The sequence below is a fragment of the Apium graveolens genome, chromosome 3, assembly GCF_009905375.1.
Source record: "Apium graveolens cultivar Ventura chromosome 3, ASM990537v1, whole genome shotgun sequence".
Classification (NCBI taxonomy): Eukaryota; Viridiplantae; Streptophyta; class Magnoliopsida; order Apiales; family Apiaceae; genus Apium; species Apium graveolens.
Genome location: NC_133649.1, coordinates 54956234 through 55028322, shown reverse-complemented (window position 1 = coordinate 55028322; position 72089 = coordinate 54956234). Strand labels below are relative to the sequence as shown.

General features: G+C 35.0%; 4 protein-coding genes across 4 annotated transcripts; 2 read left to right on the top strand and 2 right to left on the bottom strand.

Annotated features, from left to right (window-relative positions):
* The first annotated feature begins 42445 nt into the window (after positions 1-42445).
* On the top strand, positions 42446-46976 carry LOC141710722 (cytochrome b-c1 complex subunit 6-1, mitochondrial-like). Its single transcript, XM_074513259.1, has 4 exons — positions 42446-42537; positions 44513-44597; positions 46432-46521; positions 46717-46976. Coding segments are annotated over exons 1-4 (210 nt in total). The 5' UTR covers positions 42446-42535; the 3' UTR covers positions 46750-46976.
* Positions 46977-47595: 619 nt separating this feature from the next.
* On the top strand, positions 47596-48459 carry LOC141714229 (uncharacterized). Its single transcript, XM_074517761.1, has one exon. The coding sequence runs from the start codon at positions 47596-47598 to the stop codon at positions 48457-48459; it is 864 nt and encodes a 287-aa protein (XP_074373862.1).
* A 3935-nt stretch (positions 48460-52394) lies between these two features.
* LOC141710721 (putative E3 ubiquitin-protein ligase ARI8) lies at positions 52395-54063 on the bottom strand. Its single transcript, XM_074513258.1, has one exon. It carries the CDS (start codon positions 54054-54056, stop codon positions 52443-52445), a length of 1614 nt encoding a protein of 537 aa, XP_074369359.1. The 5' UTR covers positions 54057-54063; the 3' UTR covers positions 52395-52442.
* Positions 54064-55320: 1257 nt separating this feature from the next.
* LOC141712295 (putative E3 ubiquitin-protein ligase ARI7) lies at positions 55321-57861 on the bottom strand. Its single transcript, XM_074515174.1, has 2 exons — positions 57714-57861; positions 55321-57508 (listed from the first exon to the last, which is right to left on the bottom strand). Exon 2 carries the CDS (start codon positions 57487-57489, stop codon positions 55957-55959), a length of 1533 nt encoding a protein of 510 aa, XP_074371275.1. The 5' UTR covers positions 57490-57508; positions 57714-57861; the 3' UTR covers positions 55321-55956.
* Positions 57862-72089: the final 14228 nt, after the last annotated feature.

The window sequence follows — 72089 nt, the reverse complement described above, 5'->3', positions numbered from 1 at the left end:
TTGATAAGTAGTTAAAGAACCTAAGTAAAGCTTTTAGTTCATGTGGGGAATAAGTATAAATGGTTAATGTGGAGTTGTTGGGGCTGTTATGATGTGGTTTGGATGGATGTTGGTTGTATGATTGATTTGGGGTTGAATTGTGGTTGGTTTTGAATGGTTTAAATTTGGGAAATCGCGTAAACATAGCCGTCGTAACGTCCGATTTTCTTTAGACTGTTTTTGTGCATAACATTAGGACCCGTGAACCCCCTGCTAGATTATGACCATTTCCATGTCTAGATAGCTCGTGTTACGAGCTTCGTTTTGATATGTAGTTCGTTCGATTCCGATGCACGGTTTAGGAGAAACGACCATTTCAAGTAACGACGTTTCGCGAACAAAACATTATCCCTCGCCTTACTTTGAAACATTGGTTAAGGACCCTAAAAGACTAATTGGAGTATGAATCATTTATGTAAAGTGTATTAGGCAAATGGTAAGGCACTCGCGAAAGAATCGCTTTAAAACTCGTAATGGGTAATTTATTAAAAATGGTGGAGCCGAGGGTACTCGAGCGACTTAAGTAAATCGTTAAGCGCAAAATAAGCGTTAGAGTCTAAGTTAGTTAAAGTATAGATTTACAAGTGACTTTGGTTTAATTCCAACTTACTTGTTGTTTATAGGTTACCAGACTCGTCCCGAGCCTTTTATCACCCCAAGTCGCTCAGGCAAGTTTTCTACCCGTTATACTGTTGTTGTGATGTATATATGTATATACATTATCTTGCGGTAGATGCATATTGGTTAATTAGCAAATGTTGCGATATATTGTAGCATGTTATATGGTACATATGCATGCCTGTTTCGTATTCTTGCCATATATATCTGTTGGTTCAGTTGATAATACCTATGCTAGAGGATAGCAGTATTTTGCATATACCCTTATTATAAGGACCCAAAAGGTGAAAACATTTTCTAAAACCGAGAGTCGAGGATCCCGAGTAGATTTTGTATATATGTATATATATATATAATTATATATATATATGGTTATAGTTTTCAAAACTATTAATCGAATAAGGGTTATTCGATAACTTTATATTATTCATTGAATATTATTTCGAATATTCATTCGAGGACTTATGACTCCTTTATATTATTATTGAATATTATTTCGAATATTCATCCGAGGACTTATGACTCCTTTATATTATTATTGAATATTATTTCGAATATTCATCCGAGGACTTATGACTCCTTTATTTTATTATTGAATATTATTTCGAATATTCATCCGAGGACTTATGACTCCTTTATTTTATTATTAAATATTATTTCGAATATTCATCCGAGGACTTATGACTCCTTTATTTTATTATTGAATATTATTTTGAATATTCATTCGAGGGCTTATGACTCAGTTTATATTATTTAATGAATATTATTTGAATATTCATTTGAGGATCTATGACTCCGATTATTTGCTAAGATATATTCTTTATTTTATTAAAGAATAAGGTGTCGATAATCAAACTTATCTTTGATTATTCAAATAAAGATAGTACTTTCGTATAAGTATATCTTTGGTTATTTAATACTCATTTCAAGTATAAGTCTTACAACTTCTACTTCAATTATTTGTATAAAGATTATTCTTTATGGGAATATTATTTAAATAATAATATTCAGATATTTTCTAAAAATATTGGGACTGATTTACTTCATTAAATCAGCATTACTCCAAACACTCTTTAAAGTGTTTTCGAGTCTTCAAAATGATTTTTAAAAGTTAGAGCGGATCCCAAAACTCATTTTTATATTTAAGATCTTCCTTTTAAAAAGGGGATTTAAATACTCGTTCAAAACCTGAGGGATCCGGCTCTATGGTGTATTTTATATTCGCAACAAGGTTACAGTTTTGGTAAATGAATTGATTACTTACCCAAGGTTCGGGAAGTAAGTCCATCTATCGAGTCGGCATAAGCAACATGGGCTCAGTGGGCGTCCATGATAGTGTAAGTGGCTCAGTGGGAGTCCATCAAATGCATAAGTGGCTGAGTGGCAGTCCAGCATAAGGTCCTATTGCGACCAGGGTGATGACCAGTGGGGAATTCGTCCATCTACTAGTAGAAAAGGTTATTTATTGGTATCTTTGCCTGATCAGCAAGATATCAGATTTATGCCAAAATTCTTTCCTTTCCAAATTTATTGGATATTACAATTTTGTTCATACTTTACATGACAGAGGTTTTTAGGAAACGTATGTATATATATAGGTGTATATATATATCGGGACTTAATGAAGTATATCATAACTTCATTTCCTTCAAAATATTTCAAAGATTGAATCTATTCAAGTCTTATCTTGTAGTCTCATCAGTGTGATGAACTTTTGAAACTAATTATAACTTGAACGGTGGTAGTTCAAGTAGTATTTGGAAAAGATATAAGTATATTGGAGTATCTTGTAACTTCATCTTTTAAACTTATATCTAGTAAAGGATTATCTTATGCATGACAAAGATTTTCAGAAAAATGTTGAGACAAAGTTAGATATATGAGATCACCTTGCAACAATATTTTTATACAGTTATACACTGGAACTCTGTGTGTATTGTGCATGGAAGAGGACTTCCAATATTTTGAAAAGTATATATGTATATATATACTGAATATTTTGCGACTTCATCGCATTAAGATATCAACTTGGTTCATTTCTTTTGACCAAGACTTTCATGAGTACTATGAGAAGGCTCATATATTATTAATCATTATACATATTATTTTGGTGGACTTGCTGCTCACCCTTGCTTTCTTCTTTCATCACACAACAACAGATAGAAAAGATGAACAGGACCAAGCTCCCGATTCGCAAGCGATTAGGAAACATTCCGCAGTTTCCTATAGGCGTTGATGTCGCTGTAGCTGAGGTAGGAACTACCAATAGGCTAGGCTTTCAACTTTTGATGTACCAGATTATGTATATTTATGAATTGTAATAATGGCAAAGAAATGTAAATTTATTCAGAAACCTTTTTAAGGTGTATTCGCATATAATTGTGGAATAAAACGACTTGTGATTGTTTTTGGATATTCATCTCTGAGACTATAACTAGAGGTGTGTGTGTTTATTGTGGGGTCACAGTACAGAGTAGTTGATTATTTATTAAGATTGGGTGTTACTAAGGGAAATGGAACTCGTGACAACCCGGATCCCCGACCCCGGATTTGGGGGTGTTACATTTGCACCAAAAATAAGTCCTTTCCATGGTTGAGATAGAACAGTGTTTTATCAATAGTCCCTCTGTTAAATCCACTTTCCAGAAGAAATTGAGCTTTTCTCATACCATGCTCTTGGAGCTTGCTTAAGGCCATAAAGTGCTTTATCAAGCCTGTAGACATGATTGTAAAATTTGGGATCTACAAAGCCAGGAGGTTGTTCAACATATACTTCCTCTTCTAATTCTCCATTAAGAAAAGCACTTTCCACATCCATTTGAAAGAATTTAAACTTCTTGTGAGAAGCATAAGCCAAAAATATCCTTATGGCTTCCAATCTAGCAACTGGTGCAAATATTTCATCATAATCAATTCCCTCCTGTTGAGAGTATCCTTTTGCAACCAGCCTTGCTTTATTTCTTGTAATTATGCCATCACTGTCAGTTTTTTTTCTGAACACCCACTTTGTACCAACAATAGACATGTTCTTTGGTCTTGGCACTAGGGTCCAGACTTTATTTCTTTCAAATTCATTTCACTCTTCCTGCATTGCTTGCACCCAATCACCATCTTGAAGAGCTTCTTCCACTTTCTTTGGTTCAGTCTGAGATAGAAAAGAATGATAGAGACATTCATTTGATGTAGCTATTCTATTTCTGACACCTGCATCAGGATTTCCAATAATTAAGTCAGGTGTATGTGCTTTAGTCCACTTCCTTGCAGATGGAAGGTTATCTCTAGAACTGGATGCTCCCCCATGATCCATGCTATCTTCATCAACATTTTCTGATGCTCCCCCTGAAATTATGCTCTCTGAGTTGGATCCTTCAGAATTTGAATTTCCAGAAATATCAGAACTTGAGTTTCCAGAATTATCAGAACTTGGCACATCAAAACTTGAAGAGCCTGTTGTAGGTTTTGATGCTTCTTGAGATGTGGTTGGATCTTCAATATGCCCCCCCTGCACAGGTGCATTTTCCTTAGGCGTAGTCACCACAGTTTCAATAACATCAGAGTTTAATCCATCAGAGTTTGCAGTATCAGGATTTAGACTGTCAGGATTTACAGAATCAGAATTTAAAACTTCATTTTTGAATCTCAACTGATCATGATCATTGAAATCTTCTAGTCCAGTAATTTTCTTATCATCAAAAGAGACATTGATAGATTCCATGACAACCTTTGTTCTTAAATTGTAGACTCTGAAGGCTTTTGTGGAAAGTGGATATCCAACAAAAATTCCTTCATCAGCTTTTAGATCAAATTTGGATAGTTGTTCAGGATGAGTCTTAAGAACAAAACACTTGCATCCAAATACATGAAAATACTTCATATTTGGCTTCTTTTTCTTTACCATCTCATATGGTGTTTTTCCATGCTTGTTAATGAGTGTAGCATTCTGAGTAAAAAAAGCAGTCTGCACAGCTTCAGCCCAAAAGTAGGTTAATAACTTTGCTTCATCAAGCATAGTTCGTGCAGCTTCAATAAGAGTTTTATTCTTTCTTTCAACAACTCCATTTTGCTATGGAGTTCCAGGAGCAGAAAATTCCTACTTTATTCCATGGTCTTTGCAGAACTCTTCCATGATCAAATTCTTGAACTCAGTGCCATTATCACTTCTTATGATCTTCACAGAAGTTTTGACCAATTTATTCAGTTGCTTGACATGATCAATCAAGATAGATGCAGTTTCACTTTTTGTGTGCAAGAAATACACCCATGTGTATCTGATGAACTCATCCACTATGACCATAGCATATTTCTTCTTTGCAATAGACATGACATTCACTGGACCAAATAAATCAACATGTGGTAGGTGATAAGGCTCAAGAATTGATGATTCAGTCTTGCTCTTGAATGAAGATTTTCTTTGTTTTGCCTTCTGACAAGAATTACAAAGGCCATCAGGAGCAAATACTGATTTTGGCAGTTCTCTCACAAGATCTTTCTTGACTAGTTCATTTATATTTTTGAAATTTAAATGAGAGAGTTTCTTGTGCCAATCCCAGCTTTCTTCAATTGTTGCTCTACTCAACAGACAGATTACAGAACCATCAGTACTTGTTAAAAGCTTGGCTTCATAAATGTTACCATGCCTGTATCCTTTCAGAACAACTTTGCCTGTAGATTTGCTTACAACTTCACAGTGTTCTTCAAAGAAATCCACATGATAACCTCTGTCACAGATTTGACTAACACTCAGCAGATTGTGTTTAAGTCCTGAGACCAGAGCTACATTTTCAATGATGACATTCCCAAGATTGATATTGCCATATCCTAGAGTTTTTCCCATGTTGCCATCTCCATAAGAAACACCTGGGCCAACTTTCTCCACAAAGTCTGATACCAGGGATTTATTTCCAGTCATATGTCCTGAGCATCCACTATCCAGAACTAGGATGTTCTTCATGTTGCCCTGCAATCACAAAGACCACTAATGATTAGTTTTAAGGACCCAGACTTGTTTGGATCCTTTGGCCTTATTAAGTTTGTTAATATTTGCAGCGGATTTAGCATCAGAGTTTATGTTAACAGTTTTCTTATCAGAATTTGCAATATCAGACTTTGTATCAGAACTTACACTAGAAGGAATAATGCTAACTTTCTTTACAAAAGGTTTTATTTGATAATAATCATAGTACAAACTATGATATTCCTTACAAGTATAAATGGAATGCCATAAACTACCACAATAAAATTAAGGATTTTATGGCTTATATCTAACAGACTGACTCTTAACTCCTGATTTTGAAGGTAAGGAGTTTATGTTCTTATTCTTCCTGCAAAAAGAAGCCAGATGGTTAGAATTTCCACATTTATGACATGTTTTTCTAGGAGCAATAGGAACAGGCTTATAATTGTTACTTTTGTTCACACCTTCCTTTCCATTACTATTTTTCCTAGATGGCTTTACCTTGTTTACATTATTAACCTGTTTCAGCTTATGCTTAAGCTGCTTCTTAGTCATTAAACCTATATTAACTTCAGTTGGCTTATCCTGTTTAGGTTTTTCAGAAGTTAATTTCTCCTTAACTTCTGATTTCTCAATATCAGATTTTGCAGTTACAAACTTAACAGGATTTACCTTTGGTTTTTGTTTAACAAATATAGGCTCAATTTCTACAGTTCCCTTACTGTTCTTATCATCTCCATAACCTAAGCCCTCTTTCCAGTTTCCACTACTAAGAATATCCTGAGTTGCTCTACCAGAGTTAGTCCAAGTCCTGATAATTTCTCTTTCCTTTTCTAACTCAGTTTTTAGAGATTCATTCAATTTTAACACTTCATCTCTAACATAGAAAGCATCATCTCTATCTTTCTGAGTTTGATGGAACATAACTAATTCCTTTTCTAAGTAGTCATTCCTTTTCTTAAAAACCAAATTTTCAGAAGTTAACCTTTCACATGTTAAATTTTGATCTCTATAACTAATGAATATGGTTTTAAGATAAGATCTCAACTCAGTAATATTATCAGTATCAAAAGCAAGAGTTGATAGAGGTACCTTCAATTCAGCAGTTTCAGGACTACTATCAGAAGTTGCCATTAAGGCATAGTTTACCTCTTTTTCAGAATCTGAAGTGTCTGAATGGTTTTTCTTGCAATCAGGAGAGATATGGCCTTTGTCAGACTTTCCTCTTTTGACTTCAGTCTTTCTGAGCCCTTTCTTTTTAGGACTTCCACTTTTCCTGGAAAGCTTCTTCTCGGAGTCTTGTGTTTTTAATTAATCAAACATGATTGTTTTTGGATCTTTACTGTTTGTGTGTTAACAGATCTGCTCTGATACCACTTGTTAGGTCACACACACTGTAGAAGGGGGTTGAATACAGTATTTACTATAATCAAATCGAATTAAAAAACACAAGTAACATAACACAGATTTTATTCAACACAATAAACTCTGTTACAATATGGAACTGTCCTCTCTCAGTGATGAACAAATTATCACGAGAGCTGTTAGGGTTACAAAGAATAATAACTTCGATAATGATAACACATGTAGTGTAAACCCTATGTCTGTGTTTATATACTACACAGTTACAAGATAAGTTTTAATTGATATTGAATATATTTCTGCTTCCTAAAATATATCAATCAGATATCTTCTCTTCCAAGTATTCTATTCTTCATAGAATTATTCTCCATGCATATTTCTTACTATCTTAGTCTCGATCTTCTTTCCTTTCAATCAGCCGCCTGCCTTATCTGAAAGTCACCTTAAGTCCTGATATTATCTCCTGATAAATATCTCCTGATAACTTAAGTTCTGATAACTTAAGTTCTGATATCTTAAGTCCTGACTTCAGTATAAGTATTGATTTCCAGTTAAGTACTGATTTGTCCTATTAGTTAAGATCTGAAAACTAAACACAAATCATATTACACATGACATCATAAATATATCTAACAATATTTATTAGGAGATAATATCAGGACTTAAGGAGACTTTCAGATAAGGAAGGCGGCTGATTTTAAGGAAAGAAGATCGAGATTAAAACAAGAAGAGATATACATGAAGAAGAATTTTATGAAGAATAGAATACTTGGAAGAAAAGATAACTAATTGATATACTTTAGGATGCAGAATCATATTCGATATCAATTAGAAGATTATCTTGTAACTGTGTGTCTATATAAACACATCATAGGGTTTACACTATATGTGTTATCTTAATCGAGAATATTATTCATTGTAACCCCAGCAGCTCTCGTGATATTTGTTCTTCACTAAGAGAGGACAGTTCCATTGTAATACTGTTTTATTAATAAGATTATTCTGTGTTTCATACTTGTATTCTTAATTCGATTTGATTGTGCTAGACACTGTATTCAACCCCCTTCTACAGTGTGTGCGACCTAACAAGTGGTATTAGAGCAATCTGTTAACATACATACAGTAAAGATCCAAAAATAATCATGTCTGAAGAAGCACAAACTCCAACCAAGCCCACAAAAACTGAAGAAACTCTAAAGACTCAAATTTATAATCGATATGAGACTATTAGGGTTCCCATACTGAAACCTTCTGAGTATCCCATATGGAAGGTGAGGATATCTATTTTTCTGGAAGCTACAAATCCAGAATACCTTGACAGAATTAATGAAGGACCACATAAGCCAACCAAGCTCTCTGTTGTAGTTGCAGATCAACCAGCACAGACTATACCAAAGGAGAAAAGTGAATATACAGCTGAAGATATCTCATTTATTGTAAAGGATGCAAAGGTAAGACATTTGCTGCATAGTGCCATTGATAATATCATGTCAAACAGGGTAATTAACTACAAGACTGCAAAGGAGATATGGGATGCCTTGGAGACAAGATGCCAGAGAACTGATTCAATTAAGAAGAACAGGAGGACTATACTCACTCAAGAGTATGAGCACTTTGACTCAAAACCTGATGAGTCATTGACTGGTTTATATGACAGATTTGTCAAACTCTTGAATGATCTGTCACTGGTGGATAAGGAATATGATCTTGAAGATACTAATCTTAAATTCCTTTTAGATCTTCCTGAAAGTTGGGATTTGAAGGCAACTACTATAAGAGACAACTATGCTCTTGATGAAACTACTCTTGATGAAATTTATGGCATGCTCAAAACTCATGAACTTGAGATGGATCAAAGAAGCAAGAGGCATAGGAGAAAGTCAAGGACAGTTGCTCTTAAGGCTGATGAGGAATCCCCTAAAGTGGTTGTCTCAAAGAATGGAAAAGGAAAGACTCTCATCACAAACTCTGATACTGAGTCATCAAGTCCTGATAGTGATGAGGATTCAGAAACTGAAAGTCTATCTGAGATGGACCCTGATGAAAAGATGATGAAGCTGTGTGCTCTAATGGTGAAAGGTATCACAAAAATAGCTTACAGGAAATTCAGAAGGGGAAAGAAGTTTTCCAGGAAAAGTGGAAGTTCTGATAAGAAGTGATTCAGAAAATCTGAAGGCAAAGCTGGAAAGTCTGACAGAGGAGATTACTCAAATGTTAAATGCTACAATTGTGGTGAGAAATGCCACATATCTCCTGACTGCAAGAAAGGAAAAGGTGACAAAGGCAAGGCACTTGTCACAAAGAATAAAAGCTGGACAGACACTTCAGATTCTGAAAGTGAGGTGAACTATACTTTGATGGCAAATGCTGATAGCAGTTCTGAAGCTGCCGAGTTAAAGGTACCTCAAACAACTTATGCTTTTCATACTGATGATATTACTGAGTTGAGAAGATATCTTAAAACCATGTTCATTAGTTATAGAGATCAAACTTTAACATGTGAAAGATTAACTTCTGAAAATCTTGCTTATAAAAAGAGGAATAATTATTTAGAAAAAGAGTTAGTTGTGTTCCATCAAACTCAGAAAGATAGAGATGATGCTTTCTATGTTAGAGATGAAATGCTTAAAATGAATGAATCTCTAAAAACTGAGTTAGAAAAGGAAAGAGATATCAACTCAGAATTTGTTAAGTAGTGGAAATTGGAAAGAGGGCTTAGGTTATGGAGATGATAAGAATAATAAAGGAACTGTAGAAATTGAGCCTATAGTTGTTAAACAAAAGCCAAAGGTAAATCCTGTTAAGTTTGTAGCTGTAAAGTCTGATATTGATAAATCAGAAGTTAAAGAGAAATTAACTTCTGACAAACCAAAACAGGATAAGCCAACTAAAGTTAACATAGGCTTAATAACAAAGAAGCAGCTTAAGCATAAGCTGAAAGATGTTAAGAATGTAAACAAGGTAAAGCCACCTAGGAAAAATAGGAATGTAAAAGAAGGTGTGAATAAAAGCAATGATTATAAGCCTGTTCCTAATGCTCCTAGAAAGAAATGTTATAACTGTGGAAATTCTAACCATCTGGCTTCTTTTTGCAGGAAGAATAAAAATATAAACTCCTTACCTTCAAAATCAGGAGTTAAGAGTCATTATGTTAGATATAGGCCACAAAATCCTTATTTTCATTGTGGTAGTTTATGGTATTCCATTTATACTTGTAAGGAATATCATAGTTTGTACTATGATTATTATCAGATAAAACCTTCTTTAAAGAAAGTTAGCATTATTCCTTCTAGTGTAAGTTCTGATGCAAAGTCTGATACTGTAAATTCTGATAAGAAAAATGTTAACATAAACTCTGATGTTAAATCCACTGCAAATATTAACAAACTTAATAATGCCAAAGGATCCAAGCAAATCTGGGTCCTTAAAACTAATTGTTAGGTCCCAATGTGTTTGTAGAAGGGGGGGTTGAATACAAACTATACCAAATAATCGAATTTAGTGTGGAATAAAAAATTGAAACAAAATTTAAGTTAAATAAAAATATTATTAAACTTGAAAGGTGTTACAACAACTATATCGATTACAAGGAATTAATCTCAAATTAATTATCACAAATCTAGAATAAATTCGACATGAACTTTTTCTATTTTTGTAATAATTAGAATCAAATGCTAAACGTAATTTGAGATTAAGTTCTAGGGATTTTGATCCGCTAGATTGTTACACAAGAACAAGATAAAGATTTCTAGTTGATTGGATTTAACTTTACAATCTAGAAATTGATCTTGAATTAAGCAGATGAAAAATGGAATATTTCAGAGGCGGCTGCTTTTGCTTTCTGTGTTCTTGTTTTCGTGTTCTGTATATAATTATGAAGAATGAATACTTCTGCTTCTTTTAATCAATTCAGCTGAATGAAAATAGAGCTGGCATGACAATCCTTTGGCTTAGTAAGACAATCGGTAGGACTATCTTTAGAGCTAGCAAGACAATCAGAATGAACTAGCAAGACTTTCGGTATGACAATCAATTGTCATACCGATTGTCATAGTAGTTCAAACAGATTGTTTTTGCTGAATTAATAAGTGATTTTAATCTAATAATAATTCTGGTAAGACAATCAACTGAATTAGCATGACTTTCGGTATGACTATTGATTGTCATACCGATTGTCATACTAATACAATCAGTTATCTTTTTGGAATTAAAACAGATTTTAACCAATTAAAAATTCTGAAAAACCTTAATATTAATTCTGAATTAATTAATCAATTAATTTAATTAATCAAATAAATTAATCTTTTGCAGATATAATTTATTTTCTTAATTAAATTATATGACTTAATTAATTAATAGAGAATTAATACTAACCCTGAGCAGCAACCAATCTTCTGAATATCTTCTGAAAATCACTGAGAATTATGAATCAATTCCACCACTTCAACGTTGACATTCGATGTACTGTCTGGTTCATGAGTGACTAACTTCCGTGACGTTTCTTCATGTCTTGACTTTGATACTTTTGATTTTCTTCAGACTAAATCCTTGTAATTTATTGATACCCTGACGAGACCTCTGTCACTTGATTAAATACACAATCTTGATTTGCATCACTGAGCCTTGATCAATTTCTTGAGCTTCTTCCAGTGAATTAACTCCTCAAGTATGTAAATGAACCTTATTTCTAAATCCTCTGACAGATGTTACTTTGCGAGATCTCTCTGACGGTCGATCCACTATTTACTTATTACATTCTTATTTGAGTTGAGTTGAATCCTCGAATATACAAATAGGCTATAACATATGACTTACAATCTCCCCCTATTTGTTTGTTAGACAATAACACACAAATACCTAGAGGATAACTCAACTAACAAATAAGAAAAAGATATAAAAAGAAATGCAAAGTAAATAGTAGAAAAGTTCTGGACTAGATTTAACATTTTCCAGATTCCAAGTAGATGTTCCTCTAGACTGAACATATCTTCAAGTAGTTCCATTTTCATTTGTACAACCACATTTCCTGTTGAGAAGCCTATATCTCTCTTGCTTCTCCCCCTATGAGAATCAACTGATTAAAGAAGATCACCTTCGTTTACCACCTCTCCCGTACAATAGGATCCGCAGATAAAAGCCAATGGTACTCCCCTTTTGAAAACAGCTTCTTCCCTTACTAGAAAATCACCTTGTGTTTACCACCACTCCCGTACAATAGGATCCGTAGTTACAAACAACAATGGTGTGGTGTAGTGTACATACGTAGGATCTTTTTCTACCTCCCTGCTATTTCTCCCCCTTAGTTGAGGAATCCTCCAAACTATAACTTAAGCTTTTATCTCCCCCTTAAAGAAGGAATGTATGCCGTCGTCTGAAGGAATTCTCATATTTCACTTGGTTGGAAAAGAAATAACAAGAAGTTTCTCTTTCTTCCTCACTGTGAGTGTGTGATTCTGTTTAGTGTACCTCACATGTGTTTCACTCTTCTCTCCACTCGTGTTTACACTCATTCTCACAAGTGTATCACTCTTCTCTCATAGCTCCATAATCCAGCTGTACCTGCAAGGAAAATCACCTTAGCCATCCTTAAGGAGGTCACAGGTGGTGCAATGGGAGTTCGCAAATCCCCATCCTTGTTAAACTCGTCAGATGAATCTGAGTCATAATCTACAAGTTGCTAGTTTCCCTTTTAGGGTTCCAGATTTGAATTCTGGGAAGGTAAACAATGATCCAAAGAATTTAGCATAAAGATCAAAGTTCCCTTCTAATGTCTGTGAAGACATTTCCTTGTGACTCATCAGGTAATATCTGAATCATTGTCAACAAGTTGCCGATCTGCGCCTATGTCAGATCCACTATCCGCAGATGCATCCAGGGGATTTAAGCCTGGGGAGGTAGACACTGACCACTGACATATGGCTTATGGATCAGTATCCTCTCCTAACACCTATAAAGGCAATTGGTCCATTAACGAACCTTGAACAATCGAATCTAACCTTAAAATGGTCGAAACTCTTATTTCCGTCAACTCATCCTTTGTGTGTGTAACCTTTCCTTGTGCATTAAGAATTATTTATATTTGAGGTGGTGACACTACATAGGATACCTTGGCCGACAGGCAAATTTCAATAGACGCACCCTGTTGAGAGAATGAATCTAGTAACTGTTTTTGTGCCTTTTCAACCATTACATCTTTTTGAGAAGATGTATGGGGGTTAGCAGTTGTCTCGGTTTAAATACTACTCATCTTTGTAGGAGACAGAGCTACTGGGTTGACTACAGAACCTTTCTTATGTGGTGCACTAAGGCATTATCTCCCTCACGCTCATTCATACTACATTTAGTGGTAAGAGAGTGTTGGTTGGTTCTGTTTCTGTGTTTGTCTTTATAGTCTGGGATAGATGTTGTGGGTTTTCAACCTCATGACTGTCAATGAAAGAAAGCCATTGGAGACTGAACCTGTATCACAGAACATAGAGCAATATAGAGAGATAAAATGTACTTAAGATATATAATGAATGAAAATTATACATTTAATCTTTTGAGAGAGATGATGTACAATAGTTATTTCAAAGGATTTTACATGAAATAAGAAATCACTAATGTAGAAAGAAGTTTGATTTACTCCTAAAACTCACTGCACATATAAAACAATATGATTGTGCCTAGTGATTAGAGAGTTATAAATATGACGATTGCTTGAGCAGTACACTAGTTCATACCAACCTGAAGTGAGATTATGAAGAAAAGATTGCATAGTCCAATAGATCTGCAGCTGCAAAGTCCATGAACTGTGGTGCACTGACTTCCTCTTTTGACTCACCAACCAGGAGTACACTTGTACACATCTTACTAGAGTCCAATTCCAAGTGTAATGTGCAGCAGGTGCCTGATATGTCGTAATATTCTCAAGTCTCGTCACTGGTGCTATATGTTGGATACCGCTTCCTGATAATAACCTAGCACAATATACAAAATTACAATGATAACATTCCCAGCTTGCAAACAGCCATATCCCTCAGATAAACCTTTGCTGTTATCTCCAAAGGTAACCAGGGGGCCAGCTTTCTCAATCCACATTTGATAGCAGGGCTCTATCTCCGGTCATATGTCTTGATGATCCACTGTCAAGAATCCACACTTCCGGTTTCACCTGTTTTAATGCCCTGCAACACAAATGGATTAACCCTTCTTCGGAACCCAAACTTGGTTGGGCCCGACATACTTATAGAACTGTCCTTTGTCAGGCAAAACAACATTTTTAATCTTAATTGTCTCAACTTTCTCAATGACTGAACATTTGACCTTGTAAACAGCCTTAACAAATTTTTGTTTAAGCTTAGGCACAAATGTCTCCTTTCTAGCCTTAGAAGGACTGACAGTCTTAGACCTATCATGCTTCTTGTTATTCACATGCTGACGAGGAGTAGTCTTATCAGTAGAAACATGCTTACCAATAAAATAAGCATACATCAAATTAAAAGCACAAGACATACAATTAGCAACACCACATGCTTTATGAGAGTGATTAACAGCAGGCAATTTATGCATGGTAGACATGGCATTTTTGTTATCCAACTCATGTGTGTCTGAGTTAGTCTCAGTTACTTTCACAATTTTGACTGGAACTTTCGACACACTTGACTTGGAAACAACCTTCTCATTAGCATGATCTTCAGCACGTATTTCTTCTTGAATAATAGAAGAGGTCGCATCAAATGGTTCAGCAATTGATGCTTTATAGAGGGGTTCATCAACACCCTTAAGCACATGTGGTACTTCCCTCCCTTTAGCACAGACATGAGGAGGGGAGTTTATGCCTAATTCTCCAATAGCAGCATTGTAATCATAACCTATTCCAGATGTTTGATTAACAGCTTGCTTACTGTAGAACTCTTTAGCCTTCGAATAAGAATTGAAGTAGGCTCTAACCTTAGTCTCAAGACCGATGATCTTGTCTTTGAGAATAGTTTCGAGTTGTCTATAACAGTCAACTCTATTCTCTAGAAAATATACTTGTTCTTTTAACTTGTCTTGATTAATATGCACAAGTCTTAATTCATTGACCTCTTTCTCAAGGTCTTTGATCTGCTGACTTAACAGTTCATTATCACGACGAGCACAATCTAAGAAACCTCCTAGATGATAAACTAATACAGCATCAGTAAATTTTACCTCTTTTCTTGACGATGAAGCTTTTCCATCAATAGCCATAAGAGCAAGATTCTCATCTTCTTCATCTTCACTATCAGTATCATCCCAGCTTCTTCCCTTTGCCAGGTAAGCCCTTTCAGAGTTATTCTTCTTATTTGAATCATAAGAGTTCTTCCTTACTTGCTTTGGCTTCCTGCATTCTGTGGCAAAGTGTCCCAACTCATTGTAGTTATAGCATCTAATGGTGCTCCGATCAACCAACCCTGTTTTATATCCACCACTACTGGTGTTAGAGGATGAAGATCCACCTGTCTGGAATCTGTTGTAGTTGGACTTGTACTTGAACTTGGGATTTCTCTTGAATCTGACATTGGAGAATCTCTTGACAATTTGGGCCATTGACTCATCTTTCAATTGCTCCAGCTCTTCCAAGGAATAAAAATCATCACTGGATTGATTTGTAGTAGGAGGATTATATTCTGCTACTAACATATTTTCCTCAGCCTTGGAAAAATGTACCATTCTCTCCGACTGTTGAGATTGTTGTTGTTGTTGACCTTCAGCTACAAGAGTAGTAGATGTGCTGACCATTCTATCTTTCCCGTAGACTTCCTTTTGCTGAATCTGCTCCAACTCATAGGTTTTCAACACACCATAGAGTCTATTCAAAGAAATCTCACTCAGATCTCTAGCTTCTCTAATGGCAGTGATTCTATGTTCAAGATGAGTTGGCAGTGTTAAAAGAAACTTTTTGTTGACTTCCTTGATTGAATAATATTTCCCATTTATGTTCAGGTTGTTGATCAACGCATTGTACCTCTCAAACACTTCAGTAATTCCTTCTCCTGGATTTGATTTAAAATATTCATACTCAGAGGTTAGGATCTCCAACTTGTTCTCCCTAACTTCCTCCGTGCCTTCATTAATCACCTCAATAGTTTCCCACATGTGTTTGGAATTTTTACAGTTCATCACATGTCTGTTCATCAAGGGATCAAGGGAATCAATTAATATTAATTGAAGGCTGGCATCCAAGGAGGCTTCTTCCTTTTCAGCAGGAGTAAAATCTTCAGGCTCTTTTGGATAGGTTCTAGCTCTGGTAATCACAACATCATCTACTATCACCTCTGGTTCAAAAACCATTGGAGTTGTTGGACCCTTCTTTAACGAGTTTAGATATTTGGGATTTGCAACTTGTAAAAACAAGAGCATCTTCTTCTTCCACATGATATAATTTTCTTTATCAAATAGTGGAATTTTAACGGTTCCAACTTTTTGTGAAGTCATTATGAATTTTTGAATAAATAAAAATTCAAGGAGTTGAAAAATCACAAAAGTCTAAGATCTTGATTTGTTCGTTAATCAGAAGGCTCTGATACCAATTGTTAGGTCCCAATGTGTTTGTAGAAGGGGGGGTTGAATACAAACTATACCAAATAATCGAATTTAGTGTGGAATAAAAAATTGAAACAAAATTCAAGTTAAATAAAAATATTATTAAACTTGAAAGGTGTTACAACAACTATATCGATTACAAGGAATTAATCTCAAATTAATTATCACAAATCTAGAATAAATTTGACATGAACTTTTTCTATTTTTGTAATAATTAGAATCAAATGCTAAACGCAATTTGAGATTAAGTTCTAGGGTTTTTGATCCGCTAGATTGTTACACAAGAACAAGATAAAGATTTCTAGTTGATTGGATTTAACTTTACAATCTAGAAATTGATCTTGAATTAAACAGATGAAAAATGAAATATTTCAGAGGCGGCTGCTTTTGCTTTCTATGCTCTTGTTTTTGTGTTCTGTATATAATTATGAAGAATAAATGCTTCTGCTTCTTTTAATCAATTCACCTGAATGAAAATAGAGCTGGCATGACAATCCTTTGGCTCAGTAAGACAATCGATAGGACTATCTTTAGAGCTAGCAAGACAATCAGAATGAACTAGCAAGACTTTCGGTATGACAATCAATTGTCATACCGATTGTCATAGTAGTTCAAACAGATTGTTTTTGCTGAATTAATAAGTGATTTTAATCTAATAATAATTCTGGTAAGACAATCAACTGAATTAGCATGACTTTCGGTATGACTATTGATTGTCATACCGATTGTCATACTAATACAATCAGTTGTCTTTTTGGAATTAAAACAGATTTTAACCAATTAAAAATTCTGAAAAACCTTAATATTAATTCTGAATTAATTAATCAATTAATTTAATTAATCAAATAAATTAATCTTTTGCAGATATAATTTATTTTCTTAATTAAATTATATGACTTAATTAATTAATAGAGAATTAATATTAACCCTGAGCAGCAACCAATCTTCTGAATATCTTCTGAAAATCACTGAGAATTATGAACCAATTCCACCACTTGAACGTTGACATTCGATGTACTGTCTGGTTCATGAGTGACTAACTTCCGTGACGTTTCTTCATGTCTTGACTTTGATACTTTTGATTTTCTTCAGACTAAATCCTTGTAATTTATTGATACCCTGACGAGACCTCTGTCACTTGATTAAATCCACAATCTTGATTTGCATCACTGAGGCTTGATCAATTTCTTGAGCTTCTTCCAGTGAATTAACTCCTCAAGTCTGTAGATGAACCTTATTTCTGAATCCTCTGACAGATGTTACTTTGCGAGATCTCTCTGACGGTCGATCCACTATTTACTTATTACATTCTTATTTGAGTTGAGTTGAATCCTCGAATATACAAATAGGCTATAACATATGACTTACACTAATCATTAGTGGTCTTTGTGATTGCAGAGCAATAGGAAAAATATCCCAGTTCTGGACAGTGGATATTCAGGACATATGACTAGAAATAAAGCCCTGCTATCAGACTTAGTGGAGAAAGCTGGCCCAGGTGTTTCTTATGGAGATGACAACATGGGAAAAACACTGAGATATGGAAATATCAATATTGGGAATGTCATCATTGAAAAAGTAGCTCTAGTCTCAGGACTTAAACACAATCTGCTGAGTGTTAGTCAAATTTGTGACAGAGGTTATCATGTGGATTTCTTTGAAGAACACTGTGAAGTTATAAGCAAATATACATGCAAAGTTATTCTGAAAGGATACAGGCATGATAACATTTATGAAGCCAAGATTTCAACAAGTTCTGATGGTTCTACAATCTGTCTGTTAAGTAGAACATCAATTGAAGAAAGCTGGGATTGGCACAAGAAACTCTCTCATTTAAATTTCAGCAATTTAAATGAACTAGTCAAGAAAGATCTTGTGAGAGGACTGCCAAAATCAGTATTTGCTCCTGATGGCCTTTGTGATTCATGTCAAAAGGCAAAACAAAGAATATCTTCATTCAAGAGCAAGACTGAATCTTCAATTCTTGAGCCTTATCACCTACTACATGTTGATCTATTTGGTCCAGTGAATGTCATATCTATTGCAAAGAAGAAATATGCTATGGTCATAGTAGATGAGTTTACCAGATACACATTGGTGTATTTCTTGCACACCAAAAGTGAAACTGCATCTATCTTAATTGATCATGTCAAACAACTGGATAAATTGGTTAAAGACTCTATGAAAATCATAAGAAGTGATAATGACACTGAGTTCAAGAATCTGATAATGGAAGAGTTCTGCAAAGATCATGGAATCAAGCATGAATTTTTTGCTCCTGGAACTTCACAACTAAATGGAGTTGTTGAAGGAAAGAATAGAAATCTTATTGAAGCTGCACGAACTATGCATGATGAAGTAAAGTTACCAACCTATTTTTGGGTTGAAACTGTACAGACTACTTGTTTTACTAAGAATGCAACACTTATCAACAAGCATGGAAAGATACCATATGAGATGGTGAAGAAAAAGAAGCCAAATCTGAAGTATTTTCATGTATTTGGATGCAAGTGTTTTGTTCTTAAGACTCATCCTGAACAGCTATCCAAATTTGATCTAAAAGCTGATGAAGGAATTTTTGTTGGATATCCACTTTCCACAAAAGCCTTCAGAGTCTACAATTTAAGAACAAGGGTTGTCATGGAATCTATCAATGTCTCTTTTGATGATAAGAAGATTACAGGACTTGAAGATTTCATTGATCATGATCAGCTGAGATTTGAGAATGAAGTTTTAAATCCTGATTTTGTAAATCCTGACAGTCTAAATACTGACAGTCTAAATCCTGACAGTCTAAATCCTGATACTGCAAACTCTAATGGGTTAAACTCTGATGTTATTGAAACTGTGGTGACTATGCCAAAGGAAAATGCACATGTATAGAGGGAGCATATTGAAGATCCAACCACATCTCAAGAAGCATCAGAACCTAGAACAGGCTCTTCAAGTTCTGATTCGTCAAATTCTGATGGGCCAAGTTCTGATAATTCTGGAAACCCAAATTCTGAGGGATCCAACTCAAAGAGCATAATTTCAAGGGGAGCATCAGAAAATGTTGATGGAGACAGCATGGATCATGGGGGAGCATCCAGTTCTAGAGATAATCTTCCATCTGCAAGGAAGTGGACTAAAGCACATACACCTGACTTGATTATTGGAGATCCTGAAACAGGTATAAGAACTAGGACAACAATATCAAATGAATGTCTCTATCACTCTTTTCTTTCTCAGGCTGAACCAAAGAAAGTGGAAGAAGCTCTTCAAGATGCTGATTGGGTGCAAGCAATGTAGGAAGAGTTAAATGAATTTGAAAAAAATAAAGTCTGGACCCTAGTGCCAAGACCAAAGAACAGATCTGTTGTTCGTACAAAATGGGTGTTCAGAAACAAAACTGATAGTGATGGCATAATTACAAGGAATAAAGCAATGCTGGTTGTAAAAGGATACTCTTATAGATTCAAAATTTCCTAATCATGTCTACAGACTTTGTGGCGCCCTCCAAACCCGGGTCAGAAGTTTGGGGTCCACACAAACACCTTAATTATAACCTGCTTATAACAATAATAAAGATAATAATAATATATGCAATGACCCTACTTACCAATCACCACGGACCGTAATAGGTTAAAGTATGCACACAAGCCAAACACACTAATATATTACAAACCGTTCAAATCCCAACTATTTCAAATTCAAACTGAGTATTAAACATTATTACAAAGTTTTACAAACATTAATTATTCCAAAAGAAGCCTACTAGCTCAGCTTTCTCAACCTGAACCCCTAGCTCTCGCGCTGGACTGGGGATCCTCTTTACCAACTGGTTCCTTTTTAACTGGAAAGAATATAAACAACATCGCACAAATGAGCTAACTAGCTCAGCAAGTCACAATGACAAAACTGAGAATAATGATCATCAGGTGAATATGTTTATGATATCAAGTGAACAATGGATTATGGTTTAGAATTGGATATTATACTTTTAATTTAAAAACTAAGGTTAGGCTGCTGATCAATCACGCACTAACCTCGAGCAAGGCACACAGCATTGCTCTAACTACTGGATCCAATGCACACATTGGCCTAACTTGACCATTATATGGTCTGACCACGAATCTGGTCAACAATTTTATAAAAACAATCCAATTCTAACATAATAACAGAATATGCAATAATAAACAATAACCGAAATCATTAACAACAATAAATGTTTAACAATGAAAGGGTTTAAATCCTTGTAAGGATCAACAAGGTACTTTTAAAGCTTGAATGCTGGGTAATGAAAGAATTGGATAACAAAGGAAACAACGTTTCAGGGTTTCAAGGATTTGGTCTTTCAAAGCATAAGATATCATGGATTGAGTATATAATAATTCAGTTCAGTGTCTGGTATTTAGTTTGTATGTATTTGTGGAGTAGTATCGTAGATTTGTGGTTCTTGTTTGGGTATACAATAATCAATGGATTAGAAAGAATATGGTTCATAGCTCAAGAACAATAACTGAAATCAGGATTTAGGTTTTCGTGCTTCAAAGCACTTGTAATGTCAACAAGACTATCAAGAATTACAATATCTCGAGAGAGTTCAGAACACTTGCCTGATATTAGCTTATTATCCTGCACTTGCTTTCAATCACAATCGTCTTACTCCTCAACTACCTGTTTCCCTTTCCTACGCCTTGCCTCTTCTGCTCACATATCATAAGCATCTATTAATCATCAACTCACAGGATTCATTTCAACACATACTTCTATCTACCCTTCGTTTTACCCAAATCCGATTAACGGATTGAAATCTATGCAATAACCAAGTAAACACCGAATATATAGACCGATAGTCAAATAACAGGTCACGTATAACACATAATACATCACGTAATCAATGACATATCATCTATAAAGAAGTCTCGGGTCATAAATATGCTTTCGGGTATTTAAAATGATTTTTAAAATATTTTTCGGAATTAAAACGGGTCGTTGGATCAATTTCGGAATAATAAACAGGGTTCGGTTGGCCAATTCTGGCTCCGAAACAATTTTAGAATAATTATCGAGCCTTGGAAATAATTTAGAATAATATTTTAAAGCTCGAAACTATTTTTTGTAATTTTTAAATCATTTTTAAATAATTAAATCTAATTAAATAATTAATTAAAAATCAATTAATAATTAATTAAATCAATTAATCAATTAATTTTCGAATTAATTGACTAATTAATCAATTAAAAATTAACTGAAATTAATTAACTAATTAATTCAGATTTATTTATGAATAAAAAATAATTTTCGGAATTAAAATAATAATTTTTAGAATTTTCAGAAATTAAAAATGAATTTTTATAATAAAAATAAATAAGAAATATGATTTTTAAACATTTTATAAACAGGAATCCTAAATTTGCAAAGTCTGGAAACCTCAGGGACCTAACTGCATCGTTTTCAAAAGTTGGGGTACCAAACTGTAATTTTCCAGCTCTTCGCCGGAAAACAGTCGGATTCGCCGGAGAACACGTTCCCGGCGTCCTCACCCCACCAACACCTCCAGATCACATCTACACAACATCAGGAACACAACCATGCAATCAATTCATCCTAACAATCCCTGAGTTGGCCGGAATTTGGCCGTGAAGTTTTCCAGTTTCCGGCGAACATCGGAAAACTTCAAAACACAACTCCCTTCTCTACATACCTCGTTGGTTCATGAAACTTATACGACTAGATTGCAAATTTCACAAAGAACACAACCCACTATAACACATCATCAATCTATCACAGAATAAGAAATCCCCAAATTTCAATTAAGAACATTCATACGGGTTATAAACCCTAATTTTGAAATTCGAAAATCAAACTCAAATTTGAACATGTTATTGAACTCCAAATCAGACGTATGACATATGAAAATCATCAGGAAAACAAGCTCTACAACATGCAATCATCAAATCATACAAACAATCATCCGAACAAAAATTCATATTTTTAATAAAATAAATTCGAAAATAAATAAATTTTTAAAAAAATAACCTTGATTTCTGCAGTGAAACAAAGCTCAGAATCTCATAGAACACTTCAAATCCTTCGTTTTGGTTACTCAAGCTTTGAAAACAGAGATCGGTAACGCCTTCGTTTTGCTGTTTGATTCTTAGAACAGTTTTAAGAAATTAGGGCTTTTCTCTGAAAATTATATAATTAACTATCTGCAAATGATTTTGGTACGAAATAAAATACGGTAAAAGGCTATTTATAATTATGGAAAATTTGTATCCCGTTGGATCATTCCGGATATAAAACGGTACGTTTATTTGTAAAAACTGATCCAAACGGTATCGGTTTTCGGGATAATTATCCAAATCAGTACAATTTGTACTGCGGTCTTGGTCTCAGCGCCTGGTTACACGTATTACGAAGTGATAATTGGGATAGTTTAATAAAAAGCTCCCGTTTATCGAAAATATGGGTTTTATTGATTTACCGAAACGAATATTGTATCGAAAATGTTGCGCTGGGACCCGCGCAGGACAAACCGTAAGCCGGATCGAAAAAGTCGAAACATGGAAAATGCTCGAAATATTACAATTAGGTTAGGAAGGAGTTCTCAGAAGAGTTTCGGGTTCCAAAAACGTAACAACGGTTGACGTCGGTTGGAACCCGTTTTTATAAAATAGATTTTAATTACCCGGAAAAAGATTTTAGAAATTTCATATGATTCTTATAAATCCATAAATCAACATAAAAATAATTAGGAAGATATAACAATTATCTATATTTTATTTTGGACATATAAAAATTAAAATACTCAATTAATATTATTTTTGAATATTCAAGTACAGATAACACTTAACAATTAACTCACAGAATAGATACTGGGCACAAATAATAATATCAAAAATAATTACACAATATATCCCGGATATTACATCCTTCCCCCCTTAAAAGGATTCTGTCCTCAGAATCTCCTAAGAAAACAAATGAGGGTACTTTTCTCTCATATCACTTTCTAATTCCCAGGTTGACTCTTCAACCTTTGGGTTTCTCCACAATACTCTTACTAACTTTACCGCTTTATTTCTCAATACTTTCTCCCTTGCCTCTAGAATCTCTATCGGACTCTCTACATATGATAAATCTGCCTGAAGCTCTATTGGCTCATATTCTATTAGATGCCTGGAATCTGGATTATATTTCTTGAGCATCGATACATGAAAAACATTGTGAATGTGCTCCATGTGCGGAGGTAATGCCAATTCATAAGCTACTTTGCCAACGCGCTTTAGGATCTCAAAAGGTCCGACATATCTTGGGCTTAGCTTCCCTTTCTTTCCAAACCTCGTTAGTCCTTTCCATGATGATACTTTCAGTAATACCAAGCTTCCTTCTTCAAATTCCATGTCTTTCCTTGATTGGTCTGCATATTTCCTCTGACGATTTTGAGCGGCTATTAATCTTTTCTGGATAAGTTCAACAACTTCCTTTGTCTGCTGTACCAGTTCAGGTCCAAGTATCTTGCGTTCTCCTACTTCATCCCAATATATTGGAGATCTACATTTGCGTCCATAAAGGGCTTCATAGGGTGGCATTCCAATGCTGGCATGATAACTGTTGTTGTAAGCAAACTCTACCAGAGGTAAATGTTCGTCCCAACTTCCTTTGAAATCAATCGCACAAACACGTAACATATCCTCGATTGTCTGGATCGTTCTTTCACTTTGGCCATCCGTTTGGGGGTGATAAGTTGTACTCATATTCAGTCTTGTTCCCAAACATTCTTGAAAACTCTTCCAGAATCTTAAATTAAACCTTGGATCTCGATCAGATACGATAGACACTGGAACTCCATGACGAACTACAATTTCTTTTAGGTACATATGGACCAACTTGTCGAGCGAAAATCTTTCATTTATAGGCAGAAAATGAGCTGACTTGGTAAGTCTATCCACTATAACCCAAATGGCATCATGATTAGCCCTTGTCCTTGGTAATCCAACTATGAAATCCATGGTAATATGTTCCTACTTCCATTCTGGAATCTCCAATGGCTGTAGCAATCCGCTTGGTCTTTGATGCTCTGCTTTAACTCTCTGACATGTATAACATTTGCTAACCCATTCCGCAATTTCCCTCTTCATATCTGGCCACCAATAATTCTTCTTTAAATCTCTGTACATTTTGGTACTCCCTGGATGGATGGAATATCTTGAACTATGTGCTTCTTATAAAATTTCATTCTTTAACTCCGTCACTGGTGGAATCCAGATTCTAGATGAAAATCTCAAAATGCCTTGATCATCCTTCCGCGTGCATAATTCTTCACCTACCAAACGATTTATATCTTGATCCATTACATCTTTCTGACATTTCTTTATTTTCTCCAACAACTCCGGCTGGAAAGTCATACTGTACACTTTCGCTTCCTCAGGTTCGCAAACTCTAATTTCCAATTCCAATTTCTGAAATTCCTTATATATATATCCTCAGGTACTGATAACTCATTTAACTTTTCCTTCCGACTTAACGCGTCTGCCACCACGTTCGCTTTACCGGGATGATAATTAATCGAGCAATCATAATCCTTGATCAATTCTAACCATCTCCTTTGCCTCATATTAAGTTCCTTCTGGCTAAATATATATTTCAAACTTTTGTGATCCGTGAAAATCTCACACTTTTCTGCATACAAATAATGTCTCCAAATCTTCAAAGCAAAAACTATAGCTGCTAGCTCCAAGTCATGAGTAGGATACTTTTGTTCGTGTGGTTTCAATTATCTTGACGCATACGCAATCACCTTTTCGTGCTGCATTAAAACACATCCTAATCCTTTATGAGAAGCATCGCTATAAATTACGAAATTCCCTTGATCTTCTGGAAGTGACAAAATAGGTGCCGTGATTAATCTCCGCTTCAACTCCTGGAAACTTTCTTCGCACTTGTCGTTCCATATAAACTTTTCATTCTTTCGTGTAAGCTTTGTTAATGGTGTGGCAATCCTTGAGAAATTCTGAACGAATCATCGATAATATCCTGCCAATCCCAAGAAACTTCTTACCTCAGTGGGTGTTCTCGGTCTCTCCCAATTCGTAATTGCTTCGATCTTTGCCGGGTCCATTTTGATCCCTTCGTTATTGACTATGTGTCCTAAGAACTGAACTTCTTGTAGCCAAAACTCACACTTCGAGAATTTAGCATATAACTTCTTTTTCCTTAAAATCTCCAAAGCCGTTCTCACATATTCCGCATGATCCTCTTCCGTCTTTGAATAGATTAAAATATCGTCTATAAACACAATAACAAACTTATCCAAATACTCTTTGAAAATTCTATTCATCAGGTCCATAAACGCTGCCGGGGCATTGGTCAATCCAAAAGACATCACTAAAAACTCGTAATGTCCATACCTTGTTCTGAAAGCTGTCTTTGGTATATCTTCTGGCTTGATCTTTAGTTGATGATATCCCGATCTTAAATCAATTTTGGAGAAGTACTTGGCTCCCTTCAATTGGTCAAACAGATCATCGATTCTGGGTAACGGATACTTGTTCTTGATTGTCAGCTTGTTGAGCTCCCTATAGTCGATGCACAGTCTCATGCTTCCATCTTTCTTCTTGACAAATAATACTGGGGCTCCCTACGGGGATACGCTGGGTCTGATTACTCCTTTCTCTAACAATTCCTGCAATTGCTTTGCTAGCTCTTTCATCTCAACAGGCGCCATTCTGTACGGGGCCTTGGATACTGGTTCTGTTCCAGGTGCTAAGTCGATCGCAAATTCAATTTCTCTATCTGGAGGAAGTCCTGGCAATTCGTCGGGAAATACATCTGGAAATTCATTCACTACTGGGATATCTTCAAGTTTTGCTGGCTCCTGACTTTTGTCAATCACGTATGCTACGAAATGCTCGCATCCTTGCCGTAGTAACTTCTTGGCTTGAATCATCGTTAAGAACTTCTTTACCTGCTTCTGTCCCTGGAACGTTACTATTCTTTCGTCTGGCGTTTTCACCATTACTTTCTTATTTCGACAATCTATCTGAGCATCATGCTTAGATAACCAATCCATCCCTAATATCACATCAAATTCTCCTAACTTAAATGGTATCAAATCTACACAAAACTTACTACCAAAAATCTCAACCTCACAATTCTCACAAACTTGATTCACAGCTACACGTTCTTGATTTGCTAACTCCACAGTCATTATTTCATTTAAGCACTCAACTGGACAATTTAATTTACTAACAAAATCTTGAGAAACAAACGATCGAGTTGCTCCCGAATCTATTAACACTTTGGCACATAAAGAGTTCACATTAAGCGTACCTGCCACGACATCCATATCCTGGATCGCATCCTTCACCAACATGTCAAAAACTCTAGCCCTCGGAGTCTCATTCACTGTTGGGGTAGATCCCATAATTCTCAATGCATTACTAACTGGGGCTGGTGTCTTGCAATCCCTGGCCATATGTCCTGGCTTCCCACATTTAAAGCATGTAAATCCAATGACTGGAACCTTCACTGCTGGATTTCGGATAGGCTGATCCTTATTTGCTGGTTGATTTCGGCACTCCCTTGAATAGTGCCCTTTCTGGTTGTATTTTAAACATACCACATTCAACTTGTTACAAACTCCTCCATGCTTCTTTCCACAAACTTGACAATCTGGAAGAGTTAATCTCAACTGATTCGGCTGATTCACATTAGCTGGACGATTGCCCTGGCCTCCGTCTCCTGCATTTTGTCTTCTGAAATTAAAATTTCTCCCTTGCTGAAACTTGCCCTTCTTAAAATTTGGAAACTTTCCTGTTTGTGACTGACCCTCACTTCCCTCAACTTTCCTTTTCTTGCTTTCCTTATCTTTCTGGAACATCTCACTCTCCGTCTCTGCGATCATAGCCTTCTGTACCACTCCTGCATAGGTATCCAATTCAAAAATGGCTACCTTCCCTCTGATCCATGATTTCAAACCTTGCTGGAATCTTTTAGCTTTCTTCCTATCAGTATCAACATACGACGGCACATACCTTGACAATTCCTCAAATTTACCCTCATAATCTGTTACCGACATATTCCCTTGCTTTAACTCTAAAAACTTCAGCTCCATTTGATCCTGAACAAACTGAGGAAAATACTTTTCTAAAAACAATTCCTTGAACCTTTCCCAACTAATAACATCTGTGCCTTCCACTGTCTTCACCATTTCCCACCAATAGGTGGCCTCATTCTTCAGATAGTAACTTGTAAACTCAACCTTCTGTTCCTCTTTCACTTTCACTAAGGCAAATGCCTTTTCTATTTCTTTTAACCAAACATTTGCTTCAATTGGCTCTAAGGAACCCTTGAATTCTGGTGGGTTTATTGCCTGAAAAGTTTTGAAAGTTACCTGGGGATTGGTCTGTCTTTGTTGTTGTTGTGCCAGGTGAACTGTTTGTTGGGCCAAGATTTGAAGAATCTGGGCTATTGCTGGGTCCATGGGTCCTGGGTTCACATTCTGGGTTGTATCATCTTGGTTATTATTGTTGTTGGTTTCTTCATTCTGGGTGTTGGTGCGGGTATTTCTTCTGGGAGGCATTCTCTGTAAAGAATCAATCAACTTATTTAGCTTTTGAATCAATCTTTTACATAAAAGAATAGTTTTGCAAAACAGAAATATTTCTTTTTTAAAAACAGTTGTGACTAAATAAATTGCATGCTTCTTTACAGAATATAAACAGTTATGGAAAACAGGGCACATGGTATCACATGGTATAACTGGTGCAATAAATAAGGTAAGGTAAAACAGGTGCAATAAAATAAATGACAGTGCTGGAAAGGAAAAAGGTACTGATATATATAGATCAAAAGTTTTAGGGTAGTACAAGCGTAAAGATGCTTCGAAAGTAAAAGCAAAAAGGGTACAACAACCTACTCACTAGTCAGCATCGCTAGTCTATAAATACAACTCAAAAGTCTTCTGATACACACTACACACTACTGTCCATACTACATAACCATAATAACACTGCTCAGCATCTCCATCTCAGAATCTCTAACTCATGGCAAATCTGGACCTCCTATCTCCTCAAGCTCCTCTAGGATCCACTTAGCCCACTCCACTAGGAAATCAGGGGTGATGTCCTCATGTGTAGCCTCAGCAATCCTCACAGCAGCTGTTCTGCGAAACGCCTGAAGTCTCTCCCTAAGTCGCCTCTCACCACTCCCCATCTCTCTGGTACGCATGATATGCAATAACTCCTGGATCTGACCCTATAAGAATCGCTGCTCCATAAGGCAAGCCTCAAACTGATGATATGGAACAGGATAGGAAGAGAACTGGAAAGGTACTCCTGTGACTGAATGACTAGTAAAACCTGAATCAGCAGGTGGGGGTCCTCTAACAGGTGGCCTCATGCCTGGAGGTGGAATAGCCTGCAGTGGTACGGGCTGCAACACAGGTGGAGGTAGAATAGCCAATGCTGGTGGAACAACAGGACGTGGATCCGAAAACGGCACTCCAACTGAAGGCTCTGAGTGATCAGCTGATACGGGAATAAAAGAGTCGGCCATCACTGCTATCTGAAATCATATCGCAATATAAGAATCTCGTACCACGACGCAAACTATACTAATACCGGTTATACCATAACACTCAACCTCTCGACGTTCTATCATCCTATACCTTACTTCTAATCCTAACCCTCTACCCATTCCCGTTAACCTAGGCTTGTGTCAGTGACTTATAACCTGTAGCTCTGATACCAAACTTGTGGCGCCCTCCAAACCCGGGTCAGAAGTTTGGGGTCCACACAAACACCTTAATTATAACCTGCTTATAACAATAATAAAGATAATAATAATATATGCAATGACCCTACTTACCAATCACCACGGACCGTAACAGGTTAAAGTATGCACACAAGCCAAACACACTAATATATTACAAACCGTTCAAATCCCAACTATTTCAAATTCAAACTGAGTATTAAACATTATTACAAACTTTAACAAACTTAAATTATTCCAAAAGAAGCCTACTAGCTCAGCTTTCTCAACCTGAACCCCTAGCTCTCGCGCTGGACTGAGGATCCTCTTTACCAACTGGTTCCTTTTTAACTGGAAAGAATATAAACAACATCGCACAAATGAGCTAACTAGCTCAGCAAGTCACAATGACAAAACTGAGAATAATGATCATCAGGTGAATATGTTTATGATATCAAGTGAACAATGGATTATGATTTAGAATTGGATATTATACTTTTAATTTAAAAACTAAGGTTAGGTTGCTGATCAGTCACGCACTAACCTCGAGCAAGGCACACAACATTGCTCTAACTACTGGATCCAAGGCACACATTGGCCTAACTTGACCATTATATGGTCTGACCACGAATCTGGTCCACAATTTTATAAAAACAATCTAATTCTAACATAATAACAGAATATGTAATAATAAACAATAACCGAAATCATTAACAACAATAAATGTTTAACAATGAAAGGGTTTAAATCCTTGTAAGGATCAACAAGGTACTTTTAAAGCTTGAATGCTGGGTAATGAAAGAATTGGATAACAAAGGAAACAACATTTCAGGGTTTCAAGGATTTGGTCTTTCAAAGCATAAGATATCATGGATTGAGTATATAATAATTCAGTTCAATGTCTGGTATTTAGTTTGTATGTATTTGTGGAGTAGTATCGTAGATTTGTGGTTCTTGTTTGGGTATACAATAATCAATGGATTAGAAAGAATATGGTTCATAGCTCAAGAACAATAACTGAAATCAGGATTTAGGTTTTCGTGCTTCAAAGCACTTGCAATGTCAACAAGACTATCAAGAATTACAATATCTCGAGAGAGTTCAGAACACTTGCCTGATATTAGCTTATTATCCTGCACTTGCTTTCAATCACAATCGTCTTACTCCTCAACTACCTGTTTCCCTTTCCTACGCCTTGCCTCTTCTGCTCACATATCATAAGCATCTATCAATCATCAACTCACAGGATTCTATTCAACACATACTTCTATCTACCCTTCGTTTTACCCAAATCCGATTAACGGATTGAAATCTATGCAATAACCAAGTAAACACCGAATATATAGACCGATAGTCAAACAACAGGTCACGTATAACACATAATACATCACGTAATCAATGACATATCATCTATAAAGAAGTCTCGGGTCATAAATATGCTTTCGGGTATTTAAAATCATTTTTAAAACATTTTTCGGAATTAAAACGGGTCGTTGGATCAATTTCGGAATAATAAACAGGGTTCGGTTGGCCAATTCTGGCTCCGAAACAATTTTAGAATAATTATCGAGCCTTGGAAATAATTTAGAATAATATTTTAAAGCTCGAAACTATTTTTCGGAATTTTTAAATCATTTTTAAATAATTAAATCTAATTAAAGAATTAAGTAAAAATCAATTAATAATTAATTAAATCAATTAATCAATTAATTTTCGAATTATTTGACTAATTAATCAATTAAAAATTAACTGAAATTAATTAACTAATTAATTCAGATTTATTTGTGAATAAAAAATAATTTTCGGAATTAAAATAATAATTTTTAGAATTTTCAGAAATTAAAAATGAATTTTTATAATAAAAATAAATAAGAAATATGATTTTTAAACATTTTATAAACAGGAATCCTAAATTTGCAAAGTCTGGAAACCTCAGGGACCTAACTGCATCGTTTTCAAAAGTTGGGGTATCAAACTGTAATTTTCCAGCTCTTCGCCGGAAAACAGTCGGGTTCGCCGGAGAACACGTTCCCGGCGTCCTCACCCCACCAACACCTCCAGATCACATCTACACAACATCAGGAACACAACCATGCAATCAATTCATCCTAATAATCCCTGAGTTGGCCGGAATTTGGCCGTGAAGTTTTCCAGTTTCCGGCGAATATCGGAAAACTTCAAAACACAACTCCCTTCTCTACAGACCTCGTTGGTTCATGAAACTTATACGACTAGATTGCAAATTTTACAAAGAACACAACCCACTATAACACATCATCAATCTATCACAGAATAAGAAATCCCCAAATTTCAATTAAGAACATTCATACGGGTTATAAACCCTAATTTTGAAATTCGAAAATCAAACTCAAATTTGAACATGTTATTGAACTCCAAATCAGACGTATGACATATGAAAATCATCAGGAAAACAAGCTCTACAACATGCAATCATCAAATCATACAAACAATCATCCGAACAAAAATTCATATTTTTAATAAAATAAATTGGAAAATAAATAAATTTTTAGAAAAATAACCTTGATTTCTGCAGTGAAACAAAGCTCAGAATCTGATAGAACACTTCAAATCCTTCGTTTTGGTTACTCAAGCTTTGAAAACAGAGATCGGTAACGCCTTCGTTTTGCTGTTTGATTCTTAGAACAGTTTTAAGAAATTAGGGCTTTTCTCTGAAAATTATATAATTAACTATCTGCAAATGATTTTGTTACGAAATAAAATACGGTAAAAGGCTATTTATAATTATGGAAAATTTGTATCCCGTTGGATCATTCCGGATATAAAACGGTACGTTTATTTGTAAAAACTGATCCAAACGGTATCGGTTTTCGGGATAATTATCCAAATCAGTACAATTTGTACTGCGGTCTTGGTCTCAGCGCCTGGTTACACGTATTATGAAGTGATAATTGGGATAGTTTAATAAAAAGCTCCTGTTTATCGAAAATACGGGTTTTATTGATTTACCGAAACGAATATTGTATCGAAAATGTTGCGCCGGGACCCGCGCAGGACAAACCGTAAGCCGGATCGAAAAAGTCGAAACATGGAAAATGCTCGAAATATTACAATTAGGTTAGGAAGGAGTTCTCGGAAGAGTTTCGGGTTCCAAAAACGTAACAACGGTTGACGTCGGTTGGTTCCCGTTTTTATAAAATAGATTTTAATTACCCGGAAAAAGATTTTAGAAATTTCATATGATTCTTATAAATCCATAAATCAACATAAAAATAATTAGGAAGATATAACAATTATCTATATTTTATTTTGGACATATAAAAATTAAAATACTCAATTAATATTATTTTTGAATATTCAAGTACAGATAACACTTAACAATTAACTCACAGAATAGATACTGGGCACACATAATAATATCAAAAATAATTACACGATATATCCCGGATATTACAGACTTGATAAAGCACTTTATGGCCTTAAGCAAGCTCCAAGAGCATGGTATGAGACATTAGCTCAGTTTCTTCTGGAAAGTGGATTCAATAGAGGGACTATTGATAAAACTTTATTCTATCTCAACCATGGAAAGGTCTTACTTTTGGTACAGATATATGTTGATGATATCATTTTTGGTTCTACAAATGACAGACTTTGTAAAAGGTTTGCCAAGCTAATGTAGTCAAGATATCAAATATTTATGATGGGAGAACTTAGCTATTTTCTGGGCCTTCAAGTTAAGTAGAATGAAAAAAGAACTTTTATTTGTCAATCTAAGTACACCAGAAATTTGTTGAAGAAATTTGGAATGCAAGATTGTTCAAGTGCATCCACTCCTATGGCCACTGCAACAAAATTGGATAAGGATACTGGCATATCAGTAGATATTACCGATTACAGAGGTATGATTGGCTCACTACTCTATCTAACTGTAAGTAGACCTGATATCATGCATGCTACCTGTCTTTATGCAAGATTTCAAGCAGATCCAAGAGAACCTCACTTAACAGCTGTGAAAAGAATTTTCAAGTACCTTAAGGGTACAACTGAGCTGGGATTGTGGTATCCTAGAGAATCAGACTTAAGCTAATAGGTTACTCAGATGCAGATTTTGCAGGATGCAAAATTGACAGGAAAAGCACAAGTGGAAGCTGCCAATTTCTTGGAGGAAGATTGGTTTCTTGGTTTAGCAAGAAACAAAAGTCAATTTCCACATCAACTGCAGAAGCAGAATACATTGCTGCAGGAAGCTGTTGTACATAGATTCTTTGGATGAAGAATCAGTTACCGGATTATGGGTTAACATATTCTAAAATCCCTATTTACTGTGATAATCAAAGTGTTATTGCTATGGCAGGTAATCCAGTTCAACACTCAATGACAAAGCACATCAGCATTAGGTACCACTTCATAAGGGAACATGTGATGAAGGGTACAGTGGAATTGCACTTTGTTCCAACAGATCAACAACTAGCAGATATCCTCACAAAACCACTGAGTGAAGCTACTTTTACAAGATTGGTAAATGAACTTGGAATGGTTTCAGGTTCTTTCTCTAAATCTGCTTAGTTTATGTTATGATACATCAGACTTTATGATCAGTATTTACAGATATTACTATCTTTGTGTATTCTGTGCTTGAATTGAAATTTTCTAAGTGTTGATTGTTGTCTGATGTGAATTTCTAAACTCTGATAGTGATATGAATGGTTCTGTGACTATTCAATCCAATGAGGATAACTGTGCTAGATGTTGACCTAGTAGTCTTTAATATACTAAAGATCCCATATTTGAAGTAATTGTTTATGTGGAAATTTTTTAACCAAGCAAATTCTGATATTGAGTTTGGTTAAGTTTACTTTGTGTATCTTATTACTAAGTCAAAAACTAGAATAATGATTCTTATATGTTAAGTTCTGATGTTGGTAAACCTTATGGATGTACTAAGTGCTGATAACCCTCACTTATCATAAGAAAAAGAAAAAGAAAAGAAATAAATATCAGGTACTCCTTTGAGATCTAGAAAAAAATATATGTGAAAGGGAAGACCCAAGTGCATTGCTGGTATTAAGTAATATGCATTAGAAAAGCAAAATAAAATTTTCTTGGTGACTTTTCACATTCTTTGATTACTGGAGAAATACTCTGATAATAGCATAAATTCTGATAAGCAGTCGTGACTCACTTACACTGAGAAGCCACTGTAAAAAGGAATTTCAAAAGATGCATAAAATGAGCACAAAACAGTTGAGGTGGACTCATGCATGAACTCATTCTATAGTAGGCTTCAGACTAATGACAGATTTTCAGCAAAGCTCTTGGTTATGCCTTATTTCTAAGATGTACTGAAGTGAATCAGACTTTACTCTTTGTCTGATATTTAGCTTAATGCACACACTTACACTCCATATGAATGATAAAAATTACTTTGGTGATCAATGTTGTTTTAGATGAACAGTTTAAGTATCAGTTGCATAAATATGAGGACAAGTTCTGATGGAAGTTCTGTTGAAATCATATCAGTATTTGTGTGAAGAATTACAGAAATACACATTCACCTTTTGAGTTAAGGAGTCATATTCTGATGACTTTTAAATTCTGATAATAATCAAGTTCTGATGCTGACGTGGCAGTATTTATTTACTTGGTTTACTTTTAAGTCAATACTTGAATGGTTATATTTTTCAGAATATTGGACTATGTGAGATAAAGCAGTAATAATCATTTGTTTAGTGGGAACAATTTCTTTTTGAAAAACTGAACATGCATAGTAATAATTACCTATTTATCGTGCCCATTAACTTTTATCTTAACTGCTGGGCTGACAGGTGTAAAGTCTGTTCCACTTCTCAATAACTGTTGTCACATGGGTTGTCTAAGTAAAAGAGATAAAAGATTTTCAAATTTTTTATTCACATTTCTATTCTATTCACTCTCTCTCTTTTTCTTATTCTCTCACATTTTCTGACGGTTTTCTTTACAGACATTTTCTCAAACACCTTCCAGGCACTCTAACTTCTCACTTATTTCTGATGGCGCCCAAGGATGTAATTGTTGATGGAGCTAAGTTTGTACCAAATAACTATGCTGCAATCTTGAATAAGGCTGAAGCTCCATCAGATATGCACTTTGTGCAAGATTTATTAGCCAATAGTGAGATTGGGTATGCTTTGACCCAACCTCAAACTATTTCAAGCAATCAAGTGCTGACATTTTGGCGAACTGGGATTTTTGATAATGGTGGTGATGTTGGTTCACCAAGCATAATTTTCACATCAGGAGATGTCGAGCATGTGGTGACTCCAGGAGCAGTTTGTAAAGCTCTCCACTTACCTGAAGGTTGTACATTCTCAACAGTGGAAGATCCTGTTTTACAGCAGTTTATGGCCAGTCTAGGCTATGAGAATAGTTTGGGAAAGTTGGGTCAACTGAAAAGATCTAATATCAGAAAGGAATGGAGTTTTTTCTTTGATTGTATCACCAAGACATTCGCCAATAAATGCTCCAACTTTGATGCTATTCCCATCATGAGTCAGCAAATCGGGTATGCCCTTATCCATCAAACTCATTTTGATTTTGCAAGTGTGGTGCTAGGTTTTATAGGGGATAGGATGACAGAGGATAGGAATGTAGTATACTTTGCTAGATTTTGTCAGGTTATATATACTTATTGTTGTGCTGATGAACCCCAGCCAGCCAGTGATTTAATTTCACCCTTTAAGCTTACAAAAAGGGCCTTTAATGATTTGTCAAATGCTGACAATAAGAAACAAATGTTGAGACCCTTACAGATTCCTCAGTCAATAAAACAAATCTTGGTAAATGCTGATCCACAAACTTATTCATCTGTATATCCTGATGTCCAACCCACCAACTCATCACAACCAACACAACAGCCATCAAAATATACCATCTCTCACCAACCTCAAACTCAACCACAACCTTCAGCACATCTTGTGAAGCCTTCATCTTCAAAACCAAAGAGGACACAGACTGTGCCTCAGTTTCAGCAGAAGAGAAGGAGAATCATTCTGAGAGATGAGTCAGATAATGAGGAACAGGTTCCACTATCAGAACCTGTTGTTATAGAATCTGAGAAGATCTCTTCTCAGAAAGATACTAAAACTGGGAGTTCTAGGCCCCTCAAAAGGCTTAGAAAGCTAAATTCTGATGATGAAGCTCCCAAAGTCTCTACTTCAGCAAAGAGACTTAAAAAGCAAAGAGCCAGAAGGGCTGTAAGTGAATCATCACACTCTGAAGAAATCCTGGAAGCAGCAGCTAAGGAAGGGGGTCAGGAATCTCTGATCCCAACATAACCTATAGTAATTGAATTACTTCCTACTGTTGAATCAGCTCACAAGTCTCCTATTCAAGAACAAGAGGATATTCCAGAGAAAGTTCCTACACCTCCTGTGTCTCCTATCATTAATACAGTACATGCTGAAGACCCAGGTACAAGTGCTGAAATAGACATACATAACTTGGTTGTGCATGAGGTTCTGTACTTGGAAGCTCCACCCACTCAAGTTACTCCACCAACAACACCACTTCTAGATGCTAATTTCAATGCAGGTATTCCAACAACACCAATTCTGAATCTAGATGATGAAGATCAGATTGTAGGTGGGCATCAAAATTTAGATGTTGATCAGAACTTAGTTGCAGATCAGAATTTAGAGGATGATGTTGAAACCTCTATAGCCTCACATACTGTTATTCTATCAGAGGATGCTGATACTGCAGGCTCTGTAAGTTCTGATGCTGAAAATGCTGAAATTACTGGTAAAGCTGCTACAAATGTAGATGCTGATGCAGCTGGTCCATCTAGACATGCACCTCAACAAGCTCTATCCAAAGCTGATCTAATCAAGAAGTTTGTTAGAGAGGATGCACCAGTACCTTGGAGTGAAACTCCTAGAGGAAAGGAGTGGACTAAGGAGTGGAACACAGTTAATTTTGTTCCAACTCAGAACATACTTGCTGAGCACTTGGCCAAAGCTGATGAAATGCTGATAAATGATTATTTCAAGGTACAGCTTAGAGTTACTGCATTGAGTACCAGGCACCTTCAAGGTCAACACTCAATAACTCATGAAAAGGTGAACAAAATTCAAGAATCACTAAACCAGCAAGATATGAATGTAAAATTAGAAAAGAACAGGTTTTTTAAGACAACCTTTGACCAGATTGGGTATATTGAAAAGACTCAGGAGAAGCAACAAGATCAGATGTCTGAAATTCTAAAGAATCAAGCTTCTCAGCAAACTCAACTCAATGAGATCCAATCCTCAATGGAATTATTTGTCTCTCTTCTTCTACCTGCTGATGTCAAAAAGGGGGAGAAAGTGATTAAGTCCAAATGTAAATCTAGTCAAGTACTGAAGGGTAAGGATGATGGAAATGATGACCAGGGAAACTCTGAAAGGGGTAGAGGTCATGGTCAAGGCAAAGGTTTTTCATCAAGCAAAGCTGGAACTACAAGTCAAAGAACAAGTTCTGATGCTTTGAGAAGAATAAGTTCTGATACTGGTAAAAGAATAAGTTCTAGTGATCAAACTCTGGAACTTGATGAAGAGATTTCCAAAAGACTATTCCTAAAGGACAATCCAGGCATGGATATTAAAAGTCTGAAGGAAGAAGAAGCCAGACTTAAATCAGAAAATGTCAAGTCAAAGTCTAAAGCTCAAGTCATGGAAAAGAAGCCATCTAAGCCTAAGGGCATTGTGATAAAAGAGAGGACATATACTGAGGCATTTAAGGCCAAGTCCAAATCACAGGTGGAAGTTGATCCTAGATCCAAGGGCAAAGAAAAAATTGATGAACCTGTATAGGTATATATGCCAATCATGGATCTGGAGATAAAATTTGATGAAGATACTAGTCTGATTTTGAAGAAAACGAATATCCAAACAACCTCTGACATAGCTCATGTTGTTCAAGATCAGGAATTAGTAAAATCTGATATTACAGTGAAGCAAGCAACCTCTGACATAGCTCAAATTGGCTTGATATCAGAAGATAAAGAAAAGGAAACCTCTGACATTGCTCATGTTAAACCTTCAAGGATGTTACTACCTGGATTCACAAAAGCTCAACAGACTCAACCTTTGAAGACTACATCAAGTGGTTTTGAAGCAAGAGTTGTTCAAGGAAAGGAAGTAAGAGACAAATCAGGATTGGGTAGTTCTAAAGAGAAGAGAGTACACAATACTACCAATGATCCAACTTCCTTAAGTGAACCAGGAGTAGGAACAACTCCTGAAAGATTGAATTAACTTGAATCTGTACAAATGGTTTACCACTCTGTTTTGAAAGAAGATATCATGTTATACTTTATGACAGATGGGAGGGTATTCCAGATCAGGGAGAATGTTATTCTATTAAAGTATTTTGAAGAACTGGAACATGTTCTATTTTTACTTAAGTGAAAAACAGATCAACAGATGGTGCTGCAGGTTATTTAAAATCAAATATTCAAAGATAGAAGAGGCTTTATTCTGTAAAGTTTGACAACCCATATTGTCCTAAGTACAGATCTCACAGTGGAGATATTGTTGAAATGAAGCCTAATACTGCTAAAATCATCACTACATTTTCTGGTATTAAGGGACTTGAATTCAATCTAGAGTCTGATAAAGCCTATATCATCAGACTAGATCAGGATATAAGAAAAGCTAAAATAAATTATCTCAGGGCTGCTATCTTTCAAACCGGTGAAGATACAGTTGAACTAAAAAATGCTAAGAGGAGGATGGTCAATGAACTTGAATATGCTGAGAGAACACTTTTGACGAACTATCTCAGAACAACTCCTGGCATCAAAGAGATCAGAAATTGAAGCCAAGTCAAAGATCTACAACTGCTTAAATTCTGAAGTGTATACAGACTGAAGCTAATATCAAACTTTAAGGATGGTAAAGCTGTAAGGACTGTAAGTTGTAGTTATCTAGTCAAATTCTCATGCATTTGTACTTAATGTTTTTGACATCATCAAATATCTGTTAAACTTGTATATTATGCTAATTTACAAGTTGGGGGAGATTGTTAGATATATTTGTGATGTCATGTCTAATGATAATTTGTGTTTAGTTTTCAGATCTTAACTAACAGGACAAATCAGGACTTAACTGGAAATCAGTACTTATACTGAAATCAGAACTTAAGATATCAGAACTTAAGTTATCAGAAGATATTTATCAGGAGATAATATCAGGACTTAAGGAGACTTTCAGATAAGGAAGGCGGTTGATTGAAAGGAAAGAAGATCGAGATTAAAACAAGAAGAGATATGCATGAAGAAGAATTCTATGAAGAATAGAATACTTGGAAGAAAAGATAACTAGTTGATATATTTTAGGATGCAGAATCATATTCGATATCAATTAGAAGATTATCTTGTAACTATGTGTCTATATAAATATAGCATAGGGTTTACACTATATGTGTTATCTTAATCGAGAATATTATTCATTGTAACCCTAGCAACTCTCGTGATATTTGTTCTTCACTGAGAGAGGACGGTTCCATTATAATACTATTTTATTAATAAGATTATTTTGTGTTTCATACTTGTGTTCTTAATTCGATTTGATTGTGCTAGACACTGTATTCAACCCCCTTCTACAGTGTATGTGACCTAACATAATCTTAGTAATGTTTTTGTATCAAATGAAATCAGAAGAAGTCTAACATGTTCAGAACTATGTATTTGTTAATATTGAATGAGAGATGTGAAAAGTTATTGAGGTCAAGAATAAATATTCAAATAATAATCAAAAATAAAATTATAAATGTACAAACTACTATATTTTGCAGTATTCTCAAATAAGCAGCAACCCCCATTAATCACCTTTAGCAGTGGATAACAAGAAATACCACAAATATTTTTAAAATAGCCCACATGGATCGTCATTAGCAGTGGAAAACAGGAAATACCACTTCTGACCTATATTGTTTCAATCGAATTTTCAAGAATACGTTCAACCCAAATATCACCACATCCAAAAAATAACTCATAAATATTCAAACAAATACGTAATCAATCCACCGGGCAACGACATGCATATACTGTCAATAATTGTAATTAAAATAAATAATCGCAATAAAATTTTAATCATACCACAAATATTCATGCTCACATACACAAATAAATATATCATTTATCCATCGAAAAATAACATAAATATAATGTTAGCAATTACAATTATAAAATAAAATTGAATTAACGCAATATAGAGCATGCCCGTGCATTGCACGGGCTATAGAGCTAGTTCATCTTAGAAGGTGACACAACATCGTGATTGTGATTTAACTCCAATGATGTTATCTCCCAATGCCTTGTATTTCGCCTATTAATCACATAGATCCTGAACTTACATCCACTTCTAGGAAGTTTATCTCCACGCCTTTTCTTCTTCTCACTACCGACACTTCCTATCAAAACTTCTTCATCCTCTACGGGTTCTTTATCGCGGTTTTCTCCCGCTAAATTACAAACATAAGTACGGGCATATACTGTTTTGTCCACACACCTTTGTGTATTTTAGATTTTAATTGCAAACCCGTTTTTCAAAGCGTAGGCCCTAATCACATTTTCGGCTGCTACCAAATTAGGAAAATTTTGATTCAAGAAAGGAATTACAATATCTTCTTCCCCAACAACACTCTTAGCCCTACTCTCACTACTCACATGCATAAACTCACTATTTTCATGCAAATCTTCATTTTCAAATCTATGTTCCCTAACATAAACATCTTCATCGCAATCATCAACAAGGTTAACATAATTTACATTATCATCACGTAAGCAACCACCACTAATATCAACAACATCACTATTTACAACATTATTACTTTTTTTAAAAGTTTTTCTGCCTTGAAACCTAGCAAACATCTTATCCATAACTACAACAAGAAAAAAACAAGAAATTGAGCTTACCAAATGTAATTAGTGAATAAGGATGAACAAAACCAAGAATTCCCCAAAATTTGCTCTCCAATTTGACAAATGCTGCATAAAAGGGAAAGTGTGATCGTTTTAGGGTTATAAACTGCAAGTACAGTCGTTCCGCTAATATTATCCGCGGAAGGCAAAAAGGTTCCGCGGAAAGGTAGCATTTCAAGGGAAAAAAACGCGGAAGGGCAAATTTTTTTTTTAATCCTGGTCGTGGGATTGTTCATCCAACGGTCAGGAAATAATGTGTTGGTTAAGGGTTCCCTGACACATGATTGTCAGGGAACAGGACCCATTGTTTATATATTGTTATTCCTCTCTTTTTCCCCAAAAATAGTCTTCATTTGACTTCCAAAATAAATTGAAAAAAATCAAGTCAGATTTATAAACTTTTTCTTACTGTGAAAAAACAAACTGTATATTCCATCTGTTCAATTTATTTCTCTACACTTTTTTTTACGTTCCTCTCAATTCTCTTTATTCCAATCTCAATTCTCTTTGTTCCAAAAATATCAAAGTTTTATAATATAAAAATCAACTATATTCACTAATTTATTCCACTTATTCAATCCCATTACTTTATCCTTTTTTATTTTTTTTTACTAAATTACATTTTTTTAATATCCGCGCCGAAGAGGATGGGACGGAGGGAGTAAGATATTATACAAGTAAATTTGGGCTTGTATACAAGGTTGAATCGGAGTTAATTTGGATAATGCAAGTTGATCTGGGCTTATTTGATTGCTGCGACAAACAAGCCCACTATCACAGTTTATTTCCTGTCTGACACGAAGCACTGAGGAAAAATTTATTCGTGAAATTTTATTAAAAATAAAAAATGTATTCCCGACAAAAAATAAAATAAAAATAAAAAGGTATTATTGATCCCCGAGTCGCAAGCAAAACACGTTTACAAAAGACCGAAACTCTTGCATTTTCCAGTTTCTCCTCAGAGAGAGAGAGAGAGATTCTCAGGTACCCATTTTCTCTTGTTCATCTTTCAGTTTTATACAACATATGCACACATGCACTTAAATTACACAATCCCATAACCTACACTACTTCTCCAGTAACACAAAGATTTGCTGAATCAGTATGTATACTCCAAATTTTTTTTATTTTTAATTAATAATGCAATAAATGATAGTTATACATAGATTCTTGTTTAGATCCAGGACACTGTCTATGCCTAATAATAATTTTTAGGCAGGATTAATAGCTTTGGTGATACAAATTATTATACTTCATCGAATGCTACATGCATTAGAAATGTTCATTTTGGTACTGATCATCTTTATGCAGGCAAAATCTACAAGCTTTCAAGATTTGCGATAATCGTCACAGCTATGTGAGTAAATATTGAATGGCAATATCTTTTCATGTTTTCTCATTTTATCTTAAATGACTTTGTGCACAGTGACGTTGTTTATGTATCCTTTTTGCTGTTTAAAATTTGCTACACTGATGACTGTGCCAAGATTATTTTAGTCTGTTGCTAATTTCATTACTTATTCCTAATTAAGCGCGGTCTAGTTATGAGTAACAAATTAACTTATGAAGAATTTGTGTTGCTAAAGTTCAATTACTCATGTTTAGATACTGTAACAAGCATATGTATATAGTCATTTGAACCCTCGACCAATTGTTAGAAGAGAAGAGGTATCCACTACGCTATGATATGAAGGATTGCTTATAAGGACCTTTGTCGTTATGAGAAATGAAGAGTTATAATCAACATTCAAATAGTTATTCGTACTCTAATTATCTTTTAGTAATAGCTCCATCTGCAAAACCAGGGATAGATGACTCAACGTCTACATTACTTTTAAAAGTTACCAAAATTTCCATGTTGGTTTGCAGAGACGGTACTCTACTTTCTGGAAATAGAGTGACAAATACCTAAATAGTTGGTTTCATTTAATTTTTGTTTTAATAATTGCGCCTGCTTATAAATTTAATCGGCGGTATTCTCTATTCAATGTATATTATGAAGTAGCTTCACTAACAATTTTTTTAAAATCACCCTTTTGAGACAATGTGGTGCACTTAATTTTTTTTTGACTTGTTCATTTCTTCGGTTACTCTTCTAGAATATACTCTGCAAGTGTTGGAGGAATTTAGAAGTTTATGCACAATTCCTACGAAAAGAAAGAGAAATAGATTTTCTGAGTAAAGGATTGAGGGGCACAGAATGGTTTCTAGAATCTCAAATAATTATAAGGTGTCTAGGCCAATGTTTTTCTCTTAAAAGAGACACACAATGGTTTGGTATCACTTGCTTAGCTAGATGAGTGTAGACTGAGAACCTTAATGTTTGCAAACTAGCCAAGACAGCTTTGTGGATGTCAAGAATTGTGGAGAAAGACTGAAAGAGAGGACAATACTCGGTGTGTGTTATCAGCAATGGTCAAGGTATTAGTGCAGCCAACATAGAGAAAATAGAAATACGTTTTGAGGGTTCTATATATCTTTGATGCTGGGGGTAATCGTATAACTTTGACCAATTTATCTTGCAACTCCAGACAGGCAAAAGAGTATCAAAAAATGAGGATAAATTTCGGATCCCAAGTCACATTGAGGTACTGTTGTATAAAAAAATTGCCAGTGATATGCAATATCACATCCCGAGTCACCATTTTGTGTGGGAGATAAGTTATCCGTCATCCGAAGTCATAATGTCCAACTAATTAGCGTCGGATGCATTAAATAAAACGGAAATATACTTATATAATGATCCTTGAGGCAGAAAATACTTACAGTATCAATTCAGAAATGTTGATTCTAAACAGTATTATGAATCACCAACTAGTTCTGCAGAAATGACTGTATTCTCCATAAATAGTAACACTCTGAATCTCTGCCAAGACACATCCAACCATCTTGCACTGTTCACCTGTTCCCGGAAATAGATTCCTATTTTTGGTTTCTATGAACTTATCTATGACAAATACTGCCTGTACAGGATCACTTATTTTACTATGGATTTTCTAGAGGAGTTTGTATGTTGCAATAGGTCATTTAATGTTCTAGTACTCAGGAGATTGTATCATATATATGACTTGTACTATTATGGATTTGGGTTGGTATAATGCTAATCTGTTATCTCCGCCAATAATTACTGTCTTAACCAGATATTTATGTTTTCATAATTAATCAATGATTGTATTTGTTTGATTTTGTAATTATGTTACCTACTGAGCATTCAAAAAGTCTATGTCACCACTTAACATCAGCCAACACTTCTATAAGCAATGTGCAACTTATTTAGACTCTGTTCATTGTGGACGCTGCTTTGAGACTTTTTTGCATAAAAAAATTGTTAGGTCGGACGAGGAAGTTGTCGATCAAAAGAAGCATTTTGAAGAATTTTGCAAGCCTAAGTGTGTGAAGCCTTTAGTTGAATATCAGGTGAATCTTGGTAACTGTTAAGACCTTCTCAAGTCTTCAAGTATGTTCTCGTATGATATTTTCCTTTAACTCGTGTCTTGCTCTTTTGAGTTAATGTTTAGGTTGCTTTTAGACTTTTAGGCAACATGTTACTACACTATTTTTTCGTTAATTGTATCACAAATGTGCTCAAGGGCAGATTTATGTAGGGGACTACAGGGACACATGCCTCCACAGAAACAAAATTAGCAGTCTTATATTAAACTATTTAGGTATGAATATGTAAATTTTTTGAAGTGCCCCTATAATGCTAGTAAATCTTTCATGCTTTTAGCAAAGTCTAGTGAAAATGACAGAAAAAACTGAATTTGGACCAACCGACTCGTGACATACTCACTTAACTACTTAAGTACATAACACCCCCAGAGAAGCAAGACTCTGGATCCGCCACTGAATGTGCCCAACACAGACGTTAGATGTTAGTTATAATGTGAAATTTGACAATGAATGTTTTCCAATAATCCTATGGCGAAACACTTGCCCCTGCGGTACTTGTAGGCCAAGAGGCCAAGATCATCAAGCTTTTTTGTCCATTATAAGATTTGCTAATAGATTATAAATCTTCGAGATGACTGGTGCATATCTACCAAGTTTTTTAACTGTGGGTATTCTTTTGTAGATGACCTGGTCTAACAAACATGAAAATACTGGAAGCCTGAAAATAATATAACTGAAAGTATGCAGATAATTAAGGTTTCTAGGAAGTAAATACTTCTTGAAAGCGGTTGACACCATTTCCTCATGCAAACGACAGATTTTTTTTACAACTATCGACCAATCACTGGTTTCGGTACTTAACTAAATAACATTCTGTTTGAGAGAGACACTTCTTTCATTAAATTGGGTATCCATGTCTGCATAATAAAATTGCATTCATATTCACAAAATTCATTTATTCTCTGTGTATCATAGATATGTGTTTTCTTTTCTTAAATCCTATATTGACCTCCGGCAGTTCAGCCGAGTACAAGTGGCTATGCTAGACAAGGCTGTGTAGATACTAACATCAAGTAGGAGTCAAGGACCTTGCTACATTATAAGCACCAAAGAAACTATTGGACTGTGATAGATTATAGGCACTAACCAAAGAAACTACATACATTATAGCACAGATCAAGTAGGAGTTAAGGACTTTGTTAGATCGTAAGCAGAAATTGTTTCATCTAATGAAGACCAGTCGTTTATCATTAACTTATTATTACAAGTTTTGTTAGGAAAAATGATCTTGGTTGCTCATATATACTAAACATTAACAAAAGTTGGAAATTTGAATTTTGCTAATTTTAACATGTATTTAATAATGAGACCACACATTAATTTGATTGACTTCAAAATAAGATAGTTGTTGATTGGAATTATAGAGCCTCACAGCTGTTTTTAGATCAGGTTGGCAGTGCAGGACCCAATTCGATTATAACTGTAATTCAGTGCTATCCAGTATCCACAGTTTCCCCATGCAGGAATTGAACTGAAATTGACATTATTCTACTCTTTTCTATCTTTTGGTGAATTTATAATATATTACTACATAGTCAGTCATATCTTGAATACGTAGCGTCCCTAATTAGTCCTATCTTGAATATGTAGTAACTTTACATTAATCTGCATGCAAATGTATAGGTAGTTGAATTTCATTTTTTTTATTTAGCAGTGGCTCTTCACTGCCACTGGAACTATAAATAAAATCATAATTTCAAATGCATATAACTAGACATTAGACTACTATGCTGTTTCCAGGGGATTTGTTCTATGATTACCGATTTTTATTACTATATTTTTGTTGATCAATTTGCAGGCATGTATGAAAAGGATTCAAGGTGACACAACTGGGGAAAAACACTGCACAGGCCAATATTTAGACTACTGGCTATGTGTTGATAAATGTGTGAGTATTCTTGCTTGAAACCGGAACTCTAATTTTTGGCGGTGGTTTGGAATGAAAATTGAAAAAGCCATAATTTTGGGAGTTGCAATTTAGCTGTAACTTTGCGCTAAATCTAGAGTTGCTAAACATGTTGAAATCAATATAGACAGTAAAGTTTACTGTTTGTCAGCTCTAATTTAGCAGTCCGAAATGCAGGTTGCACCAAAGCTGTTCATGGAACTCAAATGATGAAAGGTCAGAGGCTGATTTTCTACTAATATATATTTGTCTACACAAACTCATTAATTTAGTTTGTATTTCTGGTTTTGACTAAGGCTGTGTGCTTGAGAAGGAGCTATATGGTTGCAGGCCATATTTTTTGTTGAAATAGAATGAGATCTTTTACTTGTTTTATGAATAATTTTGACACTAAGATCCCAAGTGAGAATAAAGGTTGATGTTACTTTCTTTTTGAAGTGATTGTATGGCAAAATAATCTCCAGTCCTAGAGCCAGTCAAATATCCCTCTATCCTTGACAACAACATGTAGGTTGATAGTGCTGTGCCAAAGTACCTTCACTTTCTAGTTAATCTCTATCATGCCTGGATATTGGTACTATGATTTGCATCAAATGTATGAACATTTTCGGAAAGAGGAATACATGCAACTGATATTAAAAAAAATGCAGAGGAAATAAAAACCATTAGTAAATCTGCTTAATTTATTGACAAAGGTGTAACTTAGATGATGTAAGCACCTGATTAACAAGTCTGTTGAAAATCAATCTAGGCATATAATTAGTTGTATCTTGCTGTCGAATTTATTCCTAGGGGATTAGTTACCTGTGATATAGATTAATTATATTAGGAAAGATTTGTAATCATTTAGATCCTGATTTTGAGGAGTCTGTCAAGGCACTGATGTATAGGAAGTATTGTATATATGTCTGTATTCAGCCTCTCATAAGAGAAAAAGCATTTCTCAATAAATCTCACAAAACTTCATGGTATCAGAGCTGTAGGTTAAAAGAACCCAGCCTTTCTCTCTTGTCAACCTAATACTCATATCCTTATCATTACTGAAGTGAGCTCTTTATGGGTGAATCCGATCAAACCTCCGGGAATTCATCTATGTCTACTCCCTCTTCTAACAGGCTCACATCCTCTCAACTTGCCACAGAAACGAACCTCGTCCCAATCACCTCTCACAAACTAAATGGCCATAACTACCTGCAATGGTCTCAGATAAGCGGACGAGGCAAAGATGAATATCTTACTGGTGATATACATAAACCAGATTCAAAGGATGCTGAATACAGAACCTGGAGGGCAGAAAACAACCTGGTTATGTCCTGGTTAATTAGTTCCATGACAACTGAGATTGGAGAAAAAATTTTGTTGTACACCACAACAAAAGATATATGGGAAGCAGCAAAAGAAACATTCTCAAGCAGCGAAAACACATCAGAGCTTTTTCAGGTGGAGAGTACTCTTCAAGATCTTCGTCAAGGAGAAAACACGGTGACGATCTATTTTATAACTCTTACTCGTTACTGGCAACAACTAGACTTATTTGAGATCCATGAATGGAAGTGTGTTGAAGATCGTGCATATTTTAAGAAGATCGTAGAGACCAAACGGGTCTTCAAATTTTTGATGGGGCTTGACAAATCCCTCGATGAAGTAAGGGATAGAATTCTTGGTACTAAGCCTCTACCAAATCTGCGGGGTGTTTTTTCAGAAGTGCGTAGAGAAGAGAGCCGCAAGCGGGTTATGTTGGGCCATCAAGCTTCTTCGATTCCTGAAATCCCAGCTTTTACAACAATCAAGGATGCTCATCTAGATTCAGGTGCTTTTGTTGTTCGGAGTAATTCTCAGAACTACAATGAGAATAGGAGCAGAAAAGGTCGCCCTTGGTGTGATCACTGTCGAAGACCAGGACATTTAAAGGAAACATGATGGAAATTGCACGGAAAGCCTGCTGATTGGAAGCCAAACAAGGATCGCGGGGCAAGGGGAAATGTTGTTATTTCTGGAGCATCTCAACATAGTAATTCTGCTCCTTTTAGTAAGGAACAGTTAGAAGTTCTTCAGCAACTCATGCAGAAGGGAAACTATCATACTCAAACCTCCAACAGTTCTGCACTTCATGCAGCCAAGTCATCCTCGTCATCTTGGATTGTAGATTCGGGAGCCTCCGACCATATGACAGGTGACCGATCATTTTTCACAACTTACTCCCCTTGTACCAGCCTTCAAACAGTATGTATTGCTAATGGTACCCGCACCAAAGTGGTCGGAACAGGAACCGTTTGTCTCTCAAATACTCTTACTCTCAATGCAGTCTTATCTGTACCTGAACTTGATTGCAATTTTATATCTGTTAGTAAACTGAATCATGATCTCAATTGTACCACTAAGTTCCTTTCTTCTTCTTGTATTTTTCAGGACTTGAGCTCGGGGAGAATGATTGGCAATGTTGATTTTCGTGCGGGCCTTTATGTCTTAGATATCAATACTCCTTCAATCCATTCAGCCAATCATCAAGGTTCACTGAGTCATAGTTTCAAGTCTGTCAGTCCATCGAATAAAGAAAGTGAGATTATGATGTGGCATTTTCGCCTAGGTCATCCTAATTTTATGTATCTGAAACGTTTGTATCCATCCTTATTCATCAATAAAAATCCGCATTTGTTTCATTGTGAAGTCTGTCAATTTGCAAAGCACACTCGAAACACATATTCACCAAGATCATACAAACCAAGTCACCCTTTTTCTCTTATTCACGGTGACATTTGGGGGCCATTCTGTATCCCTAGTATGACTGGTGCTCGATGATTTTTATTGTTAGTTGATGACCATACTCGACTTTGTTGGACTTTTTTGATGAAAGAAAAATCTGAAACAAAACACATATTTCCAAATTTTCATGCCATGATTCAAAATCAATTCAAGACGAATATTCAAATCCTTAAAACCGACAATGCCAAAGACTTTTTTAATTCAAGCCTTGGTCCTTATCTTAGATCCCATGGAATTGTTCAACAGAGTTCTTGTGTCGACACACCACAACAAAACGGTGTGGCGGAACGAAAAAACCGTCATGTACTTGAGGTTGCCCGATCTTTGCTATTTCAATCCAATGTTCCAAAGAAATTCTGGGGTGAGGCCATTCTCACTGCAACATATTTGATCAATCGTATGCCTTCTCGTGTTCTCAACTTTAGATCACCCATACAAATGTTTCAAGGTCTATATCCCAACTCACATCTAATGTCACAAATTCCTTTCAAACTATTCGGTTGCACTGCTTTTGTTCACGTTCATTCTCAATTTCGTAGCAAACTTGATGCTCGTGCATTGAAGTGTATCCTCCTCGGATATTCAGCCAATCAAAAAGGTTACAAGTGTTTCTCTCCTGCTACTAGAAAATTTTATAATACAATGGATGTTACTTTCTTTGAAAATATTCCATTTTACTCCAATTCTGGAATTCAGGGGGAGAGCAACAAAAATGAATTTCAGAATTGGGATTGGTCATCAATTATTGAACCAAATCTGGTATCACAGTCCTCCAATATATATTCTCCTGCTATTCCAACTTTGGTTCCAACCCCAACTTTGGTTCCAAATTCAGACCTGGACAAACATATGTCTCCATCAAATTCCGTTATCGATCAATCTCCAGTTGCATATCCTAAACATCTCCTTCTTCCTAATGATGCTATAAAAGTTTATGAAAGAAGGAAAACCCGTGACATACCCGTACAAAATCAGCAAGGTCAAGAAACTCCTATATGCCAAGTCGAACCTGAAAATGTACAAAACGAGGTAAGTACTGATTCAAAATCAGTTTCAGGTTGTCAACAGATTACTCAATCAAGTCCAGGTTTTGACCCGGAGTTGGATCTTCCTATTGCACAAAGAAAAGGGGTTCGATCATGCACTCAACATCCACTTCGCAGTTTTATATCCTACAACAATTTGTCTCCAAAATTTCAGGCATTTGTGACATCCTTAGACAAGATTACCATTCCTAAATCAGTTTATGAGGCCCTAGAGATTCCAGAGTGGCACAAGGCAACCTTAGAAGAGTATAATGCACTTGAAACAAATGGCACATGGGTATTAACAACATTACCTCCTGGAAAGAGGACAGTAGGTTGTAAATGGATATTCTCAGTCAAACAAAAGGCAGATGGAAGTGTGGATAGATATAAAGCTCGATTAGTGGCTAAAGGGTTTACGCAGACATATGGAATTGATTATCAGGAGACCTTTGCTCCTGTGGCAAAGCTTAACACAATTCGAGTTCTATTATCCATCGCAGTCAACAAGGATTGGCCATTATTCCAGCTTGACGTCAAAAATGCTTTTTTAAACGGAGACCTAGTGGAGGAAGTTTATATGGATATACCTTGTGGCTTTGAGACTGAATATACACAAGGTAAAGTTTGCAGGCTGAGAAAAACTATATACGGACTTAGACAGTCTTCGAGAGCATGGTTTGATAAGTTTGCCAAGGTCCTTATATCTGATGGATACTCCAAAACACAAGCTGATGATACTTTATTTCTCAAACACTTTACAGATGGAAGAATCGTGGTTCTAATTGTATATGTTGATGACATAATTCTCACTGGGAATCATGGAGAAGAAATAAAGAGGCTTAAGATGCTACTATCCCAGAAATTTGAGATTAAAGACTTGGGTTTTTTGAAATATTTTCTTGGAATGGAAGTGGCACAAAGCAGTCAAGGAATCTCAGTATCTCAACGCAAGTATACCCTAGATCTCCTACGTGAGACGGGAAAGATTGGGTGCAAACCTGTTGAAACTCCTATGGATCCTAACACCAAATTAATGCCTCGAACTGATGAACTAGCAGCTGACAAAGGACGATACCAACGCCTAGTAGGTAAGCTAATATATTTAACTCATACGCGTCCTGATATAAGTTTTGCTGTTAGCATTGTAAGTCAATTTCTTGCCAACCCGTCAGTAAATCACATGGAGGCAGTAAATCGCATCCTTAAATACTTGAAGAAAGATCCCGGTAAAGGACTTATGTTCAGAAAATCAGCAGACCAGTCCTTGAAAGTTTATACTGATGCAGATTGGGCTGGTTCCCCTTTCGACCGTAAATCTACATCTGGGTATTGCTCATTTATATCTGGGCATTGCTCATTTATTTGGGAAAATCTAGTGACTTGGCGCAGTAAAAAACAGAAAGTGGTGGCACGCAGTAGTGCGGAGGCTGAGTTTCGTGCTTTAGCCTTAGGCATATGTGAAGGAATATGGTTACGAAGATTACTTAAAGATCTTAGGATTGGAACTTCAATCAAGATCATGTGTGACAATCAATCCGCGATTGCAATTGCTAAAAATCCAGTCCATCATGATCGAACTAAGCATGTAGAGATCGACAGGCATTTCATCAATGAGAAGATTGAGAGCAAGATAATTTCACTCAATTATGTTCCATCTAAACAACAAGCAGCAGACATCTTGACTAAGGCTTTGTTTCGACGCAATCTTAATGAACTAAGTACTATGCTTGGTTTGGAAAACATATATCGCCTAGCTTGAGGGGGAGTGTTGAAAATCAATCTAGGCATATAATTAGTTGTATCTTGCTGTCGAATTTATTCCTAGGAGATTAGTTACCTGTGATATAGATTAATTATATTAGGAAAGATTTGTAATCATTTAGATCCTGATTTTGAGGAGTCTGTCAAGGCACTGATGTATAGGAAGTATTGTATATATGTCTGTATTCAGCCTCTCATAAGAGAAAAAGCATTTCTCAATACATCTCACAAAACTTCAAAGTCCAGTTATTATTTTATATAAACCAAATTCTAGTTTTGCATATATAAATAATCATAGTCCTGTAGCAGCAGTCTGTTACCCACGAAGACTATTTCAGCAGTATTTCTCTTTTATCCATTTCTCCTCCTTTTCGCCTTTTGTTTCTTAGAATGCAGTTTCTTCTCCTTTATTTTCCTGATTTTTTCTGTAGGCTTACCTCTATTTTCACTTTCACATAGATTGTTCTCCAGTGCTGTAACCAGATTTGCAAAGTAATTTCTAGTCACATTTGTTAGTTCCACCAGCTTCACCCGAAAAATATCAAATTCATCTGCAGTAGCATTAACATCCTTCAAAACCTTAAAGAGTTCCTTTTCCGCACATTGATGAAGCCTCTCCAATCCAGCCTCGGCTTCACCTTGCAAGTACTCAAACAATCTTGTCTTTGCACGTTCATCCTCTGGAATAAAATACCCATATGCATAGCTCCATTTCAACGTGCGCCTACATTCAATTATCTGTTGCCAGGCTTCTATAACAAATGTTAATTGGAGCCTGGTTACTGCAAATTTTTCACAATGAATATTAAGATTCTCCTCTTGCATTTTTTTTAAATCAGATTGTGCTTTCATTCTTGACTTGTGATTTGCATCCCACCTTTCGTAATAATGAGTGTATCTCTGCAATGATGCTTTAGCATTCTGTCTCCGCCTGGCCTCTGTTCTAGTTTCATCATTCTTCTCCGCCTTGTAGGTATTGCAATGATGAGACATCGACCATGGACCCAGACATGTCCAACAAAACTGATGCTTACACGACTTATTACATGTCATGTGCATACAACCGGGGCCTTTCTTGATCGGTCGTTTGCATTTAGGACAAGGCTTAGTATAAGCAAGTATCCATTCCACATTCGATGCCTCAGCCTTATTTTTCAGTATCCATCTGGCAACCGTGTCACAGTCAACTGGCCGATGACCATCCTCGATACACTTCCAACAAAACTTAAACGAACAACCACAAACGACTTCATAGCTTCCACATTCACCATCACCATTATATTCAATAGCAGCATCACAATCCGGGCCAGGACACCATTTGACATTACTATTTCCTTCAACATAAGATCTAACAAAAAATTTCCGGAACTTTTTCCTATATTTAGTAGATTTTACCAACAAATTTACCACATCTTCCCCAATTGCAGCATTACACGATGGATCTGGACACCTCAATGACAGGCATCCAGGTCCATCATCTATTGCAGTTCTAATGTAAGTACCTAAACATGCCCTACAATACAAATGGTCACAGAAACCGATTTTTATCTGATAACGAGCACGAAACCTATCAAAGCAAATTGCACAAGTAAACTTTGCAGAACTACCAATGGTAGTATTTAAACCTCTTTGTAGTAAACCAACTTTGTTTCTAACCCTTTCTTCATCAGCAAACCATGCCTCCATCAAAGAATCTACATTCCACTTGTAATGGTACAGAAGAATGCGTGCACAAGTTCTAGGCACCGAAAGTAAAGAACATAAAATTGCGACATCTTTTTTTTGAATTTTTCGTATATCAGTTAGAGTCAAGATCTTGTAGTTTTTCATCTTCCGGTCCTCGTCACATATTGAGTCATCATGAAAGTCGACATCATCTGAAGCTAAGTCATCATAGGAGTCCACATCATTATCTGAAACTGAGTCATCGTAAAAGTTAGCATCGCTGTCGGAATCCATCTGCATGAACACGAATTTCCTGAAAAGCAAACAAAAAAAAAGGATTTAAATCAATGAGATTAAGTGAAGGGTGAAAATAATTAGTGAAGTTTGTGAGAATTACTAAGGAGGCAAAAATATTGATTGGCAGATCAGAGAAGGAAGCTGAATAAATTTATAAGAAAAGCTAATAAATATAAAACCCTAGCGTCATTAGCTCTCTAATTTGGTTTATACGTGGTGTCCCCCTCAGGGAAGTAACAGAGGTAAACCTAAACTCTGATACCCTTGAAGCTTCAATTTTTTTTAACATCAGCCAACAACCGATTTGAATAATTTTTCATAAATATTATGTATTTTAGAAAAACATATATTGGGCCTATTTGGCATAAGCAGGTTTATTAATTTATAAGGCCGCAACAGTTTATTAACAAGTGTTTGTCGACCCGACTTATAAGTTAAATTTACGACTTATAAGCCGATAAGTTGAATATTAGTAATGACATACTTTTTTTCAATTTATTTTTTATTTTTTTATCAATTTTAATTTTAAAATATATTTTTTAAATGTTAATATAACTTAAAATATAAGAATTAAGATAATTATATTTAAAATCTATTTATTTTAGTTCATTAAAAATAATTGACTTACAAGTTAAATTATCCACACAATTGTTATTAGTTGTCGGTCACTTATTCAATTTAAGTTATAAATTAATTATTTTAAGATTTTCCAAATACGCACATTATAGTGTTATGGATTATACAAACTAGATTAGTTAACTTCTAAACGTTATATATTGAGCTAATAGCTGGGCTTCCCGGGAAAACAAAAAGTGGCCAAAGTAAAAAAAAAAAAAAAAACTGGTTGAGAAAAAATAAGAAAGCTTGCTGAGGTTAAAGGCTCCTTCAAGGCTCTCGCAACAATTCACAAAAATATAAATATTTGAGCATTGGTTTTCAGAAACAGAACTTGCATCAGGTTCAACATCAAGAATAGGGGGGGTGCCTTCACTTTCTAGTGAATACCAAAACCTGAGGCTTCAACATGTGTGTCCTGTTCCCGTTTATGTAAGAACTGATGTTCTAAGGCATGTGGTCCGACAGGTAGACCACTTCGTTTTCCTGATTTCTTTGTTGAAGAAGACAACAGAAGGTACAAGAAGAAAAACAATTAAAAATAGTGTCTTGTGTGTTCCTAAGTTTTCTGCAGTAAGATGATGAATAGTATAAATAAATCATTCAAAGGTTGCATCACGGCACCACTTCTTTGAGTTTAATTACAGTTTAATAATTCCATTTTTGGGAAGAAATATATGAGGAGAAAATTACTAAAATTTTCTAGCTTCAACTCTTCTCTCCTCCTGTTGATCCAACTCGCGAGCACACTATAGAGTACAGACCAAGGACCTTTTGTTGTCTGGTGATGCACACAAAATTCTCAAGCTTTTAACTCACCATCATATTCAAGCCCCAACGAGAATCATATTGGGGGATCCATTAATTTTGTCTCAATTGAATCTACTCATTCCACTCTCAAGGGAACTTCATTCTTTCTATTTACTCTGTCATATTTTCCATTTTTATGTTTTTCATCTTTCCATTGCAACTCTATAGAATGCGCAAAAAATTCCGGTGGATAGTAACTTTACTTTGCATGATAAATTGCATCACAATAAACCATTTCAGCAGAAGTAATGCAAGAAACTGCACTGAAGAATACTAGTGAAAACCATTGCAAAATGGAGTAATTAAGTGACAATATCGTAATGTACAAAAGCACCTGAATATCAAGACCCGCAACAACCTCATTCTAACATGTTATTGAATTGCAAATGGGAAATGCATGTGAAATTGTTTCTCTTTCCGGTTCATTTCTTCACTTCGATTTCATAGCATTTAACATCTACTTTTGTATGTATTAGTCCTATGGCTTAACTGCTACTTTTTGTTTCTTACCCGGCCTTTTCTCCTCTTCTTTTCTGTGTTTTCTTTTCGCTTGACCTCCATGTTCACTTTCACATAAATCATTTTCCAATGCTGTAATTAGATTTGCAAAGTAATTTCTAGTCACACTTGTAAGGTCCACCAGCTTCACTCGAAAAACATCAAATTGATCTGCAGTAGCATCGTAATTCTCCAGCCATTCCATGAGTTCCTTTTCCACACATTGATGAAGTCTCTCTAGTCCGGCCTCAGCTTGACCTTGCAAATACTCAAACAATGCTAACTTTGCACGTTCATGCTCTGGTATGAAATACCCATATGCATAGCTCCATTTCAACGTGCGCCTACATTCAATTATCTGTTGCCAAGCTTCTGGTACAAATTTTGATCGGAGCTCTGTCAAAGCAAATCTTTCAGAAAGAATATTAAGATTCTTCTCTTGCATTCGCTTTAAATCAGATTGTGCTTTCATTCTTGACTTGTGATTTGCATCCCACCTTTCGAAATAATGAGTGTATCTCTCCAATGATGCTTTAGCATTCTGTCTCCGCTTGTCCTCTGCATTTTTAGTTTCACTACTCTCCTCCGACTTGTAGTTATTGCAACGATGGGAATTTGACCATGGACCCATACATGTCCAACAAAACTGATGCCCACACGACCTATTACATGTCATGTGCATACAACCCATGTTTTTCTCAATCGCTCGATTGCATTTGGGACAAGGCTTGGTATAAGCAAGAATCCAGTCCACATTCTGCGCCTCACACTTATTTTTCTGTATCCATTTAACAACAGTATCACAATCAATTGGCCGATGATCTTCCTCAATACACCTCCAACAAAACCTATAAGAACAACTACAAACAACTTCAGAGCTTGCACTTTCACCATCATCATCATCCCCCTTGTATTCGATCGCAGCATCACAACCCGGGGCAGGACACCATTTGACATTATTAATTCCTTGATCAACATAGGATCTAACCATAAATTGATGAAACTTTTTCCTGTAGTCATCAGGAACTAACAAATGAACCATATCTATACCAACTGCAGCCTTACACGAAGGATCTGGACACCTCAACGATAGGCATCCAGGTCCCTCATCGATCGAAGTGCTAATGTAAGTACCCAAACAAGTACTACAGTACATATGATCACATGAACTAGTTATCTTATCAGTAGCGGGAAACACATCAAAGCAAATTCCACAAGTAAACTCTAGAGAATCACCAATAGAAATTTTGTTTACTAACCCAACTTTCTTTCTAACTCTTTCTTCATCAGAAAACCATGTCTCCGTCAAAGACTCAACATTCCACTTAAAATGGTACAAAAGAATGCATGCAGAAGTTGTAGACACTGAAATTAAAGAACTTACACTTGCTATGTTATCTTCTTGAATTTTTTGTATATCACTTTCCTTTAAAATTTTGAATTTTCTCTTATTCTGATCATCATCTGAAATGGACTCATCAATAAAGTTAACATCATCATAATCAAAATCCATCTCTGTGAAACCTAATATCCTGAAAAGCAAAAATTAAACAATATTCAAATTAATTTAAAACAATGATCACTAAAAATCAATAAGAAAGAGTGGATATAATTAAAAAGGTTGTGGGTAAAAGTGAGATTATAAGGTGGGAGAAATTAAATTAAATTAAATTAGCAGATGCAGAGGAAGTTGAACAGGTTAAGCAAAGCTAATTAATAAAACCCTAACGTCCTTACCTCTCTAATTTGGATTTTTCTTTTACTTCTTTGTAGTGTGTACCTATCAAGATGATTTTTTCCCCTTTGTTTTATGTAGTGTCCACTCCGAGATAATCTACTATGAAAATTGACAAAATTAAATAATCTGACAACTACTAATAATATAATAAACACTTTAATCTTCTTCTTCCCTTGTTTTCTACAATTTGTGACTTTCTGCGAACATTACTTGCACTTTCTTGTTATAGGACTACAGTTTTTATAAAAAAAAAACTTTTCCTAGAAGTTGTATGGTAAAATAATTTTTGATGTAAATCTATTACTTATTATATAAAAGACGAAATATTAAAAGTTTTGGTACGGTACATGTTTTTTGTTAGACGCTGAATTTACTGAATTATCCTTATTTTGCTTAAAAAATTTATTAGCCTTAGTAATCGAATTATAATAATAAAAATTGTTTTCAACTATAACACGTTACCTTTTTTATTTCTCTCAATTAAAACAACTTCTCTAAATATCACGGACAAGTTTATGTAACAAAATATAATAATAATATTATAACCACTAATAACTAAAATTGCCTTTTTCAGCTACTTAATTATTATTTTATTTAATTATTGTTTAACTTAAAGACTTTGTTAAGTTTTTTGACTTTAACAATTCATAAATTCTTAACTTCTTTACAGGAACAACTTACCATCATCATCCTTATTACTCGACAACAACAACAATTTCATCTCATCGTCTAAGATAATGCAAAAACCCTCTATTCTTAAATCAATGCAAAAGTCAAAATAATCTGCACCTCTAATCAGTAGCTGTTGTGAATATATTTTGTACGGGTCCACGGTAAAAAAAAAATTATACAATTTTTACTATTAATGTAAAGAAAAATATACTTAAAATAAGCATTATCTTGCAATTCAATTGTAAACAAAATAAAAAATTATTTGATTTTGAAGTCGAATTATTTATTTATCTATATTATTATATTAAATACGAAACTTCATGGTCCTTCTTTCAATTACATAATTGTCCTTTCTTAAAAAAATTAATATTTTACTTAACTTCCCTTAATTATTTAATATCTAACCAATAACCTTTATAAGTAAAACACGTTGCCTTTTTTATTTTCACCAATTAAAACAACTCTTTCTCTACAAATATTTCAGACTATTCTTTTTAATCTATAAATTTTTTAAGTAAAACATGTTGTCTTTTATTTTCTCAAAATAAAATAAATATTTTTCTAAAAATATTGTGGATAGTTCTTTTAAATATATGTTGATTATCTATCTATCTATCTTCTATACTATCTATACTATTATATAAAGACGAAATATTAGAAATTTGATAGTAGATTGGTCGGTACTTGCTGAAATTACTAAATTATCCTTACTTTATTATTTTTCTTAAACTAATTAATTATTATTTAACTATTTAATATTAATTCAAAAAACCAACACGGGACGGGACCCATGATCCTTAACAAGAAACCTTCCAACACCCATGATCCTTAACAAGAAACCTTCCAACAAAACGGTACATATCCTTACGGCTTATACGCAGTCGAATCTAATTAGCACCCTAAACCCTTACTCCAACTCCTACCGCAAACTAAATTTTTTTAGCTAAAATAAACAATTCCATTTTCTTTCGAATCTATCAAAAGATACGCGAAATCTGTCAAAATAATTAGACATATGTTTCAAGTTTAATTATTTCAAGAAAAAATAAAAATCTTTTCATTTAATTTAATTAGAAACAAAATATTAACATAAATATAATTAGAAATTAATATATATAATGAATTCGGGACAAAATGAAATAATACATAATATTCACCCGAGCCCAAAAAAATAATACTATTAAACCGACTAAAACATTATTCAAATCAAAAGATAATTCGTTGGCAAGTACAATCATCTGAGATAAAAGAAAATAATACACAATGCTCATTTCGTCTTAAAAATTATACCGTTTATCCGAGCTAAAATAACAAATAAAAAAAACTAAATATAATTAATTTGATTTGTTGCATGGGGTTAAAATAAATTAATATTCAAACTGGACTAAGATAATATACTATTCAGTCTGGCTAAAATAAAATTTCAAACAAACTAAATATATATATTTGGGTTTGGTTGAACTAATGGGCTTATGCAACTATAGGTTTCTTCAAATTCTATAATTTTCATACTATTTTGTTGCATCTGCATTATTAAAATTCTTCAATTTGTGGAACAATGTCAGAACAAAATAAAACATTCTATACTATTCAACAAGGCTAAAAAAGTTTAATAGTATTGTTCCAAGAAAAAAAATAAAAAATAAAAAATATTTAGACCAATTAAAACAAAATAATATATTTTTACACAGGCTAAAATAATTTTATCATATATTTGAGCTTAAACAAATTAAATCAAAGCTGAAAATAATTAGTTAAATTTAGTTGGTATAATGTGTCTTAGATATTAAAATTTATCTTTTAATTAAAACATTATTATCATCTATATACACAGCTATAAATATCAATTAAACTATATATCACGGTCAATAATATTTTTTTTATAAGATCGCATATGTCTCGACTCTCATTATACGTTTTGAAACTGATCCAAAACTGAAAGTTTCCGAGAATAAATACCATATCAACATTAGCACTAACATGCTTATATCACGCTAAATCACTAATAAAAAATCATTTCAATCTCCGATTATAATCGGTTGTAGTTTTATCGCGTAAATTATAATCATTGAAAATTTTAAATCAAATATATAATTAGATATAATATTAATCATATAAATGAGTAAAATATTTGAATTTTATCAATAATCTAAATAATTGTAAATTAAAATATCATAATTGAAATGCATGACTTATTTAATTGGTCTGTATATATAGTTTTCAGTATCTAATTACCGTGTGAGTGTATAAACTTATGTATTTTAAAATTTAATTCTTACAAATAGTTATTAGAATATAATTTTTAAATATTTAAAACCCATGTGTTGCACGGACTGCACAATTTTTTTTTAAATATTACATAATTTTTTTAAAAAAATACTTGAATTCAATTCTTAATTTTGATTTAAATGATATGACTTCATGATAATTATATAAGTAAACGTATATGTTCATAACTTTTTAGAATATTTAAACTTATTTAAAGTGATAATATTGGTAAGGGGGAAAATATTATTATAATAAAATTATTATTTTACTGTGGGTAAAAATATAATGTCTCCATTATTTTGTTACCTTAAAACACTATTATTTTAGCATGGTGATTACTTAATCGATTAACTATAACTCTATAAAAGATATTTGAAAAAGGCAATATTACTGATTGAACGATATAGTTTTATTGAAAATTCTAAGTGTATTTAAAAAAAATGTTTTAAATGAAATTTAATTTTTTATTTCACATGAATATGATACGAATTATACTTGATATAATATTAAATTTTATTTATCTCGGATCAGTGATTTACATTATTTTATTTTAGGCCAATTCCCAATACACTAACCAAATTAAACTAATTATTTTTAGTTTAATTTTTTTTTAAATTCCGAATTAATAAGATAATTTTATTTTAGTCTGAATAATTTGTATATATATTTTTTTTGTTGGTCGAATTGTATTTTTATTTTAGTTTTGTGTTAGTCTGAATAAATTGTATAATATAGTTTTTTATCCTGGAAAAATTAAATATATTATTTTGTTTATCCAAATTCATTAGTATAATTTTTTAGGAGGATTGATAGTATTATTATTTTATCTTAACCCGACTCACATTATATATCAACCAAATCTTAAGAATTATATTTAGTTTGTTTAAATTTAATTTAGCATGAAGTAACAAATTAGAATAATATAGAACTCGATATGAATTAGAATTTAAATTAGTAAAAAAAGTTGAATTTAATATAAATTATAATGTTATAGAGTTTGATATAAAATAAAATTGAAATTGGTAAAATAATAGAGGAAGTTGACTTCAATATCAATTAGAATTAGAACTAGAACAATTAAGTAAGGGTAATTAAGTAAATTCAGCAAGTACCGACCGACCGACTACCAAACTTTTATTGTTTCGTCTATTATAATATAGTATAGATGAAAGATATATCTGGTTATACTTATTCAGATTTACTTACTTTTTTAACAAATATAATTAATAAAATATCAAAATACAAATAATAAAATGACAAATATTTTTATACAAATACAAATATTAATTCCTATTTTTTCGACTTAATTCAAATATCTATACTATATTATAATTGTTATTCCCTAACAATACAACAAGAATTATAGAAGGTGGGTTGAATGTAGTTCTGGCTTCTTTTTGAGATTTTAAAAATGTTCTAACTCAATATATAACAGTGTTTGATTTGCAGTAATGCGGAATGAAAGAATAATATAAATCAAAACACTAAGTAATAAAACACAAGTTTTAAAACTTTCTGGTGGATTTGAAAGTATCCACCAGAGAGATATATATATCAAATAGAGAACTCTGTGATGCTTTGAATAACACATTTGCAAGTGAACAAACAAACTACTGACAAGTACAGTTTTATCTATCTCTCTGAAAAATGTGCTTGCTTAGTTAGTTGTTCTACTTACTACACTTGATTTATATATCACCAAGTTACATAACAGTAAGACAAGATAATAAAACAAAATAAATCTAGTCTAATATCATGCTTCTACATTACTCTGTCGAGCATCTTTGAATATCTTCACATTTGCATGGAAATGGTAATGCTTCTTTGTTCTCAAAATTCTGCTTAACAGGCTGCCACATTCCTTTTGCAAACACCGGACGCATGTCACTGTGTTGTCACTATCAATAGCTATTTTGAATATGATCATCCATCGGGACTATGTTGGTCATCCGTCGGGAGTCTTGTAGATTATCCGTTGGGAACTTTGGTGATCATCTGTCGGGAGCCTTTGTAGATTATCCGTTGGGAGTCTTTCTGTCACTTGACTCTATTTCACTTGTACAGAATTACAAGGCATCTTATATTTACAGTTAGCCAACCTATTTTGTACACCAATCTAGTAGTCATCATGATTTACAGAATCGTACAACATCTACTCAACTAAAACATGTTGTTTGCAGAAATATGTTACAATACGTATTGTTACATAAGCTACACTGTCGATGGATGTTCAGTTGTCATCCGTCGGGACTATAAAGTTCATCCGTCGGGACTATATTAGAACATCCATCGAGAGCTACAAAATTCACAAAGTTAAATCTACTAAGGTGTTTTGTTTAACTTATCATCAAGTTCACAACATATTCCTAACAATCTCCCCCAATTTATGTCTACTGGAATTGTAGCCATAAATTAAGAGAAACTTGATGATAACAAAACACCCTAAATGTACAGATTGAAATATAGTAGATGTAACTGATAAGTGCTACAAATTTATTGAAAATTGAACAAAGTAAAGTTTACAAAGAGTTCTCACAATCATTATCAAGGTGCTCCTCTAGTCTGAGAAGATGATTTCTACTTTCTTGATTGTCTAGATTTCTTTCCTAGCTTCCTGTTGTTTTCCTCTATTTGATTTTGGAGCTGCTTGTGAAATTCAAGTTCTTCAGCATCTGAGAGATCCAGCTTTTCTTGCATTTCAAATAGAGTCTCATTGCTAGAGATACTCAATTGGTCATCCAGTCTGAAGAATCTTCTAACACCCTTGTCATCCATGAATTCCATCAGTCAATAAGGCCTCAAATGCACTATATTTCTTGCGAAGGGAATTGATAGAATCGTTGGGAGTGCATCTTTGGCTTTATTACTCCTTAGATCTTCAATCTTCTTTAGGACTAATCTCCTTGTAGTCACATTAAATCCAAAGTTTTTTTGAAGGATGAGTAGATCTTTATCAATACAGATTAGCTTTCTTGAAGAATCCTGTGAAGAGGCCATGTGATCTCTTTTCCTCCCTTGTACTTGAACACCAGTCTTTTAGGGAGATTTCTGTGAGCATCAATTGTTCTCACTTCTTCTAGTTCATCCATGTAGAGATTAATCTCTGAAAATTCTTTGATGTCACAGATGTATAGAAGATCTCCCTTGTTGACAATTGGTTTGGCTAGGGTTTTGGTTCTGAAACTCACAGGCTTAACCTTCTTGATTGCTCTAGACTTTGTTCTCTTTGGCTTGTTGAAGATAGGTAAATTGAGTTCAGGAATTGGCAAACTTTCCCAGTCTATTGGCTCATCCTTGGGAATTATAGGCTCACCATAAAAATTCTTTGTTGGATCCACCTTGAATTCCTCATATACCACTGAGGGCTTGGATGTTTGAGTTGAAGTTGTAGACTGTTTGGGAATGTAGTCTTCCAATTCCTCATCACTGAAGTTCAATTTTCTCTTGATTCTTTGCTAGTATCTTGATTTCTTTGTCTGTTGAGGTTCATTGAGCATTTTCTGATCTTGAGCTTCAGTAATCACAGGTGGTTTCTCAGAAATCTCAGTTGTAGTTTTCACAGCTTGAAGTTTGGCCAAGATAGAAGTTTGCTTCTTTTGTTTGAGCTTTTTAGCATCTAAAGTAGCCTGCTTCTTTTCTTGCTTAATTCTTTCCTTTTCTTCCTTCTTGGCTTCTACAAACTGAGGGTGTCCAGCCACTACACAGATTTCCTTACCATTCCTGTAGATCTTGGAAATTCTCCTTTTTAACACTGAATCAGTTGGGTCTTTGAAGAATGCAATTGAGCTTGCCAACAACTTCTTTTCATCTGGCCTTGGTGTCTCAAACATAAGATCCACAGGATTTTTTTCTGAGAACTTTGGATAGTTCTTTTTAGGCTTCAAAACCCGATTGGCCTTTGGAGACTTTATGCATGAAGGTTGGCCCTTTTCCAAGCTACCTAGACTCATTTCATTCGCAGAGATTTGCTTGACTTATGAGTGGTGATGAAAGATCTTGTATGGTTTCTGTATCTGACTAAATTTCTTCTGAATTTCTTCATCTATTTTTCTCCACTTGTCATCCAATTCCTTTTCAACAGCTGCAACATCAAGCTCCTTGAGATTTGACTTAGAATCCAGCTTAGCAGCTGCTATTTGGATCAGATCAATGCTGTCTAATACTGGTGGCTTTAGTAATGTAATTTCTGGAACTATTACTTGTTTGATTTGAACATTTAACACATGATCCCCCTCATTGGTTTGCCCTCCTTGACTAACTGGGATGGTTGAATCTTTCTCCCTTTTTTGTTGTCATCAAGTAGAGTGGAGGTAGAAGTTTGTACAGCCACCAGCTTTTGAAGCAACTGAGTTTGTTGTGCTTGATGTAGATGAATAGCTGTGGAAAAGGCTTCTACTGCTTTCAGTCTTGTGTCCAAGGAATCCACTTTAGTTGCAAGATTAGAATTCTTCCTCAACTGTCTGTTGATGTCAAGCACTATTGTATCTGGAAATTTAGCATCTAATCTTTCAGAGACATCCTTCTTGACTTGGCCAATCTCAGTTTTGATTGAAGTGACATCTTGATTGTGTTGAAGAGCTTGAATTTGATGTAGTTGTAGAGAGTTGAGGTGTTATTGCAGAAGCTTCTTGGTGCTAGCATTAGTGGTGGCTTGAAGAGCAGTGTGTGTCTGTTGAATGACGTGAAAAAGAGTTGTCTTGAAATATTGCTCATCACACTCTTTAGAAAACACCCAAGGTGGAATTTTTGATCTAGAGCTAGGGCCTACTTCTCCCCCTATGTACATGAACTCTTCTTCATCACCATCTTCATCTCCAAAGAACTCTTCAGACTCATCAGTTCCATAGTCAACATCATCACCAGCTTTAGATGGCATGGCTGTGATGGCATCCTTTGCTCTTTGCATTGAAACAGTTTTGTATGCACCAAGTTAAGCATCTTTTCTGCAGCCACATTGTCCTGTTCAGCTAGAACTTGATATGTTGACACAGGGTGAGTAAATACCTCAGCTTCAAAAGAAAAAGAGTCCAAAACAGCTTGATATTCTTGTTGAATTAACTGTTTCTTGTCAGCCTCATTGACATCCATTAACTCACTTGTAATGGGCTCTTCCCATTCAGCTGTACCTGTTTTTCTCTTATATTCTCTCTTTTCTTGCATCAAGGGCTCCCCTTGGCTCACCACCCTCACACCCTCACCTTCACCTACTAAGATGAGACTCCTCTCACTCTCTTTTGCCAGGCTGGAAGAAATAGCCTGCAAGATTTCTCTCTGTTCCTCTCCTTTTTTCTGAGAGGAACTCAGCCTCTCACTCAATTCACTCCCTTCCCTAAGTCCTAAGAGTGATTGTACATCTACTAACTCATCTACACTTGTAACAATTGTTGAAATTTCAGTGTGTGTAGTGAGTACCGACGGATGAGGAACATCCATCGGGGTAGTAGTTAGGATAGCCGACGGATGACTGCTGTTAGGCACATCCGTCAGGATACAATCACTAACCGACGGATAAACAATATCCACCGGAATAGAAGAAATGATAGAGTTTGGAGTGGAAACTATTGTAGACTCTGTGCAGATTGATGATAATTTGGGCACAAATATCTCAACAGTTCATGAAAGAATTGGCAAGTGAGCCAACAAATCATCTAAAAGATGATGCTCACCTGTACTAGATTTTGGCTTCTCCAACAGAGTTAAAGAAGGAGAATCAGGGATTGATGTATTGATCATATCCATATCCAGAGAATTTGTGGGAGAGTTTGGTGTTTGTGGTGCTTCTATGACTAAAGATTTTGGCTGTGACTCTACATTTATTGGAGCCACATCAATCTGAATTTGAGATGGTGCAGTGACTGAGTCTTTAGCTTCAGTTTGCACTGTGTATGTTCCCTGTGCATCCCCAATGGTTTTGGATCTCTTCTTTCTGGCATAAGTTTGGGGTGAGCTTGTGTCCCTTACCCTCTTGGCCTGTGATCCTGGTTGGGAGCTTGTTTCAATAGTAACATCCTTTTGGGAGGATGAAACTAGAGTTGTGCTAATTTCCTTATTAATCACCACAGTTTGTTGGGAAACTGTGGTGTGACTAGGCTTGGATATATTCACCTCTCCATCCTTATCCTTGGGGTTTCTTTGATGTTCACCCTGTCCCTCACCTATCTTAGTACCCTTCATACTCCCCTCTTTAGTTTAGGTAGATTTTACAACTGGTTTCTTTTGAGAAAAACCAGAGGGGGTTTTCTTTGTTTTGGATTTGGAAATTTTTGTTTTGGTGGCTTGAGTAGGCATCTGTTGGGTCATTGACACAGATGTCATAGCCACACTCAAGGGCAAAGAAATTTGGGAGGTATACATAGTAGAGACAGTGGTGCTTACCTCACTTACCTGAGGGCCCTCCATGATTGGAAAATAGAAAAGAGGCATCTCATTGTGATGACTTGCTCTGTTAGGATCTGCAATCACTCTCCTTTTTTGAACCCAACAATCCAGTTTGTTGGTTGGGTTCTCAATGACAATATCCTCAACAAGATGGTTAGCAAGAATCATAAAGAATCTAGCATAATAGACATTTTTACCTCTCTTTTTAATTTTCCCTAACTTATAACCTAACTCAAACATGATCATATCACTGAAATTATAGAACTTATCAGTAACTAGCATATGAAGCATGTTAAGTATGGCAGTGTTGACAGAATCAAAATTACTTATCTTGCCAGAAAACACCTTGGTAAATACATCACACAAATAACTCCACTCTTTTATAAGACCTAGCCTTCTAATCTCACTTAACTTAGTGGTAGGAAGAGCATAGCCAATAGAATTAAGCATGGTAACTAAGTTAGCATCTTTGTGTGGTTCAGTAGTAGTGTTCTCAGGAATCTTAAAGCATGCTTGAATTGTATCATTGTTAATGCAGAATTGCTTACCTTTAAGAGTAAAAGTTATGGTTTTGTCAGTAGACTGGTACACAGCAGTTGTCCATATCTCCTCCACAACTTCACAGTAGATTGTGGGTGATTTCAGCATGGCATAACTGAGTTTGCATCCTTTCACAAAGTCCATCATTTTGTGAAAATCTTCAGATGCAGAAATTTCTTTCTTCACAAGTGCAACGAAGTTGTTCTTCTCATAGATGAACCCTGACAGAGACATGATTTTGACTACTGGTGCATTGTTAAGGTGAGAACATTTGCAAGGAGAGAGAGGATTTTGCTTTGAGGAAGAAGATAATAGTTAGTTGCAATTGAGAATTATAAAAGTTAAAATAAACTAGAAGTAAGGCTTTTATGTATTCTCAGATTAAGAAGGAATAAAAATTAAAGTTAAAATTAAAGACCCAATTGAAATTGCCCAAAATAGCCGTTTAGAAATAAAATAAACTGTCAAAATTCTGTCAATTATACGTCATGACATACTTACAGACTGTAAGTATATCCGATGGATAATGTTCAGTACTTTTAACATCTAAGATGTAGACAATTCGATGGATGAGAATAAAGCAATTATCCATCGGGTTTAAAATAATCCAGAAAAGTAATTGATTTTTACCAAGCTATTACATTTCGACGGATGATCAAACTCGATGGATAATGAACATCCGTCGAGATGTAAATTTTGATTTAGCCAAAATTTCACCTAAAATAAAAAAATCAATTAAGTTTCTGGCTGCATTACAACTTGTAAAATTATCTGAAATGATTTAAGGAAAATTAAGCATACCTAACTCACTTACCAACCTAGAAAAGGTGGATTCATCAAGTGGCTTGGTAAAGATATCTGCAAGATGCTTCTCACTTGGAACAAAATAAAGTTTCACAGTACCATTCATCACATGTTCCCTAATGAAGTGGTACTTGAAGTCTATGTGCTTTTTTCTTGAATATTGTACTGGATTTTCAGTGATGGAAATTGCACTTGTGTTATCACAGAAAATAGGAATTCTGTCCACTTGCAGACCATAGTCCAACAGTTGGGTTTTCATCCATAAAATATGTGCACAGCAACTACCATCAGCAATATATTCAGCTTCAGCTGTAGAAGTAGAAACTGAATTTTGCTTTTTACTGAACCAGGATACTAACTTGTTTCCTAGAAATTGACAGGTTCATGTTGTACTTTTTCTATCAATTTTACAACATGCATAATCTGCATCTGAATAACCAGTTAGGTCAAAACTAGAATCTCTAGGGTACCAAATGCCAAGTTTTGGTGTACCCTTGAGATATCTGAAAATTCTCTTAATAGCTACCAAGTGAGATTCTCTAGGATCATCCTGAAATATAGCACAAAGATAAGTAGCAAACATGATATCTGGCCTACTAGCTGTTAAGTACAGAAGTGAGCCAACCATGCCTCTATAGCTTGAAATATCCATAGACTTTTCAGTAGTGTTTAATTCAAGTTTAGTTGTAGTGGCCATGGGAGTTTTTGCAGATATGCAATCCATTAGATCAAACTTCTTTAAAAGATCATAAATATATATTTGGTTTGACTAATAAATATTTTATCACTAGCTTGCTTAACTTGTAAACCAAGGATGTAAGTTAGTTCTCCCATCATGCTCATTTCATACTTACTTTGCATCAATTTGGCAAACTTTTTACAAAGTTTTTCATCTGTAGAGCCAAATATAATATCATCTACATAAATTTGAACAAGTATACTAGAGCCACTAACATATCTAAAGAATAAAGTTTTGTCAACAGTACCTCTTGTGAAGTGATTTTCTAAGAGAAACTTTGACAAAGTGTCATACCAGGCTCTAGGTGGTTGCTTCAATCCATAAAGTGCTTTCAAAAGATAGTAGACATATTTTGGAAATTTTGGATCTTCAAAACCAGGAGGCTGACTTACATAGTCTTCCTCCTCCAAATCTCCATTCAGAAAGGCACTTTTGACATCTATTTGATAGAGTTTGAAATTGGCATGGGCTGCATAGGCTAAGAAAATTCTGATGGCTTCAAGTCTTGCAACAGGAGCAAAAGTTTCATCAAAATCTATTCCTTCTTGTTGACAGTAGCCTTAGTAACCAATCTAGCTATGTTCCTGACAACTATGCCATTTTCATCCATCTTATTTCTAAATACCCACTTGGTGTCAATTGGATTCTTTCCTTTAGGCTTTGATACCAGCTTCCATACCTTGTTCCTTTCAAATTAGTTTAGCTATTCCTGCATAGCTAAAACCCAATCAAGATCCAATAGAGCTTGTTCTACCTTCTTTGGTTCTTCCTTAGAAAGAAAGCTGCTATAAAAACATTCTTCTTGAGTTGCTTTCCTTGTTTCAACTCTAGAAGATGCATCACCAATGATGAGCTCAAAAGGGTGATCTCTAGTCCATTTCCTCTGTTAAGGTAGATTAGCTCTAGATAAAGAGGCCTCATTATTGTCTTAATGTATGACTGAGTTTTGATTAAAAGAAACTCCCCCTGAGTTTATGGTTCTTTGACTTAAAGATGGGGTTCTTTCTGTAAGTGATCTGTTTTGACTCTTAGCTTCTCTCATTGTCTCGACGGATGATGCACTTTGTATCTCGACGGATGAAGCTGATTATCTACCGACGGATGAGGCATTATGTAACTCGACGGATGTTGAATTATGTGTTTCATTTGTTGTAGATTTTTCTGCATTATCCTTAGCCACTATTTCTTGATCACTTTCATCATCATTGTCATCACTAACCATCTCAACATTATCAAATTTGAGGCTTTCATGGAAATCTCCATCTTGCAGTCCTTCAATCTTTTTATCATCAAACACAACATGTACAGATTCCATAACAAAGTTGGTTCTTAGATTGTAGACTCTATATGATTTTCCCACAGCATAACCAACAAAAATTCTTTCATCTGCTTTGGCATCAAACTTTCCATGTTGATCAGTTTGATTCCTTAAGATGTAGCATTTGCAGCCAAAGACATGTAAGAAATTTAAAGTTGGCTTCCTATTCTTGAAAAATTGGTAGGGTGTCATGCATTTTGCTTGATTAACCAAAGAAATATTCTGAATGTAGCATGCAGTATTCACAGCTTCAGCCCAAAAATATATTCGTAACTTTATTTCTTCTAGCATTGTTCTTGCAGCTTCAATAAGAGACCTGTTTTTCCTTTCCACCACTCCATTTTGTTGTGGAGTTCTAGCTGCAGAAAACTCATGCATAATCCCATTCTCTTCACAAAATGATCTCATCACAAAATTCTTGAACTTAGTTCCATTATCACTCCTAATTCTTCTTACTTTGAAGTCAGGATGATTGTTGACTTGCCTTATGTGATTGATGATGATTTTACTAGCTTCATCTTTGGATTTTAGAAAATATATCCAAGAGAACTTTGAGAAATCATCTACAATTACTAGGAAATATCTTTTCCTTGAGATGGACAACACATTGACTGGTCCAAACAAATCCATGTGCAACGGTAGAAAAGGTTCTTCAATTGTTAAATCAAGCTTCTTTCTGAATGATGCTTTAATCTGTTTTCCTTTCTGGCAGGCATCACACAATCCATCCTTAGTAAACTCCACTTGAGGAATACCTCTAACCAATTCTTTCTTGACTAGCTCATTCATGGTTTTGAAGTTTAGATGGGACAATTTCTTGTGCCATAGCCAACTTTCATCTTGATTTGCTTTACTGAGAAGACAAGTTACTGATTCTGTATTTGATGAGTTGAAATCAGCTAGGTACACATACCCTTTTCTCACTCCAGTGAGAACCACTTTGTTGCTCTTTTTGTTGGTCACAACACATGCTTCTGAGTTGAAAGTGACTGAGTTGCCCTTATCACAAAGCTGGCTGATACTCAACAGGTTATGTTTGAGTCCATCCGCTAGGGAAACTTCCTCAATGATGATATTATCCTTTGAAATCAAGACATATCCCACAGTATAACCTTTGTTGTCATCTCCAAAAGTGATATTTGGGCCAGCTCTTTCCTTAAACTCAGTGAGCAGGGTAGAATCTCCAGTCATGTGCCTTGAGCAACCACTATCTAGATACCAAAGATTCTTTCTGTTTCCTTGCACACATCAAAATCAAATCAAGTTGATTTTGGTACCCAAGTTTCCTTGGGTCCTGCCTTGTTAGCCTTTTTCTTTGGTTTCTTAGGTTTGACCTCATTTGATTTGGGGATCTCAGATTCATCATTAGTCATTTGATTTGGACCTTTGAAACCAGTCATTGAAACAGAATTATCATGCATATTTTGGTTTACATGAAAATGCATGCTATTTGCAAACATGTTATTCCAGTAAGGCATGCTAAATAGAATTTATGGCATACTAAATGCAGCATAATAAGGATTAGGTACAAATGGTATATTAGCAAATTGTGCATTCATATTCTGAGCAGGCATAGCATTCATAGGCATGGCAGGCATGGTAGTCATGTTGGAAAAAGAAGAAGGTGCAGACATGGGAGTAGGCATAGCAAGCTTA

Coding starts and splice junctions, on each gene's coding strand:
- LOC141712295 (XM_074515174.1), bottom strand. CDS start 57,489: ATGGATTTTGATTATGATGATGTTAACTTTATTGATGAGTCCATTTCA.
- LOC141714229 (XM_074517761.1), top strand. CDS start 47,596: ATGGGTGAATCCGATCAAACCTCCGGGAATTCATCTATGTCTACTCCC.
- LOC141710721 (XM_074513258.1), bottom strand. CDS start 54,056: ATGCAGATGGATTCCGACAGCGATGCTAACTTTTACGATGACTCAGTT.
- LOC141710722 (XM_074513259.1), top strand. Junction 44,598..46,431: donor AGCCTTTAGTTGAATATCAG/GTGAATCTTGGT, acceptor ATCAATTTGCAG/GCATGTATGAAAAGGATTCA. Junction 46,522..46,716: donor GGCTATGTGTTGATAAATGT/GTGAGTATTCTT, acceptor TCCGAAATGCAG/GTTGCACCAAAGCTGTTCAT.